We start from the raw sequence: 54,780 nt of genomic DNA on the forward strand, positions 1-54,780 counted from the left end.
CTTCAAATGATTCAGTAAGGTTGATCAAGCATGACCTTCCCTTTACAAGTCAGTGCTGACTACTCTTTATTATATTTTCGGTTTCTAGATTTTTTCTATTACATCTTTGAGTAAATATTATCTGATCATTTATCTCATTGCTGTTTGTGGGATCTTGCTGTGCATAAATTGGCTGCCGCGTTTCCTACATTATAAAAGTACTTCATTGGCTTCTCCGACAGCACCTCCCAAACCCCGTGACCTCTACCACCTAGAAGGACAAGGGTAGCAGGCGCATGGGAACACTACCTCCTCCAAGTTCCCCTCCAAGTCACACACCATCCTGACTTGGTAATAAATCGCCGTTCCTTCATCGCCGCTGGGTCAAAGTCCTGGAACTCCCTCCCTAACAGCACTGTGGGAGTACCTTCACCACACGGACTGCAGCAGTTCAAGGAGGTGGCTCACCACCACCTTCTCAAGGGCAATTAGGGATGCGCAATAAATGCTGGCCCTGAATGAATAAATAAAAACTTGTGGGGGAGTCCAAAACTAGGGGCCACAAATATAAGATAGTCACTAATAAATCCAATAAGGAATTCAAGAGAAACTTCTTTACTCAGAGAGTGGTTAGAATGTGGAAATTGCTACCACATGGAGTTGTTGATACGAATAGCGTAGATGCATTTAAGAGGGTACAAAGACTTATTGCAGGAAGCTCCTGTGATGGTTCAGTGAGCAAATTCACCACGTTGCACGACACTGAATCATACAGACCCTGAGGGACCAGCTTTGATCTCTGGCCTGTGCTGTGTTAGCTGATCTCAGGTAGTACAGCAATTTGGGACATTGCAATTTGCCTCAACGCCCCTGGGTTAGAAAGAAGCTTGGTCAACCATAGCACTCACTCTTAATTGCACTCTTGACCCTTACTGGACAATGAACATGTGTGGACGCCAGGAATACAATTGGCTTTGGCTGCGATGGCTTCCATGGTTGAATAGGCTGCCACCCGTCACTGTCTAGGTGCGCACATGAAGAACTGTCACTTGGGTAAGTTCTCAGAGGGGCCACACACCTGCACAGCAGGACTCCAACAAGGGTCATGAGGAGAGGGCAGAAAATCGCAGGGGTGGGGGTGAGAAGGACACAGATGGACAAGGTTGGCTTTCTGTACCTAAGAACCTAGGGGGTAACACAAGGCTGGTTGATATTGGATTTATTTGAGAAGGTTGGAGTGGCGAAAGTAGAATTATACAGGAAAGAAACTTTGTGAAGTAAAATGATAACAGTCAAAATCATGTTTTATGTCCATCCAGTGAGAGAGAGAAAAAACAGGACTCGTCCAGGATTTAAACCCGGGACATCTCGCAATTTCCACCTTGCCAGTTCCACTAAGCGAGAATCATGCCCCTAGACTAATGAGTCCTTCTTCAGATATTTAGCTTTGCTCTCTCTCTAAGAACAGCTACGTCTCTGCGACCTCAGTGCACACAGCAGCTGTAGGGAGGGATGCTCGGGTGACAGAGGCACAACCTCTGCATAGAATCAGCCCAGAGAGAGTCAGCGGCCATAGTATTCTCACCGAGAAGGACTTAGTTTAACTCTCATTATCCCCACCCCGCCCTTCAGACAAAATGACACCCACTGATTGTTCCTATAAAGTGCAGGATAGCTGTGTGTTTCTGTGTGTTTATAAAAACCGTATTGCTGTGTTTCTGTGTATTTATACAGTCCAGATTCCCTTTAACAGATTTGATGATTAACTTCATGAAGTTATTCACAGTTGGAAAAGTTCTATAATTTGCATTTTAAACCAGTAAAGAAAAGAAAGACTTTCATTTGTATAGCGCCTTTCACAATCTCAGGACATTTCCAAGTGCTTTTCAGTCAAAGAAGTACTTCTGAGGTGCATTGTGTACATAGGAAACAAGACAGCCAACTTGCACTGTGCTAATGACCAGATAATCTGTTTCATTAGTTATTTGAGGGATAAATATTAACCAGGAAGAACTCCACTGCTCCTCTTCAAATAGTAGCATGGGATTTTTAACATCCACTTGAGAGAGCAGACATCTCATCTGAAAGACAGCACCTCCAGCAATTTAACACTTGCTTATTAGTGCACTGGAATACCAACCTAGATTATGTGCTCAAAAGTCTGGAGTGGGATTTGAACCTATGGCTTTACTTACATTAATTACTTAAAAATGAGAGTGCTACCCACTGAGCCACAGCTGGCACCTGAGGTCAAAAAATTTAGGCTGGCTATTTGACCATGGAGGGCACCACGCCCAAACTTGATCCTATCCTCGCTTGAAGTCTGCACATGTGCACTGTCCAGCAGGCATAGCTAAGCAGCAATCAGGAGCAGGAAACCTTGGCTGATTCCCCCCACCACCACATCTCTAGCATAGATATGGTGAGACTAATTTTAGGACTCCAAATACGAGCTGGTTCAGATCAGCCAACTCAGTACAGACTAAAGTTTGTACTTTGCAGCCTGCATGTCTCCGTTATATGTTGCCCAGCTGAGGAGGAACATGTGTGTGCTGCTTCTGCTGCTGGGTGTCTGTGTAACCCGAGCCTCCCTCCCTGCAGCTCCTGTGTACAACATGAAATCGCAGAGACGTGGCAGCTCTGAGGGAGACAAGTTAATATTTTTTACATAGAACCAGAAGAGGGCTCGTTGGTCTAGGGGCATGATTCTCGCTTAGGGGAATAATCCTAAATTCTAAACTGCGAGAGGTCCCGGGTTCAAATCCCGGACGAGCCCTAGTTTTGGTCTGACGAAAGAAATATTCAGCATTTTGAAATAATTTCTTACTGATCTTCCATCTATCAGAGGCTTGCTGTTTATTCTGTTTAGAGATCAGACCCACAGCTGTAACCCGTTTGTCAGTTTTTTCCCTTCCCCTCCTGCACGCTCCGACTCTTGCTGGCGTACAGGTCCGCCCTACAGAACCTTGCCCAAGCGGCCAGACTTCATGTGTGAGCTGAAACGTAGAATGTCAGCAGGTTATTCAACAGTGGAGGGCATCACAAACCAAGCCTGATCCTGTTCGGATAGAATCGTTACAGGACAGTAGGAAGCCATTCGGCCTGTCAAGCAGTTCTGAGAGAGACAAGTTCATATTTTTTACACTAACCTAAAAGAGGGCTTGTTGGTCTAGGGGCCTGATTCTCGCTTAGGGGATAAATCATGAATTCTAATCTGCGAGAGGTCCTGGGTTCAAATCCTGGACAAGCCCTAGTTTTGGTCTGACAAAATAAATACTCAGCATTTTAAAATAATTTCAGTCTGCAAGAGCACTTCAGCTAGTTCCAATCCCCCGCCCTTTCTCCGTAGCCCTGCATTTTTTTCCCCTTCAGGTGCTTATCTAATTCCCTTTTGAAAGATAAGATTGAATCTGCCTCCATCACCCTTTCAGGCAGTGCATTCCAGATCCTACCCACTCACTGCGTAAAAAAGTTTTTCCTCATGTCAATCACCTTAAATGTGTGTCCTTTGGTTCTCAACCCTTACGCCAATGGGAACAGTTTCTCTCTATCTACTCTGTCTAGACCCATCATAATTTTGAACACCTCTATCAAATCTCCTCTCAATCTTCTCTGCTCTAATCCCAGCCTCTCCAGTCTATCCACGTAACTGAAGTCCCTCATCCATGGAACCATTCTTGTAAATCTTTTCTGCACCCTCTCTAAGGCCTTCACATCTTTCCTAAAGTGCAGTGCCCAGGATTGGACACAATACTCCAGTTGAGGCCGAACCAGTGTTTTATAAAAGTTCATCATAACTTCCTTGCTTTTGTACTCTATGGGCTGGATTTTCATTGAGGAGTCGGGTAGGAGGCGGGACTACAACTTTCGGGGTTGTAGTCCCGTCTCCATCGAGTTCTAGCCAACCCATGCGATTTTGACTTGATTGACCTTGTTGAGCCCGCCCAGCGGGCTCAGCAGGCCAATTAAGGGCCACCCGGCAACAGGTGACGTCACAGATTGATATTTCATCTGTCAAGACCTTTTGACAGATGAAATATCAGCGTTTCACAGCGGTTTGAAGCTGTCAAACACTGACAATCTGTACTCCAGGTTAATTCCTTCCTCTCAGGATGATTTAGAGATCTCCCCAGAACAGAAAGCTGAATGCTGCAATTTTTGACAGATCGAGGCAATTCTGCTTTCTGTGCCGGTAAGATGAGGGACTCCCGAGACCTGAGGGAAGGAAGACTGTAAAGGTATGTATATGTAAGTAAAACTTCTTTAAACACTTTAAACACACCTCTGCACTCATGCACCCATCACACCGGACATCTCGACCCCTCCAAGCCCTTCATCCCGACGGCCCGCCTCGCTAACTTGGCGTGGTTTGGAGCTGCCGGGAATCTCACATTTCAACAATGAAAATAGGGATTAGGCTAAAAACTGCCTGTTAACTACCTGTTAACAGGCAGTTAATTGGCACTAATCCCCTTCCCGCCTCGGGGAGGCGGGTCCCAGTGCGGGTTGGGTACCCGCCTCCTTTGAAACTGGCATGGAGGCGGGTTGGGGGCGGGATGGGTTCGTGCCCCCCGATTTCGGGATTTTAACCCCCCACATGCCTCCAATCCCGCCTCCAAGGCCCAATGAAAATCCTGCCCTATGCCTCTATTTATAAAGCCCAGGATCCCGTATCCTTTTTTAACTGCTTTCTCAACCTGTCCTGCCACCTTCAATGATTTGTGTACCTATACCCCCAGGTCTCCCTGTTCCTGCACCCTCTTTAGAATTGTACCCTTTAGTTTATATTGACTCTCCTCATTCTTCCGATCAAAATGTATCACTTTGCACTTTTCTGCATTAAACTTCATCTGCCACGTGTCCGCCCATTCCTACCAGCAAACTGGGCTCGTCCGAGATTTGAATCCGGGACCTCTCACAATTTCCACCTTGCCAGTTCTCTAAGCGAGAGTAATGCCCCTCAATCAACGAGCCCTTCTCTGTGGGTTTGAGTCCCACTCCAGAGACTTAAGCACATAATTTGACTTGACACTCCCCGTGTAGTACTGAGGGAGTGCTGCACTGTCAGAAGTGCCGTTATTCGGAGGAGACGTTAAACTGAGGCTCCGTCTGCCCTCTCAGATGGACATAAAAGATTCCACGGCACTATTTGTAGAGGAGCAGGGAAGTTCTCCCCAGTGTCTTGGCCCAATATTTATCTCCCAATCAACACCACTAACACAGATAATCTGATCATTTATCTCAATGCTGCTTGTGGGAGCTTGCTGTATGCAAATTGGCCAATTGTAGCACTGTAACTCCTCCCCTAACTGAGGTCTGCTAACTCAGCACAGATTGCAGTCCTAACTTTCCAATGGCAGGAGAGTCGGTAACCAGAGGACACAGATTTAAAGTAATTGCCAAAAGAAGGGAGATGAGGAGAGCTTTGTTTACGCAGCGAGTTGTTATGATCTGGAATGCGCTGCCCGAAAGGATGATGGAAGCATATTTAATGACATGAATCAGTCATTCATGAAAGAAAGACTTATGAAATAATACTGAGCGGCCTATGGGTGACGCTGTCCAGGGAGAGTATAAATACTCGGGCACGGGCCCAACTTGCGCAGGACATTCTTAACAGGAACTAGTGAAGGACACAACTAGACCTCCATGTTGTAAAACAGTTGATTACAGCTTTGTTTAACGCTTAGACCAAGTGCCTAGTAGTTTTCTTATGTCAATGCTTTGTGCATTGAGTGCTGTTGGAGTTTTGCTAAGTGGGAGAAAAATCATTTAAGTGTATTTTGTGAATTTTAGTGTGTTAAGAAGTCAATTATTTGAAGTAAGTTTAATTTTTTAAGGGTTTTTTAAACTCTTGGGCAGTTTAAACAGGAAGTAGAATCCGGGTATAAAAGGGGAGGGGCTAGTGCAGTGCACGGAGTGCTTTGTGCATTGAGTGCTGTTGGAGTTTTGCTAAGTGGGAGAAAAATCATTTAAGTGTATTTTGTGAATTTTAGTGTGTTAAGAAGTCAATTATTTGAAGTAAGTTTAATTTTTTAAGGGTTTTTTAAACTCTTGGGCAGTTTAAACAGGAAGTAGAATCCGGGTATAAAAGGGGAGGGGCTAGTGCAGTGCACGGAGTGCTTTGTGCATTGAGTGCTGTTGGAGTTTTGCTAAGTGGGAGAAAAATCATTTAAGTGTATTTTGTGAATTTTAGTGTGTTAAGAAGTCAATTATTTGAAGTAAGTTTAATTTTTTAAGGGTTTTTTAAACTCTTGGGCAGTTTAAACAGGAAGTAGAATCCGGGTATAAAAGGGGAGGGGCTAGTGCAGTGCACGGAGTGCTTTGTGCATTGAGTGCTGTTGGAGTTTTGCTAAGTGGGAGAAAAATCATTTAAGTGTATTTTGTGAATTTTAGTGTGTTAAGAAGTCAATTATTTGAAGTAAGTTTAATTTTTTAAGGGTTTTTTAAACTCTTGGGCAGTTTAAACAGGAAGTAGAATCCGGGTATAAAAGGGGAGGGGCTAGTGCAGTGCACGGAGTGCTTTGTGCATTGAGTGCTGTTGGAGTTTTGCTAAGTGGGAGAAAAATCATTTAAGTGTATTTTGTGAATTTTAGTGTGTTAAGAAGTCAATTATTTGAAGTAAGTTTAATTTTTTAAGGGTTTTTTAAACTCTTGGGCAGTTTAAACAGGAAGTAGAATCCGGGTATAAAAGGGGAGGGGCTAGTGCAGTGCACGGAGTGCTTTGTGCATTGAGTGCTGTTGGAGTTTTGCTAAGTGGGAGAAAAATCATTTAAGTGTATTTTGTGAATTTTAGTGTGTTAAGAAGTCAATTATTTGAAGTAAGTTTAATTTTTTAAGGGTTTTTTAAACTCTTGGGCAGTTTAAACAGGAAGTAGAATCCGGGTATAAAAGGGGAGGGGCTAGTGCAGTGCACGGAGTGCTTTGTGCATTGAGTGCTGTTGGAGTTTTGCTAAGTGGGAGAAAAATCATTTAAGTGTATTTTGTGAATTTTAGTGTGTTAAGAAGTCAATTATTTGAAGTAAGTTTAATTTTTTAAGGGTTTTTTAAACTCTTGGGCAGTTTAAACAGGAAGTAGAATCCGGGTATAAAAGGGGAGGGGCTAGTGCAGTGCACGGAGTGCTTTGTGCATTGAGTGCTGTTGGAGTTTTGCTAAGTGGGAGAAAAATCATTTAAGTGTATTTTGTGAATTTTAGTGTGTTAAGAAGTCAATTATTTGAAGTAAGTTTAATTTTTTAAGGGTTTTTTAAACTCTTGGGCAGTTTAAACAGGAAGTAGAATCCGGGTATAAAAGGGGAGGGGCTAGTGCAGTGCACGGAGTGCTTTGTGCATTGAGTGCTGTTGGAGTTTTGCTAAGTGGGAGAAAAATCATTTAAGTGTATTTTGTGAATTTTAGTGTGTTAAGAAGTCAATTATTTGAAGTAAGTTTAATTTTTTAAGGGTTTTTTAAACTCTTGGGCAGTTTAAACAGGAAGTAGAATCCGGGTATAAAAGGGGAGGGGCTAGTGCAGTGCACGGAGTGCTTTGTGCATTGAGTGCTGTTGGAGTTTTGCTAAGTGGGAGAAAAATCATTTAAGTGTATTTTGTGAATTTTAGTGTGTTAAGAAGTCAATTATTTGAAGTAAGTTTAATTTTTTAAGGGTTTTTTAAACTCTTGGGCAGTTTAAACAGGAAGTAGAATCCGGGTATAAAAGGGGAGGGGCTAGTGCAGTGCACGGAGTGCTTTGTGCATTGAGTGCTGTTGGAGTTTTGCTAAGTGGGAGAAAAATCATTTAAGTGTATTTTGTGAATTTTAGTGTGTTAAGAAGTCAATTATTTGAAGTAAGTTTAATTTTTTAAGGGTTTTTTAAACTCTTGGGCAGTTTAAACAGGAAGTAGAATCCGGGTATAAAAGGGGAGGGGCTAGTGCAGTGCACGGAGTGCTTTGTGCATTGAGTGCTGTTGGAGTTTTGCTAAGTGGGAGAGTTCGGATAAGTGGGAGGTGAGGGTGTGTTTTTTGCTCTGTTTTATTCCCCACTCCCAGGCTTAGACAGCACTGCAGAGGAGGAGCAGCGAGACGAGTCAACCAAACAGGCTCCACAGACAGTATTCAAGGAGGAGGTTGGTGATCAGCTGGTTGGTTGGTTTTCTTCCTTCTCTTCTCTTTCATACCTTTAAGTTGGTAAGTCCTATTGAATAGTGGTGTGATATTATCATATATATCCGGGCAGGGTCTTCATAACTAATAATAAGAAATTTAATTAATTATATAGAATGGAGCAGGTGATGTGTTACTGTTGCGAGATGTGGGAGCCGGTGAACTCCATTGAGGCTAACGGTGATTACATCTGCGACAAGTGTTTGCTGCTAGAGGAACTCAAGTTCCATGTTATGGAGCTTGAGACCGAGCTTCGGACACTGCGACACATCAGGGAGGGGGAGAAGTTCCTGGACTCTATGTTTCAGGAGATGGTCACACCTATGAAGTTAATTACTGCAGATGTAGTCCGTGGTCAGGGACAGGACGGTGTGACTACGAGTGAGGAAGGTACAGGGATCCAGGATGTAGTGTTGAAGGAGACGCAGCCCTTGTTCTTGTCCAGCAGGATCGAGGTTCTTACTCCCTGTGAGGGCGGGAGCGGGGACTGCAGGGAGGATGAGCAACCTGGCCACAGCACCGTGGTACAGGGGGCCATTCAAGTGGAGGGAGTAAAAAGAAATGTTGTAGTGGTAGGGGATAGTATCATTAGGGGGATAGATAGGGTTCTCTGCAGTCAAGAGCGGGAGTCCCGAAGGCTGTGTTGCCTGCCTGGTGCCAGGGTTAAGGACATCTCTTCTGGGCTGGAAAGAAACTTGCAGTGGGAGGGGGAGGATCCAGTTGTCGTGGTCCATGTTGGTACAAACGACGTAGATAGGACAAGGAAGACGGTTCTGTTAAAGGAGTATGAGCAGCTAGGGGTCAAATTAAAAAACAGAACCTCAAGGGTAATAATCTCTGGGTTATTACCTGAGCCACGAGCGAATTTGGCTAGGATAAATAAAATTAAAGAGTTAAATGCGTGGCTCAAAGACTGGTGTGGGAGAAATGGGTTTTGCTTCTTGGGACACTGGCACCAGTACTGGGACAGGAGGGAGCTGTTCTGTTGGGACGGACTCCACTTGGCCAGTGCTGGGACTAGAGTCCTGGCGAATCATATAACTAGGGCTGTAGAGAGGGCTTTAAACTAATTAGTGGGGGGGAGGTTTCTAGAGAGCAAATCATAGAAATGACAACAGAGAAGGTCATAGACTTAGGTAGCAGTGGGGGAATTAAAAAACAGAATGTGTCAGGAAGGGACAGAAGGTATGGAGTAAAAAGTAAAGTAATAAAAAGGGAAAAAACAGGAACTAAGTGTTACAAAACATATTTGAAAGTTCTTTATCTGAATGCATGTAGTATTCGTAACAAAATGAATGAGTTAACGGCACAAATAATGACATATGGGTATGATCTTGTGGCCATTACAGAAACATGGCTGCAGGGTGACCATGACTGGGAATTAAACATACCAGGTTATTTAACAATCAGGAAGGACAGGCAGGAAGGGAGAGGAGGTGGGGTGGCTATGTTAATAAAGGAAGGAATCACTATAATACAGAGAAATGATATTGGGTCAAAGGAGCAGGATAGTGAAACAGTTTGGGTGGAGGTAAGGAATAATAAGGGGAAAAAAACACTAGTGGGTGTAGTCTATAGGCCTCCGAACAGTTGCAACTCTGTTGGACGGAGTATTAATCAGGAAATAGTTGAGGCTTGTAATAAGGGAACAGCTATAATTATGGGGGATTTTAATTATCATATTAACTGGACAAATCAAATTGGGCAGAGCAGCCTTGAGGAAGAGTTCATTGAGTGTATTAGGGATGGGTTTCTTGAGCAGTATGTAACTGAACCAACCAGGGGGCAAGCAACCTTAGATCTGGTCCTGTGTAATGAGACGGGATTAATTAAAAATGTCCTAGTAAAGGATCCCCTTGGAATGAGTGACCATAACATGGTTGAATTCCATATTCAATTAGAGGGTGAGAAGGTTGGATCTCAAACAAGCGTGCTGAGCTTGAATAAAGGAGACTATGAAGGTATGAGAGCGGAATTAATTAGAGTGGGCTGGGAAAATAGATTAAAGGGTAAGACGGTACATGACCAGTGGTGTACATTTAAGGAGTTATTTTACAACTTCCAAAAAAAATATATTCCACTGAGGAAAAAAGGGTGTAAAAGAAAAGATAGCCATCCGTGGCTAAGTAAAGTAATTAAGGATAGTATCCGACTAAAAACAAGGGCATATAAGGTAGCCAAATCTAGTGGGAGGATGGAAGATTGGGAAGTCTTTAAAAGACAGCAAAAAATAACAAAAAGATTGATTAAGAAAGGGAAGATAGATTATGAAAGTAAATTAGCAAAAAATATAAAAACAGACAGTAAAAGTTTCTATAGTTATATAAAAAGAAAAAGGGTGGCTAAAGTAAATGTTGGTCCCTTAGAGGATGAGACCGGGAAATTAATGGTGGGAAACATGGAGATGGCAAAAACACTGAACAATTATTTTGTATCAGTCTTTACAGTAGAGGACACTAAGAATATCCCAACACTGGACAAACAGGGGGCTCTAGGGGGGGAGGAACTAAATACAATTAAAATCACTAAGGAAGTGGTACTTGGTAAAATAATGGGACTCAAGGCAGATAAATCCCCTGGACCTGATGGCTTGCATCCTAGGGTCTTGAGGGAAGTAGCGGTAGGGATTGTGGATGCATTGGTAATAATTTTCCAAAACTCACTGGACTCAGCAAAGGTCCCGGCAGATTGGAAAACTGCTAATGTAACACCCTTATTTAAAAAGGGTAGTAGGCAGAAGGCTGGAAACTATAGACCTGTTAGCCTAACATCTGTGGTTGGTAAAATGTTAGAGTCCATTATTAAGGAGACAGTAACGGGACATTTGGATAAACACAATTTAATAGGGCAAACTCAGCATGGTTTCATGAAGGGGAAGTCATGTTTAACAAATTTGCTTGAGTTTTTTGAGGAAGTAACATACAGGGTGGATAAAGGGGAACCAGTGGACGTAGTGTATTTAGACTTCCAAAAGGCATTTGACAAGGTGCCACACAAAAGATTATTGCTCAAGGTAAAAAATCATGGGATTGGGGGTAATATTCTGGCGTGGGTGGAGGATTGGCTCTCTAACAGAAAGCAGAGAGTTGGGATAAATGGTTCGTTCTCAGATTGGCAACCAGTAACTAGTGGTGTTCCGCAGGGGTCAGTGCTGGGTCCCCAACTCTTTACAATCTATATTAATGATTTGGAGGAGGGGACCGAGTGTAACATATCAAAGTTTGCAGATGATACAAAGATGGGACGGAAAGTAGTGAGTGAGGAGGACATAAAAAACCTGCAAAGGGACATAGACAGGCTAAGTAAGTGGGCAGAGATTTGGCAGATGGAATACAATACTGGAAAGTGTGAGGTTATGCACTTTGGCAGGAAAAATCATGGAGCAAGTTATTATCTTAATGGCAAGAAACTGGAAAGTACTGTAGTACAAAGGGATCTGGGGGTCCTGGTGCATGAAACTCAAAAAGTTAGTATGCAGGTGCAGCAAGTGATTAAGAAGGCCAATGGAATGTTGGCTTTTATTGCTAGGGGGTTGGAATATAAAAACAGGGAGGTATTGCTGCAGTTGTACAAGGTATTGGTGAGGCCGCACCTGGAATACTGCATACAGTTTTGGTGTCCATACTTAAGAAAAGACATACTTGCTCTCGAATCAGTACAAAGAAGGTTCACTCGGTTAATCCCGGGGATGAGGGGGTGGTCATATGAGGAGAGGTTGAGTAGATTGGGACTCTACTCATTGGAGTTCAGAAGAATGAGAGGCGATCTTATTGAAACATATAAGATTGTGAAGGGGCTTGATCGGGTGAATGCGGTGAGGATGTTCCCAATGATGGGTGAAACTAGAACTAGGGGGCATAATCTTAAAATAAGGGGCTGCTCATTCAAAACTGAGATGAGGAGAAACTTCTTCACTCAGAGGGTGGTAGGTTTGTGGAATTTGCTGCCCCAGAAAGCTGTGGAAGCTACATCATTAAATAAATTTAAAACAGAAATAGATAGTTTCCTAGAAGTAAAGGGAATTAAGGGTTACGGGGAGCGGGCAGGAAATTGGACATGAGTCTAGGTTCGGAATGGTCATGGCCCTGTGGGTAGTGGAGTGGGCCCAGGGGCCGTGTAGCCTTGTTCTGCTCCTACTGTGTTCTAATTCTGTTAGATTTCAGGAGATGGTTTTATTCCTGTTCCTGGCTGGGGTGGAGATCGCCTTTACAGAAGGTAAGTACTGTAGAAAGTATAGGGACAGAGTGATCTCCTGGAAGAATTTCGATCGCCTAGATGGGTCGGAGAGGAATTTCCCAGATTTTTTTCTCCCAAATTGGCCATTGGGTCTTTATCTGGTTTTTCGCCTCTCCCGGGAGATCACATGGGTTCGGGTGGATGCAGAGTGATAGAAGATTTGAGGTTAGGATCAGATCAGCCATGATCTTATTGAATGGTGGAGCAGGCTCGAGGGGCCGATTGGTCTACTCCTGCTCCTATTTCTTATGTTCTTATGTTCTTATTCAATATTAACTTTCAAAAGGGAATTGGATAAATACTGGAAAAGCAAAAAAAAACTGCAGAGCTATGGGGAAAAAGCAGGGAAGTGGGACTAATTGGATAGATATTTCAAAGGGCCAGGATGAGAACAGTGGGCTGAATAGCCTCCTTCTGTGCTGTATGATTCTATGATTCTAACATGGAACCCTATGGTTCAGTATCACACCAAGAGTTATTTTACCCACTAGACCACCAGGGAAGCTATCATTAACCCTTTCACAGAATCACAGAAACCCCACAGTGCAGATAGAGGCCATTTCGGCCCATCGAGCCTGCACCGACACATATCCCACCCAATCCCCGTAACCCCTACACCAACACATATCCCACCCTATCCCCGTAAACCCAAGTATTTAATCCCCCTAACACTAAGGGTCAATTTATCATAGCCAATCAACCTAACCCGCACATCTTTGGACTGTGGGAGGAAACCGGAGCACCCGGAGGAAACCCACGCAAACACGGGGAGAATGTGCAAACTCCACACAGACAGTCACCCGAGGCCGGATTCGAACCCGGGTCCCTGGCGCTTGTGAGGCAACAGTGCTAACCACTATGCCACCGTCCTTCACTTTCAGATGCTGACATGGCTGCTGTAAATTTCTAGCTTTTTGCGTTTTCTCCCCCCACCCCACCCCTCCCCCCCCACCACCCCCACACAAGAGCTCCCCTCGGAAGCCGTGACTCTTCCTAGGATACAGTTATTAGGCTTTCTCCAGGATTTTTTTATTTACACTGAATAAAAATATCAGCCTCCATAAGCCATCAGTCTTCCTAAGAACTGATACTTGCATTTGTGCAAAAAGTATCTAAGATAGTAGTCTGTGGGTGAACACTGAACCTTTTTACTGCTGGAATATACACTAAAAGTAATACCAGTTGCCACCATTTACTCCTGATCTCTCTGACTGATGGAAAGCACAACCCAACAGACTATTACTTCAGGCTAAGACTAGTACAATCTATTTATTAAGACATAAGAGTAAACAGAAGCAAAATGTATACCAGCAGTTTTAGATAGATTATACAACTTCACTTTACCTTACATCGTCTGTTCTAAAACAATAAAGCTCCAAATCCCTTAAGAAGTTTCCTACTGGCCTCACCCTTAGAACAGTGGAATAGTGAACTGAAAATATTGAAGGATAAAGGCTACCAGTCCAGGTCATATGCTTGTCTTCCCTTTCATGTGCAAGTTAATACAAAGAAAATTTTGAAAAGTACCTTCACAATCAAAATTGACGATCAAGTTAAATTTTACAAGCATAATTTTGAATCACAGAATCGTGACTCAAGTAATTCACACACCATCAGGATGAATGACAACTGTGAGAGTCTTGCTTATGGGACCCTTTCATGGGACAGCTATTACAGAGGCTGATAATAATTGCAAATGTAACGGACTGCGAATATAGGCAGCTGATAGCCGAAGTGATCAACATGAATTCTTTCTCTTAGCTGGGTGCACTTTCTGTCTTCCAGCACTTAAAAGCAAGACTTACATTTATATAGCACCTATAGTGTCAAAATAGCGTCATGGGATTGTTTACATTCACCTGAGAGGGCAGACAAGGCCTCAGTTTAACGTTATATCCAAAAGGCAGCACCTCCGACAGTGCAGCACTCCCTCAGTACTGCACTGGAGTGTCAGCCTAGACTATGTGCTCAAGTCTCTGGAATGGAGCTTAAACCCACAACCACCTGACTCAGAGGTGGGAGTGCTACCAACTGAGCCATGGCTAACACCACCACATAATCAGCGGCGAGGCATCAACACATTAGACTACGATATGGATTACCCACCTTCCTCCGAACAGAAACTCTTTCTTAGAAAGTAGTCACAGAAGATATTTTAAAGTGGTACAAGTATTAAGTTGTTTGTAGTGTTTCCCAGTCAGTTGATACATTTAAGTATTTTTTATATACAGGATAGCATCAGAGTTGGAAAGAGAGACTTCAGAAACACCACTCACCCAGTGGCCAGAGCCTGGAACTATATTGTGATACACAGTGTAGAGGGAGCTTTACTCTGTATCTACCCCGCGCTGTACCTGCCCTGGGAGTGTTTGATGGGACAGTGTAGAGGGAGCGTTACTCTGTATCTACCCCGTGCTGTACCTGCCCTGGGAGTGTTTGATGGGTGATGTGCCTCAATAACTTCAAGACTCAAAGTTAACTGAATAAAACAAGGCTTTTATTAGCAAAGAAAGAAGCCTGTGTCTTCACCTAGCTTCACCTAGCTTTCTGCTGTTCTGCTGCAAGACAAGCCTGGGCTTGTCTTAAGTAGGGCCAGGTATGGGCGGAGCCGACACACCCAATGGGGAGAAAGGGGGCGGTGCACTATATACAATACAAGGTGAAAACACAGGAGCAGGCAATACAATATGTGTAGTTAAATACAGAGTCTGGTGAATGACATATTTCATCACAATGGGACAGTGCAGAGGGAGCGTTACTCCGTATCTACCCCGCGCTGTACCTGCCCTGGGAGTGTTTGATGGGACAGTGTAGAGGGATCTTTACTCTGTATCTAACCCGTGCTGTACCTGCCCTGGGAGTGTTTGATGGGGCAGTGTAGAGGGAGCGTTACTCTGTATCTACCCTGTGCTATACCTGCCCTGGGAGTGTTTGATGGGACAGTGTAGAGGGAGCTTTACTCTGTATCTAACCTGTGCTGTACCTGCCCTGGGAGTGTTTGATGGGACAGTGTAGAGGGAGCGTTACTCTGTATCTAACCCGTGCTGTACCTGCCCTGGGAGTGTTTGATGGGACAGTGTAGAGGGATCTTTACTCTGTATCTACCCCGTGCTGTACCTGCCCTGGGAGTGTTTGATGGGACAGTGTAGAGGGAGCTTTACTCTGTATCTACCCCGTGCTGTACCTGTCCTGGGAGTGTTTGATGGGGCAGTGTAGAGCGAGCTTTACTCTGTATCTACCCCGTGCTGTACCTGTCCTGGGAGTGTTTGATGGGGCAGTGTAGAGGGAGCGTTACTCTGTATCTAACCCGTGCTGTACCTGCCCTGTGAGTGTTTGATGGGACAGTGTAGAGGGAGCTTTACTCTGTATCTAACCCGTGCTGTACCTGCCCTGGGAGTGTTTGATGGGACAGTGTAGAGGGAGCTTTACTCTGTATCTAACCCATGCTGTACCTGCCCTGTGAGTGTTTGATGGGACCGTGTAGAGGGAGCTTTACTCTGTATCTAACCCATGCTGTATCTGCCCTGGGAGTGTTTGATGGGACAGTGTAGAGGGAGCGTTACTCTGTATCTAACCCATGCTGTTCCTACCGTGGGAGTGTTTGATGAGACAGTGTAGAGGGAGCTTTACTCTGTATCTAACCCCTGCTGTACCTGCCCTGGGAGTGTTTGATGGGGCAGTGTAGAGGGAGCTTTACTCTGTATCTAACCCGTGCTGTACCTGCCCTGGGATTGTTTGATGGGACAGTGTAGAGAGAGCTTTACTCTGTATCTAACCCGTGCTGTACCTGCCCTGGGAGTGTTTGATGGGACAGTGTAGAGGGAGCTTTACTCTGTATCTATCCCGTGCTGTACCTGCCCTGGGAGTGTTTGATGAGACAGTGTAGAGGGAGCTTTACTCTGTATCTAACCTGTGCTGTACCTGCCCTGGGAGTGTTTGATGAGACAGTGTAGAGGGAGCTTTACTCTGTATCTAACCCGTGCTGTGCCTGCCCTGGGAGTGTTTGATGGGGCAGTGTAGAGGGAGCTTTACTCTGTATCTAACCCGTGCTGTACCTGCCCTGGGAGTGTTTGATGGGACAGTGTCGAGAGAGCTTTACTCTGTATCTAACCCGTGCTGTACCTGCCCTGGGAGTGTTTGATGGGACAGTGTAGAGGGAGCTTTACTGTGTATCTAACCCGTGCTGTATCTGCCCTGGGAGTGTTTGATGGGACAGTGTAGAGGGAGCTTTACTCTGTATCTAACCCGTGCTGCACCTGCCCTGGGAGTGTTTGATGGGACAGTGTAGAGAGAGCTTTACTCTGTATCTAACCCGTGCTGTATCTGCCCTGGGAGTGTTTGATGGGACAGTGTAGAGGGAGCTTTACTCTGTATCTAACCCGTGCTGTATCTGCCCTGGGAGTGTTTGATGGGACTGTGTAGAGGGAGCTTTACTCTGTATCTAACCCGTGCTGTTCCTGCCCTGGGAGTGTTTGATGGGACAGTGTAGAGGGAGCTTTACTCTGAATCTAACCTGTGCTGTACCTGCCCTGGGAGTGTTTGATGGGACAGTGTAGAGGGAGCTTTACTCTGTATCTAACCTGTGCTGTACCTGCCCTGGGAGTGTTTGATGGGACGGTGTAGAGGGAGCTTTACTCTGTATCTAACCCGTGCTGTACCTACCCTGGGAGTGTTTGATGGGACAGTGTAGAGGGAGCTTTACTCTGTATCTAACCCGTGCTGTACCTGCCCTGGGAGTGTTTGATGGGACAGTGTAGAGGGAGCTTTACTCTGTATCTAACCCGTGCTGTGAACAGAATGTGAAAGGAGTTGATCAGGAAGGTATCTTCCCTCTTCACACCAGTCAGATGGCAGTTTAAACATAATCTGGTGGATATGAAGCAGTTTGGGACATCCTAGGAGACGTGATGAGGTGCTATATAAATGCAGGGTCTTTCTCTTTAAAGGTTCTCTCACAGGCAAAGACCTCCCATTATTATATCCCTAAAGAGACTGGTGCTGCCGATAGGTGTCTGAGTAACCCGAGCCTCTCTTCCTGTGTGCAGGCTGAGGATGCAGAGACGTGGCATTTTTCAGAGAGAGAGAGATTAAATATCTGGCAAACCATTAGAGTAGGCTTGTTGGACTAGGTGTATAATTCTTGTTTAGGACTCTTTGTATGTTAAAAATGAGAGAGGTTCCAGGTTCAAATTCTAAACAAGCCCCTTTTTTAACTTTATTTTGTTCTCTGTGAAAGGGGTATTAAAAAATAGTTTTCTGTTTGGAAAAGAAAATCTAATTCTCATTGTCAGCTTGAAGACAGTCAGTGCTGTTATTAACACATTCAGTGCTGTGACAGTCAGTCCTGTTATACACACAGTCAGTGTTGGGACAGTCAGTCCTGTTATACACACAGTCAGTGTTGGGACAGTCAGTCTTGTTATACACACAGTCAGTGTTGGGACAGTCAGTCCTGTTATACACACAGTCAGTGCTGAGACAGTCAGTCCTGTTATACACACAGTCAGTGCTGGGACATTCAGTCCTGTTATACACACAGTCAGTGTTGGGACAGTCAGTCCTGTTATACACACAGTCAGTGCTGAGACAGTCAGTCCTGTTATACACACAGTCAGTGCTGTGACAGTCAGTGCTGTTATACACACAGTCAGTGCTGGGACATTCAGTCCTGTTATACACACAGTCAGTGCTGAGACAGTCAGTCCTGTTATACACACAGTCAGTGCTGGGACATTCAGTCCTGTTATACACACAGTCAGTGTTGGGACAGTCAGTCCTGTTATACACACAGTCAGTGCTGAGACAGTCAGTCCTGTTATACACACAGTCAGTGCTGTGACAGTCAGTGCTGTTATACACACAGTCAGTGCTGGGACAGTCAGTCCTGGAACACTCAGTCCTGTTATACACACAGTCAGTGCTGAGACAGTCAGTCCTGTTATACACACAGTCAGTGCTGTGACAGTCAGTGCTGTTATACACACAGTCAGTGCTGTGGCAGTCAGTGCTGTTATACACACAGTCAGTGTTGGGACAGTCAGTCCTGTTATACACACAGTCAGTGTTGGGACAGTCAGTCCTGTTATACACACAGTCAGTGCTGAGACAGTCAGTCCTGTTATACACACAGTCAGTGCTGGGACAGTCAGTCCTGGAACACTCAGTCCTGTTATACACACAGTCAGTGCTGAGACAGTCAGTGCTGTTATACACACAGTCAGTACTGGGGCAGTCAGTGCTGTTATACACACAGTCAGTGTTGGGACAGTCAGTCTTAAGTCTTAAAGAATGAGCAAAGTTGAATTTACGGAGCACTCTATCACGTTTCTCAGGATGTTGCAAAGTGCTTCCCAGCCAATGGATTACTTTTGAAGTGAAACACTGTTGTTGTATAGGCAAACATGGCACAGATAGTTAATGAGACAACTAACCAGTAATTTGATCTTTTTGGTGGTTTCAGTTGAGGGAGAATGTTGGCCTGGACACTGGGGCTTTTCATATCCACCTGAACTATTGAATGAGGAAGTGGAGACATCAGTTTGTCATCTCATAAGAACGACTGCAGCTCGGTCTCCTACTCTGTTCCAATGAAGCTCAACCTAAGCTCGAGGAACAGCACCTCATCTTTCTATTAGGCACTTTACAGCCTTCTGGACTCAACACTGAGTTCAACAATTTCAGATCATAACCACTGCTCCCATTTTTTCAGACAGCAGGTGCTGGCAATGATTCTGCTATTGCCATTTACAGTTTCTTTTCTTTTCCCATTGCCACAATGTTTTGCCTTGCACCATCATCCCTTTTGTTATTTAATCACTCCTGCCCTTTTCCTGCCTCTGTACTCGCTTATAAACTGTTAAATCTCTAACTTCTCCCAGTTCAGACGAAAGGTCATCGACCTGAAACATTTACTCCGTTCCTCTCTCCACAGATGCTGCCTGACCTGCTGGGTTTTGCCATCATTTTCTGTTTTTGTTTCAGATTTCCAGCATCCGCAATATTTTGTTTATGCTTCAAAAAACAAGTACTAATTGGATAGCTCTTTCAAAGAGCCGGCACAGGCACGATGGGCCAAATGGCCTCCTTCAGTGCTGTATCATTCTATGTCCATTATTGTTCCATTTCATCATGAATTGTACATATGTATGAAGTGTTGGTAATTTTGTTTGCGATCCTCTACATTAAAAGAGTGATCAAAAGTGTCAGTCCCAACACCTAATGGTTAAAAGTTTGAGTTTAAAACTGGTCTGGAAGTTCTCCAAATACTGGGGTTGGGTCAGAATGAAAGGCTCTATTTTTCTCTCTGTTTAAGCAATATGAGAAGCTAATGCAAGACATTTGCAAGAGAAGAAAATCATTGAATTTGTCTTGTCAGAAACCAGAGTCTTGTTTTTGAAATCAACACTGTAGGAAAGGTTTAGGCCTTGGCCACACTACTGAGAAAACTAAAAAGGGTTAACCTTTGCACGCTGGGAATACCTTTAGCAAGCCATTCTGGAAGATGTCCCGATTTAAAAGTCATTGGTACCAGATGTTGAACCTTAGGCCCTCTCAGATGGACATAAAAGATCCCATGGCACTATTCAAAGAAGAGCAGGAGAGTTCTACCAGTGTCCTGGCCAACATTTAACCCTCAACCAAAACCTAAAACAGATGATATGGTCATTTAACTCAGTGGTGTTTGTGGGAGCTTGCTGTGCACAAATTGGCTGCAGCATTTTCTACATTCCAACAGTAACTACACTTCAAAAGTACTTCATTGGCTGTAAAGCGCTTTGGGACATCCCTAGGTTGTGAAAGGCACTATATAAAAAGTTTTTTCTTTCTTTTTAAATCAATAGATTGATTGGGTTACTTGAACAGATAGGGTCAACTAGAACTTGCATTTATATAGCACCTTTATCATAGTAAAATGTCCCAAGGCGCTTCCCAGGAATGATCAAACACAATTTCACACTGAGCCACATAAAGAGATATTAGGACAGGTGACCAAAAGCTTGCTCAAAGAGGGAGATTTTAAGGAGCATCTTAAAGGTGAGGAGAGATTTAGGGAGGGAATTCCTGAGCTTCGAGCCTAGGCAGCTAAAGGCACGGCTGCCAATGGTGGGGCGAAGGAAATCGGGGATGCGCAAGAGGTCAGAATTGGAGGAGCGCAGAGATCTGAGAGCTTTGTAGGACTGGAGGAGGTTACAGAGACAGGGAGGGGGAAGCCATGGAGGGATTTGAAAACTGATGAGAATTTTAAAATGAAGGTGTTGTCGGACTGGGAGCCAATGTAGGTCAGCGAGCACAGGGGTGATGGGTGAACAGGACTTGGTGCGAGTGAGGGAAATTTAAAAAAGAGTTCTACTTGGAGTCTTTCCTTCGTTAAACTAATTGAAATCAAGGAATTATCGTTCTGACATCTCTAACTAATCTAATGAGACAACAGAACAGGGTCCATGTGATTGAATTGTTCAGCTTCATCAGTGAGAATGGTGATTAAAAACTCTACCTATGCAGAGTGCAAATTAAAAAGCGCAAAAAAATCTTAAAACTATGTCCAGCAGCTCAAATGTTGTTATTGCAGTCCAGTTTCTAATCCATAAATCCATGTGATTGAATTGTTCAACTTGGTTGGTGAGTAATGGTCACATGCCCTTGTGGGATTTGCTTGGGATATTTGAGGCCATGTGTCCCCATCCATAGCCGAAGGTGACACCAAGTGGTGAAGAACTTTGGAAGCAGATCTCCAAAGCCAGAAAAATGTTAGGACTGGAAGTTGGTAAACCAAGATTAAGTGTTTAATCAAACAGAAGTTAAAAACGGCAAATATTATCACAACTGGAGTTTAATAGCTTACATCTTAGCACAGAAAGAAATAACAGTGCAGAGGAATAATACACGAGACAAGTTAGCTGAGCTAGGACGAGAAGACGAGGAATACAGCGAAATATTGGTTACAGGCAATCCCTGAAATGATCCCGAGTATTCCAGAGGAAGGCAGACTGCCCAAAGATTTATGTTTTATGCTTTGTCACAGGGAGTTGGCACTCCAACTTGCCAGTGATATGTTGAATGCAGAACACAAACTAAACTATGGCAAATTCATACTGCAGCCTCAGGATATTGGAGTACGAATTACTCAGCAGAACCTAGCTATGCTTAGAGAGTGGTATAAAGTTACTATTGTGCCTATGACTGTTTAGGTTCCATTGATTGATATTAAATATCCAGCCACTGTAATGTAATCCTCAATATTTAACCAGGATGATGTTAATTGTATCGTAGAAGTTGTGAAAGTGTGTTTGTTGATGTGTCCCTGGATCCAACTTCATCTTTGAATACTCTGGCAAGGGGTTAGTTACACTGAGTCAGAGTCATAACGGCACAAAAGGAGGCCATTCGGCCCATCGAGTCCGTGCCAGCTCTCTGTTGAACAATCCCATTCCCCCGCTCTATCCCCATAGCCCTGCAAGTTTATTTCCCTCATGTGCCTATCCAGTCTCCCCTTGAAAACATTGAGTGTTGCCGCTTCCACCACTTCTGTCGGCAGCGAGTTCCAGGTCATTCACCACTCGCTGTGTAAAAAGGTTTTTCTTCACATCGCCCTTGTATCTCTTGCCCAAAACCTTAAATCTGTGTTCCTTAGTCCTTGTACCATCAAATAGTGGGAACAGCCTTTCCCCGTCTAGCCTATTCAACCCGTCATAATCTTGTACACCTCTATCAAATCATCCCTCAACCTCCTTTGCTCCAATGAAAACAATCCAGCTTCTCCAACCTGTCCTTGTAGCGAAGATCCCCCATCCCAGAACCATTCTTGTAAATCTACTCTGCATCCTCTCAAGGGCCTTCACATCCTTCCTAAAGTGTGGTGACCAGAAGTGGACGTAATACTCCAGGTTCAGCATCACTTCTTTACTTTTATACTCTATATCTCTATTCATGAAGCCCAAGCACATTAACTCCCAGGTCCCTCTGTCCCTGCATCAAAACTGTGCCATTAAGTGTATATTGCCTCTCCCAGTTCCTTCTGCCAAAATGCATCACCTCACACTTCTCTGTATTAAATTCCATCTGCCACTTGTCTGCCCATTCTGCTAGCCTTTCTATGTATTGTTGCAGTCGATTGAGATCATCACTGTTTGCCACACCCCCAAGTTTTGGGGTCATTGGCAAATATAGAAATTCTACTCTGCATTCCAATATCCAGATCATTAATATATATAATCAAAAAAGTAGTGGCCCCAGCATTGACCCTTGAGGAACACCACTGTCTACCATCCTCCAGTCTGAAAAACAGCCATTTACCACAACTCGCTGTTTTCTGTCCTTAAGCCAATTCCTTATCCAAACTGCCACTGACCCACCTGTTCCATGAGCCTCAATTTTGTTAACCAGCCTTCTATGTGGTACTTTGTCAAAAGCCTTCTTAAAATCCATGTAGACAACATCCATTGCATTCCCTTCATCAATCCTCCATTACTTCATCAAAAAATTCAATTAGTCAAACACGATCTGCCTTTTACAAATCAGTGTTGGCTCTCCTTAATTAGCTTAAACCTCTCCAAGTGCCTGTTAATTTTTTCCTTGATTATTGTTTCTAAAACTTTACCCATCACTGATGTTAAACTGACCGGCCTGTAGTTACTAGGATTGTCCTTACACCCTTTCTTGAACATTTGCCACTTTCCAATCCTCAGGCACCTCCCCCGCAGCGAGGGAAGATGGAAAATTATGGCAAGCCCTTCCGCTATCTTCTCCCTCACTTCCCTTAGCAATCTGGGATGCAAGCCATCTGGACCAGGCGACTTGTCCACTCTAAGCATACCCAGCCTTTCTAGTACATCCTATCAATTTTCACCCCTTCCATTGCTTCTACCAATATTTTGTCAGCATCCACCTCCTTAGTAAACACCAATACAAAGTACTTCACTGTTGTACTGTATTCCTGTTGTGATTGTATGCAGTTGGCTTGGTGAACTATTTAGATTGTCCCATAGACTCCAATCCTAAGAGGAGCTCAGTTAGATATCTTGAAAACCTGAGTTATGAAATAGTGGGTCCAATTTTAGAAGTGATCCCTCTGATATAGCAACTTATGTTGTGTAGGATTTAGCATTCATCTGACATTTCCATTAAATCTGAAGTCATCATGAAGGGTAATCAACACCTTGTGGACTTTACTAAATATCTTCCACCGACATGCACTTTATCATTTACCCATTATAAATTCCTACATTTACAATTGAAACAGACCATGTAAACCTGTCACACTCTAATTACACCTTCTCATCCTGCATTACCACCACTGGTAGGAGGTATAATATAGCAGGACAAGTTTACATTTTAAAAGACGACACAGGAGCTTAGAATGGAATACAATACTAAATATATAAACACTTTATATATATTTTGAGACATTGTATGACTTCAAAATAGGGACTGAATTCCATCTGCACACCTGTACCCAATATCCCGCCCTCTAACTCCACTTGAAGACTAGTCATTCTCTACTTCCTGTGTGCGGCACAGGAGCTGGACTAATATACACCAAAAAAAAAAATTACGTAAGTGACCAGACTTCCAAAGTAATTCATTGGTCGTCAAACACTATTAATTGTTTCTTTCGGTATTTGACAATTATTGTGCTTTATATTCCTATTCATTTGTTTACTTTGGAAATCTCTGGTCGGTGTAGCGACATCTACTATACTGTACAAAGTTTGGAAGCACAGCACTAGACATTGATAAATATAGAAAGCAAGTGGTGCAATAATTGCTCGTCAGCTATCTGAGGGCACAGTACAGAAAAGTCCAGCTTCCAAGACTGTGGGGAACAAGGCCCGGTACGAAAACTACAATTAGAACAGTGAAAGAGTGGGCGATCCGTAAAAATCCAGAACTGTAACAAAACTAACTGCGGCAAAGCGAAGGATTTCAAGACAAAGAGCACAAGGTAGAACCGGGAACTTAGCAAAATAAACAAACAATCTCTATTTTAAAAAACTTTATTGAGGATTAGAATTCAATTTGAAGCAGACACAGGCAAACATTTTACATGAAGAAAATGTACGAGTGTTGATACATCATAGAGACGTGTGATTTACTGACACTTCTAGTACAATGTGAGCGACAGCTCAGACCTGCCCTAGGGCCACAGGCAGCAAAATTAAATGTTTAAGTGGATTTGGTGAAAATATATACAAAACACACGTGCTGAATATCCTAGTGACGCAATGCAGCTGATTTTTCTGCACATGATCCAAGTAGTTTAATTTACAAACATGTGCTTCTGCCCCTCACCCAGCACGTGATATACTCTGCACTTTCATTACATTGGGTGCAAATCTGTTGCTCAGTCTCAAACTAAACCACCTGTTCTTTCCCCTCTGGTTTTCTCCCCTTAAAAGTGCTAGGATGCATTTCGACAGGCAATAGCTGCCCCCCAACACAGTCATCCCTGTGTCATCAGAGGCAGTAAGTGTTGATAGCTCCAGAGTTGAATAACCTATCACATCCGATCTTGAACCAGTCCATCAGGTATTGCAAATCGCCCTCATTTATTGGAAGACGACTCATTTCGGAACTTTAAAAAAAAAACACAACTCTTTCTTTCCTAATTCACCAATACATAGATTTTGAATAAATGAGGAAGGGCTTTGTGACAACTCAAGCTTTTGGGGCCCGAAAACAGCCTGTGGCTGAATATTCACCTTCGCAAAATCTCTCTCGGGTGGGACAGTTTAACACGCAGGTACTTCCCAGCATGGGGATTACTGGAGAACTCAGCACAGACTATGTCTCTACAGCTGGTTAGTGCATCTGCCTGACCGTTACCTACCACGGCACTAGTCTGAAGTCACTACAAAACTCTTTACCATCACTTGCCTCCTGCTCCAAGCTAAAGCCAACAGATGACCTTATACCTCACAAAAGGCCCAACACTGAAGAGGACAGCATTTTAAAGCAACAATGCAAGGAACGCCAAGTACAATTAATGTCCCTCTCAACTGTTAGCATGCTGGACAAATCCAGACAGCAGTTGCTTAAAAACTTCCCTTTATTATTTGTTTTTGGTTAATTGTGTGTTCAAGGCAAGGGCTACGAGTGCTGGGGTAAAAAATAGCTTCCATTTCAGGAGGCCAGTGTCAGAATAAAACACTCCCAGGGCAGTTCCAGCACTGATTAGATGGTGTACTGTAGAGGGAGCTCTATTACTGACACACACAGTTTGGGTAATGTCAGAAGAGCACCTCTTATTGCACCAGCAAGATATATTTCACTTCTGCTATCAGTCACCCTGAGAGATTGAGTGGGAAACAATGGGCAGTTCTGTGCTCCCAAACCATGTCCATTCGGAACCAGGTACTGACTGTCCAAGTTCTGCTCAGGCTAGATTTGAACCCAGGTTGCAGTGATGAAAGGGTAGTGCTTAACCCAGTCCCCATCCTACATAACATGTAAACTTGGACTAGATTGAATTAATATTTAAAAGGAAATTTTACAAAATCTAAATAAAATGTATTAAGTTCACCACCAAGAAAATAATCCAATCCTCTTTCTTGTATGCTGCATGTCACGGAGGCTGGGTAAGTGACAGGGCTCTGGGGGTGGGAGAAAATGAAGCACGCACCAAAAATGGTGATGTTGGTATAAAAGAGCGACAAACTATAAAAGTACCCCACTGAAGTTAACTATTACAATTCTGGGTATCCTTTTGAGCTCCTGGATTAGATCTCAGCTTGTAATACTCTTCGGGATATGTGTTATTTTATATATAAATACCACTCAGCCCCCTTAATTATATCCTGGCGTGTAACTCACTCCCAGGTATCCGTTATCCTATATATAAACAATATCACCAGAATCCCTCAATTAGGATTCCAGCCTGTAACTATCAGTAATTGCCTAATTATAATCTTTGAAGAACTGTCACAAGTTAATTTTTGAAAAGGAATCCAGTATCTGCTGAAGGAAAGACACTCAGCTGTCTGGTTAAACACTGAGGGGGGGGGGGCAGAGATCAAAAACACTCCCAAGTGTGCACTTTCAAAACTGCTGTGGTACAGGACAGTGGAAGGAGATGGGCTTACACTGGAGGCTAAACTCCCAATCTCAAGCCAGGCACTTGAGGGTAGGTGACAACAGCACCATGAGCAAGGGAGGGAACAACCTCGTGTGTGGATTTTGGGGGGGGGGGGGGGGGGGGGGGGGGGGGTGGGGGTGATGAAAGGAGAAAGAAATGTCATCCATTAAGATTGTCACTTTTTATGGTATTGGACTCTAGTTTCTCTCCTGGTTATGCAACCAGCTCAATGTGAAAGAGGAAGGTGATTAACAATATACACCACCAGGAGCTACCTAAAAAAAAAAACTCAGCACCAAATGGGCAAAATAGACTCAACTGTCAAAACACACATCACATAGATTCAGCAGACTAGTCACCATAACATCAGTTGACGGGGGCAGAGAGAAAAACCACAGCTTAGAGTGTGCGGGAGAGAACATGGATCCCATTTTCCCTTCAAGAGCTTTAGTGAGTGTAGAGGCTTCATCCAATGCTCGGAATCAGGCTCTTGACTAGAGGGCATGGGTGACAAACACTTTGGGGTGGGGAAGAAAAAAAGAGGCGGATGCAGATTATGGTTAATGTCACCATTAGCCGCAGTGGTTCCCCCTTAAAAAATCAGCACCGTGCTACGACTCTTCAATCACCAGCACAGGCCAGGTGGGGTGAGTGGCCCGTTCCAGTGCTGTCATTGCTATGTAATCAAGGTCAGATCATTACTTTGGTACGGGAACTGGGAATCAACAGAAAGCATGGATGAAAAGACAAAGTAGCACATGCTTAAAGGATTGCAACCTGCAGTTAAAAAAAGCACTCATTTTTAGTGGTAAAACATAAAATGTGGGTAAACTAAGAATCAAATCGCAACAGATAATGATAGAAATTAAGCCTACAACCGAACGAGAAAGATGGGTCTCCTCTACATTGGGGAGACCAAACGCAGATTGGGTGACCGCTTTGCGGAACACCTCCGTTCAGTCCGTAAGGGTGACCCCGAGCTTCCGGTCGCCTGTCATTTCAATTCACCGCTCCATTCCCACTCGGACCTCACCGTCCTTGGCCTCTTGTACTGTTCCACGGAAGCTCAACGTAAACTCGAGGAACAGCACCTCATCTTCCGATTAGGCACTCTGCAGCCTTCCGGTCTCAATATCGAGTTCAACAATTTCAGATCATAACCTCGGCCCCTATTTCATTTTTACTTATATTTTTCCACTCCTTTCCTCCCCCCCCTTTCCTTTTGTTTCTCTCTCACACCTGGCAGCTATCTTTTGCCCTGCCAGTACACTTTACACCTAATCCCAGCCTATTACCATCTCGTCTAGCTTCTAATCTCTTTTACTTCTTTTGGTTCTTTTATTCTTTTGTCCGATCGCAGCCCTGCCTTCGATCTAGTTCCTTTTCTCTCCAGTTTTGAAGAAGGGTCAAACCCGAAACGTCAACTCAAATTTCTCTCCACGGATGTTGCCTGACCTGCTGAGTTTTTCCAGCATTTTCTGTTGTTATTTCGGATTTCCAACATCTGCAGTATTTTGCTATCGAGAAAGATGGGTCAATGTTTTGGGTGGGAGGGATATTGACAAAGGGCCTCATTGGAAAAATTAGCTACCTTTTCTTTTTCAAATGCAGGCTGACGTACAGCTGGTGGAGCAGGGGCAAGGAGAGTATTCCACGATCGATTATATGATAGATTGACACTGCTTTAAGCAGGTTTGACAGACTGGAGTGAGATCAGACCAGTCATTCCCAGCAGTACTGTGTGGTTTTTAAATAAACACTCAGGTTCAAAGAACTTTTAAGCACATACCTCTGCAGCCTGCAGGCAAACCACACCGCACTGTTGGTGCGAGTTTAACTTCCTTCATACACACTCAATGAAACCACACTAAACCGTTGTGCTGTAGCCGTGACGTATACCCCTCTCCCCCCACAAAATGAGCTATACTGGTGAACTTCAGTGGAAGAATTCTTCACACTTGCGTCTTGTTCTCGAAACCTCAAGGCAACAAAACCTGTGCGCTGCTGAATGCCAATTTAGTCAAACACAATGAATGCAAGTCATCATAACCACCAACTCCTCATGAAAATTTAGTCAACACTTCCATTTCTGATGAAAGGTCATTCAGCTTCTCTCTACACAGATGCTGCCTGATCTGGTGAGTGTTTCCTGCATTTTGTTTTTAATCTAAGTGGACTGCACAAGAAAGATATATTCTCCATTCACACACACAATGCATCAATACCAAGAAAAATCAACTACAGGCATCTCATTGTATGTACAAATAGAACACTGAATTTACTCAGTGACTAGCTGCAAGTGCCTTTTCTTTTTTTTAAATAAGTAGCACGTCCCTTATTGTGAATATTTATATTAATCTCTCCAAATATATATTTTCTCCTCAAAATACAAGATGATGGTAAATATAGGATAACAAATGACTGGCAGAGTTACAGGGCAATGTTTCACATTAACTGTTTGGACAAAATTTAAATTCTCATGAGGGATGCCTGCATAGTTTATGATCAGCAGTATGGGGCACCTGCCCCCATCCCAGTGAGATTAATCTGCCTTAAACCAATCACCAGTTGGGTTAAAAACTTAGTATACTGTTTATTTCTAGACTCTTAAGCCTATAAAAACCATGAGGCCAGTGAAAGGCTAAGATAGGGACAAAGGTATATAATGGTTATTATGTGATCAATACTATATACAATTATTATGCCTTCAAGAGGGAGCTGGACTGGTTCTTGACTGGGGCAGAGATTGCAGCATATAGAAGGCAAGTGTCTTTATAGATACACTTGGTCCACGTGATCTCCTGGACTGGTTTCGATTGCCTGTGGGGGTCGGAGAGTATTTTTTGCCTCTCCCAGGAGATTACGCGGTGGCTGGGGATTGGAAATGCTTAGTCATGACGAGGTGTGGGGCAGGTTTGACAGACCAGCTGGTCTTTTTCTGCCTGTCAATGTCATATGTTCATAGGACAATTCTACTCTGTCTCACCCTGTGGCAGTAACATTACAAGATGGATGAACACTGTAGAATAAAATGTGACAGATGGCCAAAGTAGATTACTGAAAGTGTATCTGGTCCCCGTGTGCTTTGTGTACACACACTGGCTTGAGCCCCAAAATAGCAATTGTACAAACACATCGTGCGTTCCCTCTTACTATTCTGTCGTTCAGATATGAAACAAGGTCTGATCAAAAAGCACTTTCATAATCAAACCATTTCTCAATTCTATGTACAATGAGCAATTGTTCTGGACTGCTATAAACCAGGCCTTGGGGTTTCTTGGCATGTAAACGGGTTCTGCATGGGATTTGAAGTTGTTCTGAAATCATTTGATCAAGGAAGGAAAAAAAAACACAATACAAAAATAAAGAGGTTTGGTTTTACACATACATGGGAAGTAAATATAAATCATGAGTAACACGTCGCTCTCCGGGCACAAGGTGGCTGCTTCTTTGCAACCGCCCCCCGCACCCCCCACCCACTTCTCTGCACCCAAGTCAAGTTCAGTTAACAGCCTGAGAACAGAACACTGAGTTAAACAGCAAGTTGTAAAAAATAAATTATCCCTTCTTTATGGAATGGATTCTTGTTCTTCTTTCTCTGCAGTAGTTATCTACACACTTAGAACTCATCGTGTCTTACTAAGGCCTCCCCGAAGTCTGTGGCCTGGCTCCCCACAAACAGGTCGTACTTATTGACAATTTCTTCTTTCGAGAGTTTTCCATCCTGAAACAGATTGGGGGTGGGAGAAACAGTTACACTGGAGCCACATAACTCACAGCTGTTAGGAACAGGGAAACAATCCTGCCCCTTGGACAGATCAATCCCATCCACCATATCCAACACTCAATCCCTTCTCTCTGGCAATGCATTCAATTGGCTCTTGAACTTACTGAATTGTCCACTTCAATGCCTTTCCCTCAACTTATTCCACAATAATTTCCCTTTTGCCAGGTGGGGGGCAGATCTCTGCTCAACACCCATGCTGATGCTCGAATAACTTTTAAACTAGTCTGTGCTGGTATTTGATATCTGAACAATTTGCCTGCGAGTTGCATCAATTCCCTTCCTAATCTTAGAGAAAAATCATAGCTCATCCCCTTCCCCATATGCACGATCTCCATTTCCTGACCCCCTCCCCATATACACTGTTTCCACTCGATCACTGGTCAGCTCGAGTAGAGAATAACTGATTTCCTATGCATACTGACTAAATATTCCATTGAATAAATTCTGTTGCATATTCCTTCCCCCGACTCATTTTCTCTCCCCCCACCATCTCTCTTTGGATAGGGTTTCACAGGAGTTAGCAGTCTCTTGTACCTCCCCAAGTGGTCATTCTTCATCTAAACAAACAGTGGATGCTAGCATGCTATTCCACCATGCAAGGTGCCACAGCCCAAGCCTGATCATGCCCTCATCTGCTGTCCACACACAGGCACTTCAATCAGATTTGGCTGAACAACAGGCAGGAACAAGAACCAGAGCTGATTTCTTTGCCTCCCCATCCAAGCACAGTCTGATTGATCCATTTTGTAATAAAAATTGCATTTATATAGAGCCTCAACTCCAGCCACTCTACCTCTCTCGCCAAGATTCGCCTTAAAACCTACCTCCCTGTCCCAATATCTATGTGAGTCGATGTCCAATTTTGTCCACTCATGAAGCGCTTTACTATGTTAAAAGTGCCAACTACCTGTAAATGAAAGTTGTTAAGGTAGTGAAAAGTCACAAGGCGCTTCACAGGACCGTTAACAGACAAAATTTAAGAGCAAGCCACAGAGATATTTGGAGAGGTGATCAAGGTTTTAAGGAAGAGAGGTAGAGAGGCCGAGATATTTAGGGAGGGAATTCCAGAGCTTAGGCAGCTGAAGGCACAGACGCCAATGGTGGAGCGATGAAAATCGTGGTAACGTAGCTAAACGCTCGACACTCAGTCCAACAAGTTAAGACTAGACGAGCAGCGTGCACAGCTCACCTTGTTTTCATCAGATTCGTAGACAAGATGGCGGGCCTCAGCCTCAGCGTGGTCATAGTCAGCCGGCAGGATCCAGTCTTTGGTTTCCTCCTTATCCATTTTGCCATCTTTGTTGCGGTCTCTGAACTCGGTGAACTGTTCGCGCTCAGTTTTCACCCACTCGGGCTCGTGGCCATCATTGTCCGCAGTGTACATATCACCTGAAACCAGCGAGGGGAGGTCAGACGGTCAGCAACTTTCTCCTTTGACCTTCTGCATGCCCATCCTTAGTTGACAATACCACTTTTGCATCACGTAGCAAAGTACAAAAACTTCCATTTGGCCCCAACTCTGTTCAACAGACAATGTACTGTCCTCAGCACCAAGAACACCTCTCCCATTTTTTTGGTCTGTCAAAGGTGACTTACTGTAGGTAAAACTCAAGAGAAAAATGGCCTCCCCAGGCATCCCCACACTATCATAAATAATCAAGTAATACTCAAGACACCAACTTAACATTGCAATCCATTATCCTGACTGGATAATGAACACAGATGAAATTTCCACAACCTTTCCAGTCTGGAACCAGTGTCTCAGTAATTGGCCACCTACACCACCATTTAACCGTCAACCCCCTTAGAGATTCATCCATAATAAAAACAGAAAATGCTGGAAATACTCAGCAGTCCAGGGCAGCATCTGTGGAGAGAGAAACAGAGTTAATGTTTCAGGTCAATGACCCTTCGTCAGAACTGGAAAAAGCTGGAGCTGTAACAGATTTTAAGTAAGTGTTGGGGCAGGGAAAGGGGAGGGAAGAACAAAAGGGAAAGTCTGTGATAGGATGGAAGGCAGGAGAGATTAAGAGACATTAAGAGAAGGTGCAAGGCAAAAGGAGATGGTAATGGGACAAGTTAAGAAACAAAAGATAGCTCTAGATGAAGTGTAAATGGCACTGGCAGAATGAAAGATCTGCCATGGGGGCGATAGAGAAAAAAAAAAAATAAAAAGGACAGGGGCAGAGGTTATGGTCTGAAATTGTTGAACCCTGAAGGCTGTAAAGTGCGTAATGGAAAGATGAGGTGCTGTTCCTCGAGCTTATGTTGAGCTTCATTGGAACAGTGCAAGAGGTCGAGGACGGTGAAGTCTGAGTGGGAGTGGAGCGGAGAATTAAAGTGACAGACGACCGGAGGCTCGGGGTCAAACTTACGGACTGAACGGAGGTGTTCCGCAAAGCGGTCACCCAATTTGCGTTTGGTCTCCCCAATATAGAGGAGACCGCATCGTGAGCAGCGAATACAATATACTAAATTGTAAGTACAAGTAAATCACTGTTTCACCTGGAAGGGGTGTTTGGGGCCCTGGACAGTGAGAAGGGAGGAGGTAAAAAGGCAGGTGTTGCATCTCCTGCACTTGCATGGGAAGGTGCCAGGTGAAGGGGAAGGGGTTTTGGGGGCGATAGAGGAGTGGACCAGGGTGTCGTGGAGGGAGCGGTCCCTTTGGAATGCTGAAAGGGAGGTAAGGGGAAGATGTGTTTGGTGGTGGGATCATGCTGGAGATGGCAGAAATGGCAAAGGATGATCCATTGAATGTGGAGGCTGGTGGGGTGAAAGGCGAGGACAAGGGGAACCCTATTGTGGTTCTGGGAGGGAGGGGAAGGGGTGAGGGCAGAAGTGCAGGAAATGAAACAGGCACGGTTGAAGGCTATGTCAACCACAGAAGAGGGGAATCCTCGGTTGAGGAAAAAGGAAGACATGTCGGAAGCACTGGTATGGAAGGTGGCATCGTCAGAACAGATGTGGTGGAGACGGAGCAACGCGGAGAATGGAATAGAGTCCTTACAGGAAGCAGGGTGGGAGGAAGTGTAGTCTAGGTAGCTGTGGGAGTCAGTGGGCTTGTGGTGAATGTTTGTCAATAGCCTATCCCCACAGATGGAGACAGAGAAGTCGAGGAAGGGAAGAGTCGGAGATGGACCATGTGAAGGCGAGGGAAGGGTGGAAAGCGTTCACTCGTTGCCCGGCACCTTCCCATGCAAGCGCAGGAGATGCAACACCTGCCCTTTTACCTTCACCCTTCCCACTGTCCAGGGCCCCAAACACTCCTTCCAGGTGAAACAGCGATTTACTTGTACTACTTGCAATTTAGTATACTGTATTCGCTGCTCACGATGTGGTCTCCTCTACATTGGGGAGACCAAACGCAGATTGGGTGACCGCTTTGCAGAACACCTCCGTTCAGTCCATTAGGGTGACCGAGGTTCTGGTCACCTGTCACTTTAATTCTCTGCTCCACTCTCACTCAGTCCTCAGCCTCTTACACTGTCCCAATGAAGCTCAACTTAAGCTTGAGGAACAGCACCTCATCTTTTGATTAGGCACTTTACAGCCTTCTAGACTCAGAGTTCAACAATTTCAGACCATAACCTCTGCCCCATCCTTTTTATTCTCCTTTTATTTTATATATTTTTTTCTCTCTCCCGCATGGCAGACCTCTTATTCTGCCAGTGCCATTCACATTTCATCTAGAGCCATCTTTTGTTTAACTTGTCCCATTACCATCTCCTTTTGCCTTGCACCATCTCTTAATCTCTCCGGCCTTCCATCCTATCACAGGCCTTCCCTTTTGCTCTTTCCTCCCCTCCCCCCTTTCTCTGCCCCTACACTTGCTTAAAATCTGTTACATCTCTAACTTTTCCCAGTTCTGACGAAGGGTCATCGACCTGAAACGTTAACCATTTCTCGTTCTCCACAGATGCTGCCTGACCGGCTGAGTATTTCCAGCATTTTCTGTTTTTATTTCAGATTTCCAGCATCCGCAGTATTTTGCTTTTGTATTAAGAGATTCATCCAGCTCATTTCAAATCAAATCGCTCTCTGTCCTCAGGTATTTACCCCACATTCAAAACACATCAACTGGCTTCTTCGCAAGCCCTTGATCCATTCTACCTCTTCTCCTGTATCTCACCTCCCCTTCCTCTCTACAGTCCTCCAATAGTTTATCCGAGCCCATCTCTCCCACTCAACTTCCAGATGCTTGCCGACGACACCCAACTTAGCTTCTCCACCACCACCTGTGACTTCACAACTGTTGCTGTCCAGTCGACCATTAAACCGACCATCAAGCCTTGGATGAGCCAGAACTTCATCCAGTTAAACCGTGGCAAGGCCAAAGCCATCTGTTCCAATTCTTACCCGTAACATCACATCCGCTCCAATTCCATTCCTCTTCTCCAGCTATAACATACAGCTTCAAGTGTCCAATCTGGCCCCAACCTGAGCTTCAGACCCCTCTCGTCCATCACCAAGACTACTTCCATGTGCACAGCATCACTCCATCCCTACCTCACCATCATGTTTGCAGATTTCCTACCAAGCTCCACACTTTAGAAGCTCCAACTCATCCAGGCCTCCAAATCCTGTCACATTATGACTCCTGCACATGTTTCTGCCCTTGCCAATCACCACTGTCACTGCATCCACCCCAACATATGGAATGTCAAAATCCTCTCCTTCACCTACAACTTTCTCCACAGCATTCCCCCAGCCCCACATCAGCCTGGTTTATGGTGCATCTCCCCCCCACCCCACTCCCTCGAGATACTGTAGCATCAAAAAGGTGCCATACAAGCTATTGTCAATAACTGATCAGGTACAACATCACCCTCCAATTTTACCTTTCTCTGACCCTGCACTCTTCCAACTCTGGTCTACTTACCAATATACTCCTCCAGATCAATGAAGCCATCTCCATTCTTATCAATGTCTTCCATAGTTTCCTGCCAGAGAAACACAAAACTTTCGTTTATTTCTGTGTATAAACTGTCAACAGCAGGAGGTAATATGACTCAATCAGAATACAGAAGAGTTCTGCTTGCTGTTTAAAGTCTGGTCCGTACAAAACTACTAAAAATGGAATGAACATAGCAGGTGACCATATTTGGAGTCTTGTCCTCGGCAGAGTCCGAGTGTCTATACAGCAGAAAATTAAAGTTGGCAATGATGGCAACCATTGAGCCTTCGCTAGCATCCAATCATATACAAATCACCACTGCTGTGGACTCCCAGTTTAATCAAATCAATCTCCAGAAAAAAGGGTGAACAGCCACAAAGAAAATATCCAAGAACAATGAAAAGTCTCCAGTACACAAGTTGTAACCAAGGAGCCAAAGTCATGCTCAGAAGGAAGGGAACAGACAGTTTAGGTTTAACTGTGCAGGGTTGGGAGTGTGAAACAGGATGCTTGGGGGCATGAAGGTGGAAAGGACCATTTTAAAAATCCAACAAGAAACTAGATAATTTGCTGGCAAACAATGTAATTGAGATGAGCAGTTTAAAAAAAAAAACAGGATGTGTGTTTTTTGGGGAATCAGCCAAATGGGCCACAGTGGTCCTTTATGGTCTTGTACATGCCTTATGTTCCGATAACAAACAAAAAAAGTATCGTCACAATCTACGTTACTCAGTCCTGACCAGCTGCATGGTTTCAAGAAGCCAAAGCAGTCTATCCGTCTAACCTGGAATCCCAGCCCTTACTAGATATTCATTCAGCTCTTCTGCATCTTGATGCACTAAATCATTGAAAGGAAAGCTAGATAACTACATGAGGGAGAAAGGAATAGAAAGATATGTTGCTAGGGTTAGATGAAGCAGAGGGAGGCGGCGTGTGTGGAGCATAAACACTGGCATGGACCAGTTGGGCCGAATGGTCTGTTTCCGTGCTTTAATATGTAATTTTTAGTTTGGGGGAGGGGAGAAAACATGGAAGCACTGACCAGCACAACGATGTCCTTCATGTGGTCGTATTCCTCCGGGTGCAGGAAGGCAGTGAACTCCTCTTTTGTGGCAAACAGGTCACCATTCTGGTCAGCCCTTTTGAACCGGCGTTCATCTCTTGCCATCATCTGTTTGTAGTTGTAACCATCGTCAGCATCCACATCATCTGTGGAGATCAAACCGTAGGGGAGGAGAAAGCGGGCAAGAGGAGAGAATAATTACAACATTAACAGGTTGAAAACAGAGACACAAGTGAATGAAGGATCGGTCCCAGAGAGAATGCCAGGGTCCAGATAAAGTTCTGTAAGCGGTGTCAACTGATGAAACAACAATGACGGTGTTTATACATTCATTTTTATAGTACTTCATTCTTGCTGGTGTTGCCCTACAGCAGGAAACTCTGCTGGGAACTGAGCTTGGCATTTTCTCAAGTTATGAAAGGCAAATTATATCATTCTTTTAAATAAAAAAGTTGGTGAGTTTCCACAATCCCATGGTAGTACCCCATAAATGGCAACATCATGACTTACATTCCCAGAGAGTTTCCCCCCACCCCCCATTTATAAAAAGTGCTTTCAAAAACACTCAACAGGAAGGTGTTGGGTTTCATCTTTGGTCTAAGCCGAGTTAGTCAACCTTAATCAGGACATTTCATTGGCCTTGGTGACCAATGGGAAGAGGGGAAACAGGAAAATGGTGGAATAGTCCAGATTCCTATGCCAGATCCACATCTATTGACCTTCCTGGAGACTACATCTGGGCATCAGTTGAGGAGAGGGCCAGATTTGACTGCACTGCTTCCCATGATTAGCTTGGCCATCTCTGCTCACACATGATTAACCATTTGAGAAAGATACCGGAGGGCTGCCAGCAATGTTCCCTGCAAGCTGCGCTTTGTTCTGCGTGGCCTGTTTCTTTTAATGCGCAGTCCCTTTAAGTTTCTGTACATGCACAGTACTTACAATGCAAAAACCGGCTAGCAGCCTGCGCACAACTTAGAGGGAACACTGGCTGCCAGTATTGGTGAAACTACACAGTGCTTCAGAGGTGGGGAGAAAGCTGCAACATTCAGCCACAGCTAAACACAAGTAACCAGAAGGTGTCTGTCAGCTGACATGAGTCAGTTATCAGTCAATGCTGGGAGAACTACCCAAAACTTGGACTGCCAAGTTGCTAGTTTATGACGACAATGTGGTCACTGAACAAGACTACAATTTACTACACTATCCACACAATGAAGTGTTGAAATACCCTAGTCCCTTCATGGTGTTAACACAGTAGAGATGTGCCAATCACAAATGTCAAGTGGCACACTGTCAAAGCAAACACCCTGCTCCAAACCAGGAGGCTGATCCCCACATATTTCCTGCATGCTAGTCTCTTATCGTAAATATCTTTGTCTACCAATGAAATGCCCAATACTAGAAAACCATAAGACGTTCAACACAGCAATTGGCATTCCAAATTCCACAGTGCAGAAAGTGCACTGTGTCCAGTAATTCAATCTATGACTGGGCACAGTAATAAATAATGCACCCCAAACTACAACTCAAAAGACACTTTCTCATGAGATTCACCAACTCAGAATTCACCTGCCATCATAACGCAGAGACCCAAGTTAGAATATTTTAGTTGCACAAACCCTTACAACTGCTGCTCACCACTTCCACACATGGATATGACTAAGCCAAGCTGTTTACACGAGATACATTTGTGACACTCAATGGCCGAAACCATCTCACGGAGTTCCCAGCAGCTGGAGTGGAGACGAGGCATGGTTACAAGTGCTGCACCTGCCTTGTGCGCATGTCCCGCCAAGCTGTGCAGCAGTTTTGTGGCTGCTCAAACGAGTGTGTCAATTTTGAGTTTTGAATTAGGAGCTTTGTATGCTGTGAACCCACTTGCAGCAGGAGCTGGATAGAGACTATCCAAAGTCATTAGGTAGGACCCAACAGCCAGACAAAAGGAGACTTCCATTACATCAGATTGAGCTATTGGTCTTAGATGTGAAAGGAAAACATTTAACTTACCAAGTTTCCTCATGTATAAAATATAAAAAGAAAAATTCAAGGACTTACCTGGTGAATGAATGAGATGGAGATGCCATGTGTGGACGGATAAGGATTGTGGTGGTGGGTGGAGCCGTGGAAATGCTGGAAGGAAGCAACCTGGAGAAAGGTGCAGCAGTTCTACACCATCCCTCCCCCCCTACCCCCGTCACCCATCCCAGAGAGGCCACTCAAAGCAGTCATGCTAGAATGGCCATTTATGAAAAACTAGTGGATGAAAATAGTGTGCTGCTACTTTTTTTATTTTTAAAAAGAAAGTCTACAGATCCAAACCCCGATGTGAAACAGGTTTAACTACTAAATAACCAATGCCAACAGATAGTATTACACAGAATTTACAGCACAGAAACAAGCCATTTGGCCTAACTGGTCTGTACCGGTGTTCATTATCCACACGAGCCTCCTCCCAACCCTACTTCATCCAACCCTTCTACTAGGGACCTTACCTCAATTGCCACACCAGTTAGAACTCAACTTCTAATGGCTCAATGAGAAAATGCACCATGCAGTATAGTACTGAGCAATACAGGACAACAAAGTGGGATGTGTTCTTTGTTCTAGGTATCGCCAGGATGCTGCTATTGCCCTGCATCAAGTTAAAGGGGAAAGCGTGCTAAGCTTGAATAAAGGAGACTGTGAAGGTATGAGAGCAGAATTGAGTAGAGTGGATTGGGAAAATAGATTAAAGGGTAAGACGATACATGATCAGTGGTGTACATTTAAGGAGTTAGTTTACAACTTCCAAAAAATATATATTCCACTGAGAAGAAAGGGGTGTAAAAGAAAAGACAGCCATCTGTGGCTAAGTAAAGAAATTAAGGATAGTATTCGACTAAAAACAAGGGCATATAAGGTAGCCAAATCTAGTGGGAGGATAGAGGATTGGGAAAACTTTAAAAGACAGCAAAAAATAACAAAAAGATTGATTAAGAAAGGGAAGATAGATTATGAAAGTAAATTAGCAAAAAATATAAAAACAGATAGTAAGAGTTTTTATAGTTATATAAAAAGAAAAAAGGGTGGCTAAAGAAAATGTTGGTCCCTTAGAGGATGAGACCGGGAAATTAATGGTGGGAAATATGGAGATGGCAAAAACACTGAATGAATATTTTACATCAGTCCTTACAGTAGAAGACACTAAGAATATCGCAACACTGGACAAACAGGGGGCTAAGGGGGGGGGGGGGGGGGGGGGAAAAAGGAGCTAAACACGATCAAAATCACTAAGGAAGTGGTACTCGGTAAAATAATGGGACTCAAGGCGGATAAATCACCTGGACCTGATGGCTTACATCCTAGGGTCTTGAGGGAAGTGGCGGTAGGGATTGTGGATGCATTGGTAATAATTTTCCAAAACTCCCTGGACTCGGCAATGGTCCCGGGGGCAGACTGGAAAACTGCTAAATGTAACACCCTTATTTAAAAAAGGGCAGTAGACAGAAGGCTGGAAACTATAGACCGGTTAGCCTAACATCTGTGGTAGGTAAAATTTTGGAGTCCATTATTAAGGAGACAGTAACAGGACATTTGGATAATCATAATTTAATAAGACAAAGTCAGCATGGTTTTATGAAGGGGAAGTCATGTTTGACAAATTTGCTGGAGTTCTTTGAGGAAGTAACGTATAGGGTGGATAAAGGGGAACCAGTGGACGTAGTGTATTTAGACTTCCAAAAGGCATTTGACAAGGTGCCACACAAAAGATTATTGCTTAAGATAAAAAATCACAGGATTGGGGGTAATATTCTGGCATGGATAGAGGATTGGCTATCTAACAGAAGGCAGAGAGTTGGGATAAATGGTTCATTCTCAGACTGGCAATCAGTAACTAGTGGTGTTCCGCAGGGGTCAGTGCTGGGTCCCCAACTCTTTACAATCTATATTAACGATTTGGAGGAGGGGACCGAGTGTAACAGATCAAAGTTTGCAGATGATACTAAGATGGGGGGGAAAGTAGTGAGTGAGGAGGACATAAAAGACCTTCAAGGGGACATAGACAGGCTAAGTAAGTGGGCAGAGATTTGGCAGATGGAATACAATACTGGAAAGTGTGAGGTTATGCACTTTGGCAGGAAAAATCGTAGAGCAAGTTATTATCTTAATGGCAAGAAACTGGAAAGTACTGAAGTACAAAGGGATCTGGGGGTCCTGGTGCACGTAACTCAAAAGGTTAGTATGCAGGTGCAGCAAGTGATTAAGAAGGCCAATGGAATGTTGGCTTTCATTGCTAGGGGGATAGAATATAAAAATAGGGAGGTATTGCTTCAGTTGTACAAGGTATTGGTGAGACCGCACCTGGAATACTGTGTACAGTTTTGGTGTCCATACTTAAGAAAGGACATACTTGCTCTCGAGTCAGTACAAAGAAGGTTCACTCGGTTAATCCCGGGGATGAGGGGATGGACATATGAGGAGAGGTTGAGTAGATTGGGACTCTACTCATTGGAGTTCAGAAGAATGAGGGGCGATCTTATTGAAACATGTAAGATTGTGAAGGAGTTGGATCGGGTGGATGCGGGGAAGATGTTCCCGATGATGGGTGAAACTAGAACTAGGGGGCATAGTCTTAGAATAAGGGGCTGCTCTTTCAAAACTGAGATGAGGAGGAACTACTTCACTCAGAGGGTGGTAGGTCCATGGAATATGCTGCCCCAAAAAGCTGTGGAAGCTACATCATTACATAAATTTAAAACAGAAATAGACAGTTTCCTAGAAGTAAAGGGAATTAAGGGTTACGGGGAGCGGGCAGGAATTTGGACATGAGTCTAGGTTCAGATTGGTCATGGCCCTGTGGGTAGCGGAGCGGGCCCAGGGGCCATGTAGCCTGATCCTGCTCCTATTTCATGTGTCTAATTCTGTTAGATTCAGGAGATGGTTCTGTGATAGTGGATTGGCGGTTAGGATCAGATCAGCCATGAGCTTATTGAATGGCGGAGCAGGCTCGAGGGGCTGATTGGCCTACTCCTGCTCCTATTTCTTATGTTCTTAAAAGGTTATATACACAGCAGGATTCCTACTCCAGAGCACTAGCCAAGAAGCTCTGCTGAAAGTTCATGTGGCCATCAGATGAGGACAAGATCAGGCTCAGCCTTAAAATTAGAGCTCGGCCATGTAGGAGTGAAATAAGGAAGCACATTTCCCCCCCCCACACAAAGTGTAGGAGAAATCTGGGAACTCGCTCCCCAAAAAGTGGATGCTGCTGGGTCAATTGAAATTTTCAAGACTAAGATTGATAGAATTTTGTTGGCTAAGGGTATCAAGGGCTATGGACCAAAGGCAGGTAAATGGAGTTGAGGTACAGACCAGCCCTGATCCAATAGGATGGTGAACAGGCTCAATGGCCTGCTCTTGTTACTATGCCCATGATCAAGTGGCCAACCAAGCCACCGAGAACCTTCACATATGCAAAGTGGCCACTTGGTTCAGGTGGAGGAGGGCTTCAGTGCCAATAGAACTATAGCCATCAGGAGCCACTGCCTTTAGTAGAGGAGGAAACAAAGGGGAAAAGGGAAAGGAAACAGGATAAAATGCAGGCGGAAAAAAAAAGTATAATGAAGTAAGTATGACGGCAATTTTCTTGATGGACGTGAACTTTTATTGCTGAACTACCAACCTCCACAAGGATAAATTAGTGCAGTTGAAGTCTCCGATAATGCCAGGAGCATCAGAATTCTTTCTGAATCACTCCTATAATCCACAGCACAGTAGTTCAGCACTGGAATGCCACCTTCCGTTTACTGCCATCGACCCCCATCCCTTAATTATTTGCATGCTGCTCATTGTCCCGCCTGCTGCTCCTTACCCAGGTAGTAGCCGTACGTTACGTTTCTGTACTCCTCCCAGGAGACCAGCCCGTCCTGGTTACTGTCGAAATCAGGCCACTGGCGCCCAACATTCTCGAAGATGTACCTCTTCTGAGCCCGCTTGATCCAGGCCTTCAGCTCTGCCTCCGTCACAAATCCGTCCTTATCCTCATCTATTTTATCTACTACCATTCTACAAAGAGACAAAAAACGTGTAGATGGCAGGGTCAGATTCTGGACCTTAAAGGGTTTTCAAAAAAAAAACCTACCCAACAGGGACCCATAGGTCGCATTTTTGTACTCTTCCCAGGTCACGAGGTCATCGTCGTCTAGATCATGACCCTTCCACTGACGGTCGACATCCTCGTAAAGCCAACGCTTTTGTGAAAGTTTAATCCATTTCTTAAGTTCCTCCTCTGTAACAAACCCATCCTTGTCTCCGTCGATTTTATCTACAATTTTTCTGTTGGGAGAGTCAGAAAACCCGGGAAAGGTTAGGAAAGAAGCTTGGAGAAGCTGATCGACAGGCACTTTTACATTCGACATAGGGGATCCTGGAGAGTTGCACAGAAACAAAGACTTTTGTGGGGCACTCGCCACCATTTACCTTGCTCCTACGTCCGCCCCGACCAAGGGCCACAGCAGGCCAGAGTATGGTGACTCATGGGTAAAATGGGCCATGGTGCTGGACATCTGGAGGATCCCTGGGTATATTTAGAGTGTTACCAGCTGCAGCAATACTGCACCTTTGCTCTTTTCAGCACCCATTCAATGTAAAAGTGCCTTTGGTGAAGACGGTTAGGTTCTACTGTGCAGGTATGGGGATGCGAAGGGATTGTACAGCAGCGGAAAGAAAATGACAGCCTTCAAAATCATCAGGAGGTTGTTAGTACCATTCCAGGGCATTGATTTTTCAAATAGGCCTGTAACAGGGTCCTCCTCTTCCCCCACGGCAGTGACCCATGCTTGGTACAGCTCCTGCATGTGCAGGATTTCCTCCAGTACCTCATCCAAGTGGCCAGTCTTCACGAGTGTCTGTCTACTTGACCATGGGGGGGGGGGGGGGGGAAAGAGAGAAGGTGGGGAAGAGGTGTACGAGGGACGATTTGGGGGGGGGGGGGGCACTACATCCAAATCCTACCCTCAAGATGCCATCATACTTTCCATGATAGACTGATTGCATCAGGACCAATCTTGGCTGATTTTTCTCATCTCTCTAGTACAGCCCAATTGTAATGTCCCCAGTGCTGCCAAACTGGGACCAGCTAACTGTACAAACCAGTGACTGACTTGAGGATCTTGCTGATCTTTATGGTTCAGTAATTAATCATCGGGGAACCCTAAAAGGCTAATTAAAGAAGTACTCCACTATTCTTTCACCTGTAGAACCGGAGTTCAAATCCAGCCAGATTAGTGGAATGAAATCAGTCTGTCACAAAGGAATTGATTTTGGGGCCGTCTCAACCATGTACTAAGTAGGCACACTAATGTTCACAACCTACCACTCAAAGGTCACAGAGTGCTAGTGTGGGGAAAATATCACAGTAGTGTAGAAGGGATGTTCTTCTGAAGCTGTTAAAACAGAGCAGCGTTTGTACTCTGCACAAACCCTGATCTGGTATGGGAGAACTTGGAGCCATGAGTAAGTGCACATAAAATTAAATATTTGATGGGATACTGCACATTGCAGCATATTACATGAATTTTTTTGTACAGTATACAGGCAGACATTTTTGACAATTGGACACATTTCCAAAAAAAAAGAGCAAGAGGCATGATGAAAAAATGGATGGTCGAGATCCAATGCGGGTGTAGTGGGCCTCAATAAACCCATGTAACAATGCTTGCATTCCAAGCCCAACTGGGACTCAAATTTAACTGAATTTCTGCTGGAGATGAGACAGACATCACATGGCGCTTCAACAGTCTGTCAAAAGCAGGAGGAGGAAGGGAATTAGGAGAGGTGGCCAAAGGCACATCGAAGAAGTAGATTTAGTAAGAGATTTTTGAAGGTGGGGAGGGAAATAGCAATGCCACCGTCTGCCACTGATGGCTGTTGGGAGTGGGTCAGTGGGGCAACTCTTAGATCAGAGTTGGAAGGGTGGAGCGTGCAAGCTACGACATAGGGTTGGGTGTAGAAAGACCACAGGTGGATGTGAATGAGGATTTTGAAGTCAATGCCGAGGGATAGTGAACCAACAAAGTTAGAAAATCAAAAAGCTGTTTTTGCGCAAAAGCACGAGACGATCAAGTGATGATTTGAACAAAAGGGTTTTAGTCGCAAGCTGCAGAACAAGTCCATGCTCTGTAAGGAAGTAAATGAAAGCAACAACACCCACTCAGTTAAAACTCAGCTTCAGAATTATGGTTCACAAAACCAGTTTTCAAGTGAGCATGTCCCAGGGACTCTCTGTTGCAGAATGAGCTTAAAGAGTTAGTTATTCATTGTGAATTAACATGCACTTTACATTACATTTACTGCTAGAAGAAAAAGACTTCACCCCCTCCTCACTTGAAGCTGCTGATTCTCGCTCGGATATAGATCTGCGTGCACCAACCCCCACCCACCCCCTCAATAACTCACCCAAATGGCTATTCTTCACATGCAAATCTAAATAGTAAATGTTGATAGACTATGTGTCCTCAGTACTCGAGCAACTTCCCTCTGGGAGTCACTGCGCGATGATCAGGAGTGGGTACCTTGGATAATTCACCTTCCCTTCTTAGCTCAGAGGCAGAGGCTAACTGCAACACACCGTCCACCAACCAGCAGAGGATCCAACTTGAGAAAGTACACTCTGGACACAGTCCAGTAGACAACTCAGTTTAGAGACAAGACTGGACAGGGAGCAGATCAGTTAAATCTCAATGGCAACAGCTCACGATGAAAAATAACTGTTTCATGTATACACACACACACTATAACCATCAGTACTACAGCCACACCCTCATCCAGAAAGTCTGAAAAAATCTCAGGACCCTGAAGTCCAATTCTGGCAGAAGTTCCAAGCAGCCAGGAGGGGCACAGCACAATACCCACATTCGCAGCTCAGGGAGGGGTAATGCATCCCACTAATGGCTTTTACAAACCACGCGTTTCAGAGAACACAGGGCAGCATCAACACAATCAGAATAAACAGAAGCCAACTGATCTAGCGGTTAGTGTTTCTGCAGAGGAAGTTAGTAACTAAACTATTACAGTCCTGTTCTAATTAAGGTTTTTTCTTTTCAAAAAAAGGCAAGTAAAACCAGCAGCCACCTTCTGATCTAAAGTTCCTAACCCCTTTGCTGCTACAGTGCCCAACTGCCAAAAGGAGTCATCTTTTGCACCAGTGTTGGTTAAAGCACCCGACTCCCATCAATGGAGGGACTCTCCACACCATTAATGCTGAGGTACCCAGCTTCCATCACGGGAGGAACTTGCGGCATCTATGGTGGTATAGAACCTAACTCGCACCAGAGGGTCCCCATACGTCTAGTGGTACAGATCCCAACTCAGAATCTCAGTATTTATAGTTCCAAATCTTGCACCCTTTCAAATGAAATAAAAGTTGGCTGCGTCCCGATACAGAATATTGATGAGTCTGGTGAACAGCTCTACAACTTTTCTAATGCAAACCATTATTTGCTAAGCATTTTCCAACATTTTCTTACACACCCAAGCCTCTCTTTGCTCTCCTCAGGAGTGAGCTGATCGAATGTCTTTGCCTCCTCGGCTCCCAGGAAGGCATCGTGGTCGTATTCAAAATTCTCCGAGTCATCGTGCACCTTGTCGCTCAGCTCCTTCTCGTGGAAGGCACGATCCTTCTTCTCGGTGGGTTTGCTCAGGGCATAAACGCCACACATGGTCAGGTACAGAACGAGCTTCGTCAAACCCATCATGTCTGTGGTCTTTCTGAAAGGGGAAGGGGAATGTTAAACCCAAAGATTTGGGCTATATTGTGTGAACACACATGCAGTGTTGAGGAAAAAACAGGGAAGAGAAAGAAAATGAAGAAGAAGCTTATTCCTTGAGTTGAGAGAAAAAAAAGTGCTGAAATTCAAAAATTTAAAAAACACAATGCTGGGTACTCGAACAAAAGTAGGTTAACATTTAAGGTGAGACGCTTCATCAGAGCACTGATTAGAGTACATGTTTGGGCTATAAGGCAAAGTAATTAAGTTTTGTTCGACTGCCTTTGCCTCATTATTCAGCCTGCCCTTCCCATGCATCATGGGTGGCCAGGCAGGCTGTACCTGTGCCAGTGATCTTCTAGCCAATTACCAGCAGATGCACAAGCAGCCTGGGCTGAGTCATTTAAAAATCTATCTGCTGCTTCTTCCTCGGTCCTTGGAACAAAAGCTTTTACAACTCAGCTACTCTTCCAGGAAAGGTTCCAGCTCCTGATTGCCATCTAGTAACTGACCCTTGCTAGAAAACATGCATGTGGATGGTGCTCATGGTCAGGATCAGATTCGGCTGCAATGCCGCCCATTGCTAACACTCACTGTTCTGTGTTCACTAATGAAGATGGCCACTTGGGTGATGTACTACAGGACACTTGGGACCTGCGGGCACTGTCTCTCACAGGAGACAGAGAAAATTGGAGGGAGGAAAAAAGTTTGGCATCAAAACTCCAGTCAGCTTAGGGTGACACTTCAGCGCAATACTGAGGGAGCGGGTGCCGCCTTTTAGAGGAGACGTTAAAACAGAGGTTCTGTCTGCTCAGGTGGACTTAAAGATCCCATTGTGCTATTTGAAGAGGAGCTGGGGAGTTCTCCTGGCCAACATTTATCCCTCCAACACCGCCAGAAACAGATTAACTGGTCATTTCTCGCATTGTTGTATGGAAATCAGCTGCCTACAAAACAACAGTGACTGCACTTCATAAAGTAATTCACAGGCTGTGCAAAGCTTTGGAATGTCAAGGACATGAAAGGCACTATATAAATGCAAGTCATTTCCTGTCATAAAGCATACTTAGCCAAAGTAGGAGATTTTAAAACTCAATTTCCTTAATTATCCTTTTGTAAAATCACTGATCAGAGTGTTCTCTATAAATTCTGTTTTACAGTCACGGAAAGTATTTAATAAATTAGATGCTTCGTTAGGTGCTACCACAATAGGAATCTGTCCAGATTTTTAAAATCAAGGCGCGTCATCATCGCGCCACAGCTACCCAATTTATTTCATCTTTCACCCTTTTTAAGCTTGAAGTATAAACAATGGGTTTTAGCTCTTCACTTCACCTTGGTTTCTCAACTTGGATACAGGATAATCGACATAAACCTAAAAGTAACTCACTTTATTTGTAAAAACCATCCAATGTTGAAATCAAATACTGGGTTCTGAACTGCGAGCTGGTACAAAAAGGAAGCAAAAGGTGCAGCTAATCCCATTCCAATACTGGTAGGAATTCGCCAGGATTCAATACCGTAAAATGTTCACGTTACTGCCAAATACAGGCATAAAAATGACGGACTATTAGCGATGATTTAAATCTTTCCAGACAATTTAATTCCAATTACTGCAGGTTACCAGAACATGACCATTCCTTCCTTCTACACATAAGGACACGCTCCTTTTGTTCATCGCTTTCCCCTGCTCAGCCCTTCCCCCATCAAACTCCAGTCACTTCCTTTCTTTTTACATCCACTTCCTCACAGCCTCTTGCATATCCTTGTCCCCGCCACAAACATCAAACTATTTCCTCAGTTTGCATCATCTGAATTTCCTGGACTGCTACCATTTCTCTGCAACTTTTTTTTGTTTTACAGATTGCTTCATTTTCAGACTTGTATCTGCCCGCTCTTATGACAAGGTTCTCTAATGTGCTGTCCTACTCCATCCCCCTGTCTACAACTACACTGGGGAATATATACCCGTTGCTCTAACACCTTGGGATATCCTGATCAACCCCTACTGTAACGCTCCAATACATACTACAGGTACTGCTTTATAAACTTACAGAAATAAAATACACACCTCACTGCAACATTACAGCTGCCTCACTAATCAACTGTTTGAGGCACAGCTCCATACATATCTTAGCTCTCCTGGACTCTCCAACATAATTTTAGTAACAGTTTGCTCTGAGAAGATCCAGCCCCACAGCAAAGTACAATGGGCATGATAACATACGTTGAGTCTTTCTCTGTACATACTGTACCAGGGAAAGCAGGAGTCCAATTACAGTTCCTTGTGCTACCTTAGCACCAATGTGTCCAACCATCACTACACTGTGTAAAACACTTGAGACAATTAAGTAAAAAGTGCCTCAATACAAGAGGCTAGTATTTTCTTTTAAAGTTAGTGCTAAAAATGAATAGCCAGCATCATCATTCTATGATGAGTTTAGATCTACAACAGGAATGTTTAATTCTTAATACTGTTACTAACCTTACAATAAACTAGGGAATATAAACCATTGTATTTTAATGTTATCCAATATGTTTAGCTTCAGATACTCAAATCACCACTTCAAGTTGATCCCATCACCAGTCTGCACACTGCATTTAACTATATTTCAAACCGATCTTACTCATCAGAGGGAGGGATCCCAGACTTTAACACACACTCAAAGCAGGTCAATAGGATAATTATATAAAAAGAAAATACTGGAGATGCTGGAAATCTGAAATAAAGACAAAAAATGCTGGAGATATTCAGCAGGTCAGGCAGCATCTGTGAAGAGAGAAACAGAGTTAACGTTTCAGGTCGATGACCTTTGGTCAAGAGTTCTGACGAAAGGTCATCGACCTGAAACGTTAACTCTCTCTCTTCACAGATGCTGCCTGACCTACCGGATAATTATATACATGGCAAGCAAAGTGAACTCACCTCCTCTTCACCCACCCCCAAAAGGTACTAAATCAGACACCTCAAAGTGGCCATTCTTCATGGGATGAGCCTGCTCAAGTTGTGTATATGTGCATGCGTGTTGGCATCAAGGTATCACAGCCAAGCTTGACATTGCACCAGCCCAACAATACACATGCACACTCCACGCCAGCTCAAGTCACTTCAGTTTTCATAGAATCAAACAAATTTACAGCACAGAAGGAGGCCATTCAGCCCATTGTGTCTGTGCCAGCCAAAAAAAAAGAGCTATCCAGCCAACCTAATCCCCACTTTCCAGCTCTTGGTCTGTAGCCCTGTAGGTTACAGCACTTCAAGTAAATGCAATGAGGACTTCTGCCTCTACCACCCTGACAGGCAGTGAGTTCCAGACCCCCCCACCACCCTCCGTATGAAAAAGAATTCCTCAAATCCCTTCTAATCCTTCTACCAATTACTTTAAATCTATGCCCCCTGGTTATTGACCCTTCTGCTAAGAGAAATAGGTCCTTCCTATCCACTCTATCTAAGCGGCTCAATTTTATACTCCTCACTCAAGTCTCCCCTCAGCCTCCTCTGTTCCAAAGAAAACAACCCCAGCCTATCCAATCTTTCCTCATAGCTAAAATTTTCCAGTCCTGGCAACATCCTCGTAAATCTCTGCTGTACCCACTCTTTTTTTTTTTATAAAAAGAGCGAGAACCTGGCTGATCGTTCCCAGCTCAAGGACGTGGAGGCCAATTACAGCACCCTGGCAGAGATCAGGCAACCGAGCACAGGATTAAACCTGGAACCGAACTGGTCGGGTCTGTCAGACTCAGTTCCACACTGGGCAGCAAATCCTTCCAGCCAAGCAAGAGACCCCTTAACACACCATCCAAGCACAAATACAGGTTGAGGCTGGAATTAAAATCTAGTCTCCTTTTCCAAGAAAAAGTGGAGGCAAATGTAGCATATTAATACTTATAAGTAAATCAATTAATCTATAATTATAGCATTCAAAAGCCATGATTAGAGATTACTCTAAAGTAATCTCTAGAGAATGCCTTGACTGGCCACATTGTTGCTACTGACTTATGAAAAACCAAACTCACCTCCCACACAATCTACAGTTAGCCTGGTCTTAACTCCAAAAATAAATCTGCTAATTCAGTATTCATTACAAACATTATTTGCCACTGGATAAGAAAGCATAAAAGTTCAAATATTGCAAGTCACTAAGAGAAATAAAATGTTAAACCAAGGCCCCATCTGCCCTCTCAGGTGGACGTAAAAGATCCCACAGCACTATTCGAAGAGCAGGAGAGTTCTCCCAATATTCCAGCCAATATTTATCCTTCCACATTTGCTAAAATGGATTATCTGGTCATTTAGCTGATTGCTATTTGTGGAGTATTGCTGTGTGTAGAACCTTGCTGTACCAAAAAATATTTTTAAAAAAAAATCAAAATCGCTGCTGCCTTTGACTACTTTACAACAGTGATTACACTTCAAAAAAAAGTACTTCTTTGGCGGTGAAGCACTTTGGGACTCCCCGAGGTCATGAAAAACACTAAGTGCAAGTTCTTTCAGCAGCACCCAGTCATCCTATCGTATTGCCCAACGTGTAAGAGTTGTAAGCAAAGAATACAAAAAAAAATTCTAACCACTCTGGCCGAGTGTATTTCACCTGCTCTCAACTCACTCTCTAATTAAAAAGATCTAAAAGGAAGGAACCCAATTGCATGTCCTACAATAGACATCCCCAAAAGGCAGCCCTTGTCCAGTGACCCTGGAAACAATGGGTTAAAAGATTGTAAATGTGTGGTAACACTGACCAATTACCAGCTAACAGTTCAAATACAATTTACCACTAATTCATCCCCAATGGTAAATTAAAGCATAGAATGAAACTTAATAATGCAAATTAAACAGCTAAATTATTTTTTTCTATATGTCGCCCATTGAGGGAATGTTTAACTCTATATTTACTAGGATCTCAACGCTCCTCCAGTTACTTGAATACAGCATCTTAGATATTATACCAATCCTTAAATATTAAAGCAATATCTAATACAAAATAACATTAACAACAACCTCTCACCTGTTCTTCTCTCTCTTGGCCACTCACTCTGATGGGGTCTACCGGAAATAGCCCACCCCTGCACCCAAAACGGAAACATCCCCCCTGCTGCAACCAATCACCGTTCGTCTCCCGAATTCCCGCCTCCCTTCTGACGTCACATCTGTGGCTCCCCATTGGTCGGTTCTCACGTGGGATGCCATTGGTCGCAAACCGCCACGTCGCGCGCCCCGTTGTCTCTTTCTCTCCTTCGCTACGTGGGCAAGCGCGAGCGTACGCGCCGGGCGCAATTACGTCAAACATTCAGACAATGGTCGGTCGCCACGGGAAACGAGGGCGGGGCCTGAGATTTTAACAACTTCGAGGGATCGCGTCCAACAGCAACCTGTATTTATATAGCGCCTTCAACTTAGCAAAAACGTCTCAAGGCGCTTCACAGGAGTGTTATAAGGCAAAAAAAGACATCCGGGACTTGAAGAGAGACGGTTATCCACTATGTTTGTGAGAGGCATTTTATTTTACATGTAAATAAATTTTGTTTTTGTTTTAAAGCTGGTTGTATAACTGGCTGATTGGTGTACTGTTAGAACATTAGAATTACATAGAATTTATAGCACATAAACAGGCCATTTGTCCCAACTGGCCCATGCTGGTGTTTATGCTCAAGGCGAGCCTCTTCCCACCCTACTTCATTCTAACCCCATCAACATATCCTTCTATAATAGCGAAATACTGCGGATGCTGGAAATCTGAAATAACAACAGAAAACGCTGGAAAAATGTCCAATTTCCACCCTTCCCTCACCTTCACATGATCCATCTCCGACTCTTCTCTTCCCTTCCTTGACTTCTCCGTCTCCATTTCTGGCGATCGGCTTTCGACAAACATCCACTACAAGCCCACTGACTCCCACAGCTACCTGGGCTACACTTCTTCCCACCCCGCTTCCTGTAAGGACTCTATTCCATTCTCCCAGTTTCTCCATCTCCGCCGCGGCTGCTCTGACGATGCCACCTTCCATACCAGTGTTTCCGACATGTCTTCCTTTTTCCTCAACCGAGGATTCCCCTCTACTGTGGTTGACACGGCCCTTGACCGTGTCCGTTCCATTTCCCGCACTTCTGCTCTCACCCCTTCCCCTCCCTCCCAGAACCACGATAGGGTTCCCCTTGTCCTCACCTTTCACCCCACCAGCTTCCACATTCAACGGATCATCCTTCGTCATTTCCGCCACCTCCAACATGATCCCACCAGCAAACGCATCTTCCCCTCACCTCCCCTTTCAGCATTCCGAAGGGACCGCTCCCTCTCTGCAACACCCTGGTCCACTCCTCAATCATCCCCAACAGCCCTTCCCCTTCGCCCGGTACCTTCCTGTGCAAGTGTAGGAGATGCAACACATTCCCTTTTACCTTCTCCCTTCCCACTGTCCATGGCCCCAAACACCCCTTCCAGGTGAAACAACGATTTACTTGTACTTCTTGCAATTTAGTATACTGTATTCACTGCTCACGATGCGGTCTCCTCTACATTGGGGAGACCAAACGCAGATTGGGCGACCGCTTTGCAGAACACCTCCATTCAGTCCATAAGGTTGACCCTGAGTTTCCGGTCGCCTGTCACTTTAATTCACCGCTCTACTCCCATTCTGATCTCATTGTCCTCGGCCTATTACAGGAAACTTTCGGAAATCTCGGTTAACCGGCAAAATTCAGGAGTAGGTTCAGGTAATTTTTATTACTTGCCTTCCTCCATTTGTTGCTGTGCAAGGGTGTGGCTGCAGCTGTAGCTAAGCTACAGAGACGCTTGCAACTTGTGGCCATTGTTCTGAAGCACAGGGTTTGTTGCTTTATACGGAGCTCTCAGCTCCGTATCTTTTACTATAGCTTTAGGTTATCCGGAATTTTTGATGAACCGGCACCACGCCGGTCCCGTCTGTGCCGGATAAAAAAAAGTTACAATGAAGCTCAACGTAGGCTCGAGGAACAGCACCTCATCTTTCGATTAGGCACTTTACAGTCTTCTGGACTCAACATAGAGTTCAACAATTTCAAACTATAACCCCTGCCCCCATTTTTCATGCTGTATGATTTTGCCATTTCCATTTGCAACATTTTATCTTTCCTGCCTCTTACAAAAGTACAGATTGTTGCTTCAATTCCTCCCCCTCCCCCCGTCTCTGCACCTGCTTAATATCTGTTACATCTCCAGCTTTTTCCAGTTCTGATGAAGGGTCCCAGACCTGAAACGTTAACTGTTTCTCTTTCCACGGTTGCTGCCTGGCCTGCTGAGTTTTTCCAACATATCCTTCTATTGCTTTCTCGGTCGTGTGTTTATCTAGCTTCCCCTTAAATGCATCCGTGTTTTTCGTCTCAACTACTCTCAGTGGTAGCAGGTTCCCCATTCTCACCACTCTCTGGGTAAAGAAGTTCCTCCTGAATTCCCTATTGGATTTATTGGTGACTGTTTTATATTTGCGGCCCCTAGTTTTAGTCTCCCCCCACAAGCAAAAACATTTTCTCCACCGCTACCCTATCTAACCCCTTCATAATTCTGAAGACCTCTATCCGGTCACCCTGTTGTGCCTGCACTCAGACCTAGACACTCCATGAATCTACTGCATTTGCCTGGTTCTAGATCCTTCCTTCCTGCAAAACAGAAATGAGTTGAAAGTATATCACGATGTTTCCATAGGCCAAGCATGAGTATGGTGTTTAATCACTCCAGCACCCGACAACTCTTTGTCCTGGCACTGCATGACAATATTTGACCTATCAAATTGCCACTCAACGTACTTGACAGGGCCCAACCAAGTGACTCAGCTGGTGACACCATCTAGCATAGCCAAACAGCCCTTAAGTGCACGAACATTGGGTCAATCAAAGCTCATCCTTAAATTGGTTATGAGGGGAGACTAGAGATACTGGGGCTCATTTCATTAGAACAAAGTGGGTTGAGAGGGGATCTGAGGTGTTGAAAAATATTGGGGGGAAAATTCAGTGGCGCCCCCTTTGGGACGCTAATTAGCGCCCCGAAAAAGTTAGTGCCCCTGCGCCGTAAATTCAGTAGTAGGGCGCTACCAGTGAATTTCATGGCGCTACGTGCAACAGCGCCACGCACGTCGACACGTAGCGCCGCGTCATTGCAGGCCTCCCTTCCCCGATTATAGGGGAGGGGCCTAGCGTTGCGCGCACCGGGAAAACAGCCCGGCACTCAAGAGGAGTGCCGGGCTGAGCAATCACGGCCGGCACCCCGAAGAAAAAAGGGGAAGGGGGCAGGTGCTGGCAGTCGACTAGTAAAAAAAATGGCCGCCCGACACCTGCCCTTTAAGTTGCGCCACTGCGGCTGCAAAAACGCCACCCTGACCCTGACGGACATATCGTCCGATGATAAGTCAGGGGGCGCAACCCAAGGTTGCAGCCAGGGCGTGAGTGGGGTGCTGCGCACAGTGATGATGTCATTGCTGGTGGCGCAGCGCCGCGGGACGCTACTGGCTACCACCACCGCTAATCGTCCGCTGAATTTCACGGGAGGTGTTAGTGGCGCCGTACCCGGTGGCGCTAACGGGAGGCGCAAAGCAACCCAATTTCGGCCCCATTAAGTTTTGATGAGGTAAAGCACCTAGCGCCCGGGCATGGCCCCGCTAACGCCTCCTGTGAAATGCAGTGGGAGGTTACCGGCGGCGGCAGCCAGTAGTGCCCCGCGGGGCTGTGCCTCCGGTGATGACGTCATCGCCGTGCGCAGCGCCCCGCTCGTGACCCCGCTGCAAACTTGGCTTGTGCCCCCTGACCTACCGTCGGACCCTATGTCTGACAGGGTCAGGGTGCTGTGTTTGTGGCCGGGGCAGTGCATATTAAAGGACAGGTGCCGGGCGGCCATTTT

General features: G+C 44.5%; 1 protein-coding gene and 1 non-coding gene across 4 annotated transcripts; one reads left to right on the forward strand and one right to left on the reverse strand.

Annotated features, from left to right (window-relative positions):
- The first annotated feature begins 2,662 nt into the window (after window positions 1–2,662).
- Window positions 2,663–2,755, forward strand: trnap-agg (transfer RNA proline (anticodon AGG)). Its single transcript has 2 exons — window positions 2,663–2,698; window positions 2,720–2,755. It is a non-coding gene; the product is annotated as a tRNA-Pro (tRNA).
- Window positions 2,756–24,329: 21,574 nt separating this feature from the next.
- LOC147105811 (calumenin-like) lies at window positions 24,330–51,003 on the reverse strand. 3 transcript variants are annotated; one of them, XM_086010583.1, is made up of 7 exons: window positions 50,920–51,003; window positions 45,678–45,914; window positions 42,019–42,212; window positions 36,147–36,313; window positions 35,090–35,150; window positions 31,400–31,599; window positions 24,330–30,147 (listed from the first exon to the last, which is right to left on the reverse strand). In XM_086010583.1, exons 2-7 carry the CDS (start codon window positions 45,899–45,901, stop codon window positions 30,043–30,045), a joined length of 951 nt encoding a protein of 316 aa, XP_085866709.1. In that variant the 5' UTR covers window positions 45,902–45,914; window positions 50,920–51,003; the 3' UTR covers window positions 24,330–30,042. The 3 variants fall into 3 exon arrangements, with proteins under 3 accessions (XP_085866709.1, XP_085866707.1, XP_085866708.1); XM_086010581.1 differs by lacking the exon at window positions 42,019–42,212 and adding an exon at window positions 42,289–42,482; XM_086010582.1 differs by lacking the exon at window positions 42,019–42,212 and adding an exon at window positions 42,289–42,482 and having other exon boundaries at window positions 50,913–50,966.
- Between the last annotated feature and the right edge of the window lie 3,777 nt (window positions 51,004–54,780).

Source organism: Somniosus microcephalus, chromosome 17, assembly GCF_052327205.1.
Source record: "Somniosus microcephalus isolate GS21.2 chromosome 17, FLI_Smic_1.0, whole genome shotgun sequence".
NCBI lineage: Eukaryota > Metazoa > Chordata > Chondrichthyes > Squaliformes > Somniosidae > Somniosus > Somniosus microcephalus.

Coding starts and splice junctions, on each gene's coding strand:
- LOC147105811 (XM_086010583.1), bottom strand. CDS start 45,901: ATGATGGGTTTGACGAAGCTCGTTCTGTACCTGACCATGTGTGGCGTT. Junction 42,213..45,677: donor GAGAGCAAAGAGAGGCTTGG/GTGTGTAAGAAA, acceptor GTCTCTTTGTAG/AATGGTAGTAGATAAAATAG. Junction 30,148..31,399: donor ACGAATCTGATGAAAACAAG/GTGAGCTGTGCA, acceptor AATCTGTTTCAG/GATGGAAAACTCTCGAAAGA.